Source organism: Quercus suber, unplaced genomic scaffold (genome assembly GCF_002906115.3).
Source record: "Quercus suber isolate HL8 unplaced genomic scaffold, Cork oak 2.0 scaffold_679, whole genome shotgun sequence".
Taxonomy (NCBI): Eukaryota; Viridiplantae; Streptophyta; class Magnoliopsida; order Fagales; family Fagaceae; genus Quercus; species Quercus suber.
The window spans coordinates 170,604-228,557 of NW_027070120.1; the positions used below are offsets into that span (position 1 = coordinate 170,604).

A 57,954-nucleotide genomic window follows, 5' to 3' on the forward strand; every position below is an offset into this window, starting at 1 on the left:
TGATTTATATCTTTTGTGAATAAATCACATAAATCACATACTATGCATCTCACATACTATATGATAATATCCAAATATTCATGTTACTATTATTTTAGATAATAATAAAACAACTTTATTACATAGAACATAATGTCATACATGGCATCATACAATAAGATTTGAAGGGCATATATCCTAACAAGGATCTCAGCCTAGGGCAGGAGATAATTTTCCTCAGGTCAGAAGCTAAGGAAAATAACTTGATAAGTGTTAAAAGCCATTAGCTTGTTGACTCTAGAAAGCTAGGTTTGGGACTTGACTCACCTCCCAAGGAATGCAATTTCCTTCTCCTATTAATTTTGTAGACATTACATCCAAAACCTCCCCCCACCTACAAAGCCTAAGACTTGTGATGTAGTGATGAGGAAGAATTTCTGAAGCTGAGAGTCAATACTCTTGTCCACTGCTTTAATACCTCCTATCTTTTGTTGGACATAAGTTAATTTAGAGGTGTGTATGGATCGGGTTGGGTCAGGTTGAGGGGATTTTTTGACCCAACCCACAATGGTGGGTTAAAAAAAATTCAACCCAACCCAACCCATGGGTTGGGTTGGGTCGGGTTGAACCCATGGGTTGGACAATTTTTTTTTATTACTATTATTATTAAATTGAGCAGAAAAAAAATATATCACACCTGCCACGTGATTTAATAAACAAAATATACATTAATATATAAACTAATATTCTAACTCAGATGTAAAAAAAAATATGTTTAAGTATCCAGCTGAGTTAATAAACAAAATATACATGAGTTCCTAACTCAATTATAAACAAAATATATCTAACTGAGTTAATAAACAAAATATATATGAACTATTGAACTAGTGTCCTAAGTTCTTAACTCAGTTATAAACAAAATATATGTAACTGAGTCGGTAAACAAAATATACAGAACTAGTATCCTAAGTTCCTAACTCAATTATAAACAAAATATATCAAATTGAGTTTATAAACAAAATATACAGAACTAGTATCTTAAGTTCCTAACTCAGTTATAAACAAAATATATAGAACTAGTTCTATGAGTGGATTTCAAAAGAGATACTAGTCCCACTAAGAACCAAAATATCCAAGCTATCCAGCATTCCAATTTTCAACTAATCTTCCTCTTCCACTGTTATGGAGCTTTGAGATGCAAACTCTAAGACAAATCAAAAAAAAAAAAAAAAAAAAAGACAATAAATTATACAGTGGAATTTCAAAACCCAAAAGGCTTATATAACAAATAAAAAATTACAATCATAAAAAATTGCTTTGTTGAAAAATTACCTAACTCAAGACCCTCATAGGATATTTTTTACATTGAACTTCCTGAGTTCTTAAATTAGTAGTGCCATAAGTTTTTGACCCCGCAACATAGGTTTTGCCACAATACTTACATTCAACTCTCTCACATTCTAATAAGATGAAGTGACCCCATACATATGATGTTTGGTTAGGTTTTTTTATATGGAGATTTGAGGTAGCAGCATAAGTATCTATTGTCACCGCCATTTGAGGAGCCTTATTTGTGGGAGTGTGTGCCACAGGAACCTCATTTGTGCTGCATTGAGTTTCAGATGCCATCTATAAATATAAATATATTATTAAAAAAACCCAAAGATAAGTGAAAACAATAGGGAGATGGCCAAACAGAGACAAACCTGCAAAGCAAGATAGAGAGAAAGGGACACAATAAGTCAGCAAGAGAAAATATTATAGAGTAAGAAATACACCTGTAGGTTGAGACAAAGCAAAAACATTTAAAAATTAGCCAATAGAAAACTAAGAAATCAACAAAGCAAAAACTAAACATTGATCCATCACGTTAAGAGAGATAAGCATATAGAGTGAGTGAGTGAGAGAGAGAAAACATTGAGAAACTTTACCTAACACCAGAAGAGAGAGCTACCACTGGAAAGATAGAACCACCATCGAGGCGGTGATGATAGTTGATGGATGGCAGTGGCTCAGCAGAGGGAGAGAGTGTTAGAGTTCAAAAGGGAGTGAAGTGTGAGAAAATGAGAGGGGAAGGGAGGAGGGAGGCAACACATTAGGTTTGTGTGATTGTGAACTATAATAGGATTTTATATATGATAGGAGGAAACCAAGGAAATGCTGGACAGCTAATTTTTAAAATTTGTTTTTATTAATTATATAATATTTTTAAATACATATTAAAAGAATTAATAGGATTTTATATTATATATGATAGTAGGGACTGAGGAAGTACTGGACAGTTGGTTTTTAAATTTTTTTTATTAAATATATAATATATTTTAAGTATATATTAAAATATTGGTGGATCGGATCGGGTTTGGTGGGTTTGTAATTTTATGACCCAAACCCAACTCGACCCACTATTAAAAAAAAAAAAAAAATTTGTAACTCAACCCAACCCACCAAGCCCTAAAAATTGAACCAACCTGGCGAGTTGGGTTGGGTCGGGTCGAGTTTGATGGGTTTGTGGGTTTTCTGCACATCCCTAGGTTAGTTGACTCTTTATGTTGCAATTTATGCTAAATCATTTATTCTAAGAGTCTGTGTCTTAATGTATGCATTAATGTATTATCATTTGTAGTATTTTGTTTGCTTTTGCATTTTATGTTTTATTTTATTTTATTTTGTAGGTGTGTTTCAAATTATAAAACAACAAAAGAATTGAAAATTGAAAATATTTTACATTGGAAAACATTTTACAACTAAGCAAATGAAAATCTTCCTTTTGCGAACCTTTGGGTAATCTCATTTCACGAAAAAACAATCTCATTTAATAGAAAACCCCAATGGTCTCCATTTAACTTAGGGGCGGAGTTAGGAATTTTTGTTTAGGAAAGCGCTAATATATTTATCAAAACAACTCCGACACACACACACGTGCGCGCCTTTTTATTATATATACACATATATACACATAGGGCTGTCCACGGGTCGGGCCGGGTCGGTTTTGGGCCCAACCCGGACTCGACCCGCCGGCGTCGGGTGGGAGGGTGGAGGAAACCGAAACCGACCGCCGGAAAAATCAGTCGAGTCGGTTTCGGGTGAGGGTGAGCGTCGGTCGGGTCGGTCGGGCGCCGGAGTAAAAAAAATCTTCGAAATCTGAAAAAAAAGGTCGCCGGAATCTGAAAAATATCGTCGGAATCTGGAAAATTATGCCGGAATCTGGAAAATATCGCCGGTATCTGCATTTTTTTCGCCGGAATCTGAAATTTTTCACTAAAAATTGCTGGAATTGGCCGGATCTGGATAAATCCCACTAGATCTAGCCGGATCTGGTAGAGATCTCCTCGGATTTTGTCGAGATCTCCTCGGATTTGGCTTGATTTTGCAGGTTTGGCTGGATTTTTTATACATCTCCGGTCGGGTTCGGGTTGCTCGGGTTTTGGAGAAGCAAACCCGCCACTCGACCCGCCGGTGTCGGTTCTAGAGAACGGAAACCCGCCGCCGACCGACTGGACCTTCGGTTCGGGCCGGAATCGGGTCTCCGGCGGGCGGGTTGTCCGGGTTGTCGGGCTCCGGTCGGGTCTGGACAGCCCTATATACACACACACTTTTTTATTTGATTTGTTATATATATACACACACCTAACAAAAAAAAATCTTAGTATTTTCAATCAAAGTTATGTTTGATGACGATCTTTTATAAAATAAAATTCATTTTTACAGTTTTCATAGTGAAATTCTTAAAAAATTTCATTGTCAATACAATTTATCAAATTTTATACTAAAAAAAAAAAATCTTTCAATTGTACTAATGAAATTTTAAAAAACATAAATTATCCAAAACTTGGAGGAATAAGCTAAGCTCCGAACATATTTGAAACTATCTTGCTCTAATCTATTATGTGGCAACTAAAGAGACATTTTGTGTCTATTTGGGAATAGTTTATTTAGTTTTTTGTTAAAAACTTTTTATTGAAAGTATGTTAAAGTATACTTGTACCTTAAAAAAATTTGAAAAAGTGGGAAAATGTAAAGTTTTAAAAAGCTGTACATAAAAGGTAAAAAAAGTTAAAAACTAAAAATTGAGTTTTTAAGTTGATGCCAAACACAACCTTCATGTGTAGCTTTAGTGACAATTTTTTTCTTTTTTTAGTGAGTTAGTAACTTGTTAATCGCCACATAATAGGTTGAAAAAATAGATTCAAATATGTTTGATGTCAAACTTTATCAAATATTTAATAGATATAAAAGCACATTTTATAATAAAAAGTGCGGTATGAAACTGGGATTTTTGTAAAAATACTAAAAATTGAGTGTTTGATAAAAGTTGTTAAAAAGTGTTTTTTGATAAAGTTGAGTGTTTGACTAGCACTTATAAAAGTGACAGTTTGAAAGGTAAATTATCAAAAAAGACAATATATATACAAGAGAGTTTATTTCATACTTAAATCAACTACTTCATATACTTACTCAAAAATCAACAACTTCATATACATAAGGGATTTTAATTTTAACACACCACTTAAATTAATTTTTTCTCACCAATATTAACTGATAACAACTCATCATTTAAGATTTATTGTGAAAATATTGCAGTAGTATTTCTCAATTTTAATTTCTTATTCTTTATTTTATTTTTCTCTATCTCTTTATTTTATTTTTCATCCACATGTTTCTTTTATTTATTTAATTTTTCTCTTTTTTTCTCCTCCACACACGTAACTCTCTATCTTCACTTTTACTTTTGCTTTTCTTTTCTACTACTGTCCACTCTAGAACATATGAGTACCAAAAGGTCTCTCTCTCTCTCTTAGTTACACACACAGAGATTGTTGGTGGATGTTCACGCATGCTTGTCCTCTTCCCCACCACTGCTTGTCCTGCTCCCCACTGCGGCTCAGATGGGTCAGATTTGCTTTGATTTTTTTTTTCCCTTTTTGGTTTGATCAATTTTGAAATTGTGATTTGAGTTTGTATTTTGATTGAGATTGAGTTTAGAGATGTTTGAGAGAGAAAAGATCTGAAATGATTTTGTTGTTAGCCATTGTAAATATTGAGTAAAAAAAAATATAAGACATATTTGGGTGAGAGGAATCTAGCATGAGGTGAGTTCCAGGGAGGTGTTATCCTTTAATTTATCAAAAGGTAAAAATTGGATTTTCAATAAAATATTTAGGCAATTTGGTAATTGAACACTGCCTTTAATGGTAATATTTATAAAACGCGCATTGGCTTCTGTAAAAGTCTCTAAGAGTTGTCCACTATTAAAGTGTTCTTCCTTCACATTTCAAAACGTAGTTTTTTATAAAAAAAAACCTTACCAAACGCACATTTTATTTTATTTTTTTGTTTTAAAAAGTGTGTTTAAGCTTTTAGAAGCTGAAACAAAAGCACGCTAGTCTCTCATTTTGATTGGGGCTAAGCCTAGATAGTTTGCAGCAACATAGACTCCACTATATTATTGTTGATGAAATACATTATTGGTTCATGAAATTTACCAATTAGGCATTTTTAATCTTTAAAAAAAAAAAAAAATGAGTGTCATTAGTCCCTTTATTAACTTTTGTTCATTTTCTTGCTTACATGTTATAAGTCATTTTTTTAAAAGACGAATCAACTCTTTTCATATTAAAAAATTTCACATCATCCCATACAAATCCAAAGCAACCCATTTTTTTAAACCCACCCTAATTCAAAACCAATTTCGAATGAGCTCTCTTTTCACAAAATCAAACTCAGACCTCTCCTCTTTTTTTTTTTAATCAAATCAAACCCAAATTCTGCCCTAAAACGAAGGAACAAAACTCAATACAAGAGAGCCCGAGGCAAAACAGAGAGATTGATTGATATCTCAACCATTTATTTTTTATTTTATTTTTCTTCCAATTGGGCAACTACAAGAACTCTCTATGAACTCTCTATGTTCCATGTCCTGTAAAAGGGGAGCTTTCACTTTGGTGGTTTTTTTTTTTTTTGGAGAAACAGCTTCGACTTTAGTGCTGAAAATAAAGTCTGGTTACAATTACAATTTTTAGTCAAACCCATTATAGACCTCCTCCTAATTTTTTTTTTAAAATTTATAAAACCATCGTTTATAATTTATTTATAGAATTTAAACTTATTGTACCATAAATCTCTTATACAATCATCAAATATTTTACCAATTAAGTTAATTGAAACTCCCCTATATATAAAAAGGAAAACATTTTGCATGGATAATCTTCAATTCTACGTATAATTTAACCGCGGTATAATAAATGTAGTTGTTGCCTTCTACAACTCTACGATACAAATACAATAGACACCTATTTCGAATCCCAACTGGCGCTAAATTCACACGCACTTCCAAACCCTGTCCACCAAAACCCATTAAACCCTAAATCCAATTTCTTTCTCAGAAATACCAAATTGCAAATTAGGGTTTGGTTTTTGACGACGGCGAACATGATGAACAGACCCAAGGACGGCGGCAACCTTCAAGTGGTGGCGGCAGAGAAGCCGAAGCATGCGGCGGAGTCGAACGCGATTGTGGAGTACACGCCGCCTGTTTATAAGGAGGAAGAGGAGGACCTCGAAATCAAGCTCCGGCGGATCATTGACAACGTTCCTGTCCGTGTCAGTAACACTTCCGGTAGCTCCGCTGGCTCAGGCTCCGGCGACTTCCACCAGGTATATTTTCGATAACTTTCAATTTATAAGGCTGAAAATTCGTGTGCTAAATAGTTAAATTTTCTTTTCTTTTTGAGCTATTGATTTGGGGATTTGCTGCATTTAGTTGCTTTGTCATTGAATTTGTTAGATTACATATATGGAGATTGTGTGTATGCATTATGGGCTATAGAATTACGAGGAGGGTACTGAATTTGGGTGTCATGAGCTGGTTTTGGTTATATAAGCACCTGAGACATAGTGAATTGGTAAGGTAGACTGGTAGAGGCGTAACCAAAAGTTTTGTTGGTGTGGTAGTAAAGGCATTTTGGGGGGCTTCATTGTTGTTAGAGAATAGAATAGGAAAGAGATTAAAATGATTAGACGATTTGTACCTGTAGTTAGTATTAAAGAAAGTGGTATTATAAAGATATTGATGTGAAAAGATATTTGGTTGAGGAATTTTAGCCGGTCCTCGGCTCTTGGGCATGAGCATAAACCGCTTAGCTTGTCAAGGGCAAATGCCCCTAGATTACCCGGAAACTGGTTCTGACGGGCGACCTAAGCTGCTTATTGGTTTTACTAGCTAGAGGCAAGTCCAAAGGGATCTACTTTAGAAAGGTTCCCTTTGTTGTAAAAAAAAAAAAAAAAACTGGGTTCATCCCTTGGATGCCCAATGCAAATGCTTGGTTGTTTTAAGGAGATAAATCTCCAATAATTACATATGTAATTTGACCTATGGATGATGAAAGCAGCAGAAGATGAGGAGTTGGTTTGTCACTCCTTGGTGCCTAAGCTGATTATTAGGTTAGACAATAGGGGCAATAAATTGAAATTCATATAAAGAAAAGAGTGGAAAACATTAAATTCCTTTGTGTAAACCTAGGCAAGTTTTGTACGCAGGTGCTGTGCCGGAGCAAAAGTAGGGGCATCCATCAAGTTTCGCTAATTTATATTGATGCCCTCAATGAATTTGGTTGAGTACTATGCGTGCTGTATCTAGTATAAGAGATTCATTTATGTATTGATTATCATGATTATTCCATGTGACTTGGTCTTTCTTTGTATGGGCACAAATCAATGAGGCCAATAGTGATGAATGAATGGGATTCCACTGGTGGAAACATGGAGCACCTTTAGGTTGTCTGTTTGGTTTTAGTGTGAGGTGTGATTGAGGAAGATATCATTTATTAAATTAGAATATGATGCTGAAATATAGATTTATAAGTGTATTGTATTTTAATGCATTAATCTAAAGAAATTTATTTTTGAAAATTTTAATTATCAATATTTAAGTTCTAATTAATCTGTTGAGGATCCATAACTGACCCAAAAATTTGGGACTAAGGCCTTGTTATTGTAATGCTTAAGTTCTAACTGCTCATGCTTCACAAAGTAGACCAGCAACTAAGTAGCCATGATTGATAAGAATCAACTATTAAGGGCTGTAATTGGTGCCAATTTATTTGGAGGGGAAAGTGCTTCTGCTCATAATGAAGGAATGAAGGGTAACTCCATGAGGAGAAAGTGCCTCGTCCGCTCATAATAAAGGAATGAGGGTTACTTCATGAGCTCAATTTGAATATGGGTATGTCGGTTATTATTTATCCATCAAAGAAAAGTTTATGTTCGGTGTTGAAGAGTAGAGGATGTTTTGAGCAAATCAGTTGGTGAAAATATGGAATAGGCTTTTTCGAGTGGCACCGGGAGCGAGGATGAAGAAGGTTTGGGCTTTGTGTTCTCCTTGTATGAGTTTGTGTGTGTATATCATATGGACTACTGGGTAGAGGTAACTAGCTATCAGTTGTCCATGTGGACTATTTTGCAGGTGCTTCATGTGTAAAGATGGAAGAGTTGTTGGTCATGACCTAGTTTATTTTGTGCTACATATAAGATTTATATCTTACTTAAAAAAAAAAGAAAAAAGGTTTGGCGATACAATTTCTTTGATTTGCAGATTTTGGGTGTCAATGAGCTCTAGCTCAAATGTTATTTCCTCCCTTTATAAGAGCAAGGTTGAGGGTGAGATGATGGGTTCAAAATTGACTGGTGTGTGTAGATCAAAAAAATATGTAGATTATGGGTATTCCGAAGTTTAATGGAGAACTAGGGAGCACAAACACAGCAAATATATATATATATATATAGACTTTGTACTTGGGCTGTATTCAAGAGGTAGAATTTTGCAGCAAAATGCATAAAAAATCATTCTAGCTTTTTGTAAGTAAAATTTAGAAAAGAAAAGTAATTTCTAGATACTGAATGTTTAGTAGCAAGAAAGATAGATACCCGGTATACATAATGACATGCAAATATTATAATAAAATGCTTCTGGGTTGCAAGGGAGGAAATGTAATCCTTAGATTAATTTTGTTTGTTCAATTCTCAAATGTATGAGCCAGAAACTGATCTGACTGTAGATTGGTACTCAATTTCTTAGGTCATTTGAGTCATTGATTTATAGCTAACATTGGATCCAGCTCCATGCTAGTCAATAGGTCATAAATTCGGGTATGTCTGGCGCACTCTAACACTAATAGAGGTGTTCATGGTGCGGTTGGTGTAACAGACTATTTTGCACTGCACTGCAAGGGTCAGTTTCTAAAAAAAAACCCCACTGTGCTGCACCATGGAAGGGTGGTTGGCCAGCTGCACTGGGGTTGATTTTATTATGCTCAGTGCGGTGTGGTGTGGCTTGGTTGCTGTAGGCCAATCGATGGGAACAATGACATTTACTTGAGGGATGAGCTGGCAAGGAAGTGGGATGCAACAAAATGATGGGAACGGTGATGAATGCCAAGATGAGGAGAGAGAGAGGCTGAGGGAGATAGGGGTGGCATGAAGGGAAGAAACGAGATGAAAATGGTGCTAAAAAATGATGTCGTATGCTTTAATACACACACACAAATATATTATTTGATCACACACACGTATATATTATTTGATCACTAAAAAACATCATTTTTGTAGATTGCATTATATATATAATATAAGAGTTAAATAATATGTAATATTTATATACGGTCAGTTATTGGCTGGTTTCAAAACACAAGGCTGATAGCCAAACTGCTGATGTTGGTTTTGGGAAAAACCAATTGACTGCTGAAGCGGAAGTGGTCATCAACCACCAAGCTGGTTGGCTTGGTGTGGTTTCAGCCAGTTTCAGCGGCTCTGGTAGGCAAATGAACAGTTAAGTTTATGTATTTTTTTCCTTCCAAAACTAAATACATATGTAAATTTATATACATGCAAGTGCATGTTTATGCAGTTCTAAGTTGGGGGAAAGTTGGAAAGACCATCGGGTGTTAAGCATTTGATGGAGATGTGGCATCAGGTGTTGCCACTTTTATTTTATTTTATATATTTTTTTTAAATGAAGTGGAGCAGCGCATTATGAGTGTTGTGCGATCATAGAATTCCCATTAATTAAAAGAAAAATTTTATAAGACTGGTATATGACCGGCTATGCTTTATGGCACCAAATGTTCGGTTGTTAAGAAGCAACATGTTCATAAATGAGGATAGCTGAAATGAGAATGCTAAGATGGAAAAGTGGAAGTAGATAGGATTTGAAATGAGGAAATTTGGCTAAAGATAGGAGTAGCTCCTATTGCAAAAAGAGCAAGTTTATCTAAGTTGAGGGAACAAAAAATAAGTAGAGGAAGACGAAAAATCACATCAGTAGAAGTAATAAAAAAGAACATATCAATTATGGGAGTAACATAGAATATGACTTTTGATAGAGTAGAATGGAGACAAATAATACACATGATCAACCCTAGCTAATATGTTGAGGATCAATAGCCGACCCCAAAATTTTGGGACTAAGGCTTTGTTTGTTGTAAAAACAAAAGGTTGAACCCTGTCTGTTATTGTATTAGTGATGCTTCGAATCTGTTCAAACTGTATTCTTGTATTATAATTTTAGTTCAATGATAAACTAATTTTAAACATGTTGATATCATGTCTCATACTACCAATGAGCCCTCACTCAAATAACACCTCCTCCCTCATAAGAGTGGAGGCTAAGATTGTGGATTCTAATTCCACTTGTTAAGTAAATAATCTTACCCAAAAAAAAAAGGTATCTCATATGTATACTTTTTGCATGATGTGATGTGAGAGAGGTTATGAATAGATGGAGAAGCTTGCTGATAAATTTGTACTTATTCCTTTTTTGGCTCTTACTACAGTATCGCCAGATGAGACGAAAAGAGCAAGATCGGCTTGCTAGGATGGATGCTGACTACCAGATAAAGAAAGAAGTGGCTGAATTCAATATGAGAAGGGAGGAAAGACTGAAAGCTGCTGAGGAACGTACCGCAAAGAAGCGTGCAAAACGTCAAAAGAAAAGGCAAAGGAAAAAGGAGAAGAAAATAAAAGTAAATTCAGGAGCAGAAGAGCCTCAGAAAGAAGAGTCTTCAGATGATGAAGGGGACTCTGATATCGGGGAGGCGGAAGAATGAATGAGGAGACTCTGATATTGGTGAAGAGGTAGTAAAATGAATGATTTAAGCTTTTACTGAAGTCTGATTTTCAACACTTGTTCAAGATTTTACATAAGCATCTTCAAGTAAAAGGACAATGGGTTATGCCACTTCATGGATTTCAGTTCCTGTATTCTACCGTTTGTCATTTGTGGAAGCTGAAGTCCCCTGTATGTACCTGCGGATTAGATAAAGTGAAAATAGTTGATTTAATTAAACAATTGCTATCCGTCTTTACTGATGGACTGCTTTCTCTTCTATTCAATAGCAGTTGTAGAGGATGATTGTGTTTTTTTTTTTTTTTGGTTATTTTTAGGTACCCTAAACTTGGCATCGTAACAAGTCCAACATGCACATATTAGCTCAAGGGGGGAAGCCTTCTTCGCAAAATATTCTGGACTTCAGAAAATAATAAAATGGATTGCAAACAAGAAAAAAAAAAAAAAATTAATTATTCTAGAATGTGCTTTTATGTACCTGCAAAATGACTGTTAGGATGCCAACTTAGGGTACTCCGATACACTGTCTATGTTTGCTTTAAGACTCTCTCCCCCTTCTAACACGCTTATCCAATTTTTTTTTTGGTAAACTGGAGCTTTGAATTAAGCAAATAGTGGATTTGTCAAAATTATTAAATAGTTCAACATTATTAAAGTTATACTAGTATAACTTAAATCCTTCTCTCTCTCTCTCTCTCTCTCTCTCTGCAATAGGATTAAATACATGAGGACATACTTCTTTTCCTTGTCTAATATTCCCCCTTTCTACATGAGTATGAGTTGGGATTCAATCAAAAGACTTGACTCAGTCACTTTTCACGTGTAAATTACTATTGTCATTGAACTGTTTTTTCTTATTTTTTAAGCAAGAGGAATTATAAAATAAAAGTGGTTATTTTTTCTTATTTTTACCTAATATAATTTGGTGTGTGTAGATTACAATTGTCATTGAACTGTTTTTTTGGTATTATTTTAAGGAAGAGGAATTATAAAATAAAAATGGTTATTTTTTCTTCTTTTTACCAAATATAATTTGGTAAGAAGGTGCTAGGTAAGAAGTTACCTAACAACAAAAATGCTTTATAATATGAGCGGTGGATGGTCAACTTGGAGGTTGATCTGACCAACCACATGTATAGTCATTCTCACCTATTGCCCTAAAATGGAGATGATCTATTTTTTTATATACTGTCTGGTAGTCTCTCTTTTTTATTGCCATAAAAGAAAGAAGTTTTACATAATGGCTCATCACTATGTTGATTCCGATGGTTGAAACTTGAAATCACGTTCAATTTCTATATGGGTTACAAATTGTGTTGCAGTATGGACAGTTTTTCTCTCACCTAAATTGGAGGAATTTCCTCCAAATGCACTCCTTAAAAATAAGACATTTGTTGTTATTTGAACATGTAATTCTCACCTGACTTCTTAGCAAAGGTCTTGGATTTGGAAATCTTATGGGCTTAAGAATTGAGCCTGGTTTGTAGGTCCAATTTAGCTAAAGGGGTTTGTTTCAATTTTTTTTTTTTTTTTTTTTTTTTTTTTTTTTTTTTTTTTTTTTTTTTTTTTTTTTTTGTCTAGAACTTCTAATTTATATTGTTATTTGTTAGGAAGGTGAACTAACTAATGTTTCTTTCATGCTTTCCTACAACCATATTTCATCAAACTCCCAATAATTCTTCCTAAAGCTCAAAATCCATCAACATTAGAACTCTATAAATACCATCGGCTACATGTTGTGTTCAATTAAGAGTCCAAGACCACTTGCCAATACTACAAGCAAACCGCTTTGGAGAGAACTTGCTGCTTCTATCACTTGAAACCATGGCTTTTTCCAAGTATTGTTTCCTTCTCTCTATGATCATCATGCTGTCACTCGACGTGTGCCTAGCAGCTCGCTATCTTTTGGACACACCAGCTGCTCCACCTCCAGCATTGGATTGCCTACAATCCCATCTTTGCCCAAGGCTACATTGCCTCCTCTACCATCAGTGCCAACACTACCAACTACCACATTGCCACCATTGCCAACAATGCCAACTCAACCAACTCTTCCAAAGTCCACATTGCCGCCATTGCCAAGCACCCAAGTTCCGACGCTGCCAACCATGCCCACAGTTCCCAAGGTTACACTGCCTCCTCTGCCAGCTACTCCATTGCCCCCCATTCCAACCAAATCCTTCAATTCCCAACATTCCAACACCAATCCACAATTCCTTTCTTCTCCCACCCCATCAAATTGAAGCACTAGTCCTTGAGAAGCTGCATTTCCATTCTTCCATCTAGCTTGGTTTGGATGATTCTTTGCATTACTACTTGTATTGTTTTTCGAACATATTGGAACCTATCTTGGTTCTCTATTTGAGTGCTTTACATTCTAGTTATTTCAGCATCATTTGTTTCTAGTATTATTGTACTTATGAATTATGATTGTGAATAAGATTTCTTACTTTGTTGGTTGCGAGCTCCTCTTTGTGGTGATTACATAAACAGCTTAAATACAAAAAGAAACCATCTATGGGGTGCCTTCACGCTCAAAAAAGAAAAGAAAAAAGAAGAGACATCTATAGTGTGCAAAACCTTCCGTATCCACCACAATACCAATCCATGTAATTATTCTAATGCAAAATACAAGATTAACAGCACAACCATGACAATTGGCCACAGCTATATAATTTAAATTGTTAAATTCGATAAATTTGGAGAAATACAGGGAGAAAGGCACATGATAGGCTTGAGCATCCTAGGAAATGCAACTTTATGTACTTGTTATAAAATCACAAGAATATTACTAACGTTCCTAATATTTTGCAGGAGAAAACGTTTAACTTGATTTAGCTTGCGTCTACGCTCTATGGGCCATCAAGTGCCAAACTGTAATCAATCTGGAGTAGAATAGCACCTTCTGTGTCTCAGTCTCTCAACACACATTTTCCTTGCTCCGCTATTCAATATTTTGAAACAAACAGTATCACGCTAAATTATAAGATCATTGATGAACAATGCACTTTCTACCATGATCATTGGTGAGTCCCTCTCACTGTCTCACAGACAACAACTGCATAGAGCATCATTCTGAAAGAGTCAAGAGGGATGATCCATGTAATTGCTACATGAAATTATATCTATTAAAGGACCACGCAATGTCATCTGTCTTACTTATGGTTGATAACCACTAAAAGACGCTAGTAATTCCCAAAAATGCCATATTTTGGTTTTAAAACTTGTAAGTACCCTAATCTATAAAACTCTGCCTGGCAAACATTCCCCTCCCTTACAAGTTTACTGACAACTGATAACCATTACCTTTTTCATTTCACTGATGAATAATGACCATAGTACAAGGACAAAGTCACATAGATTCATCAATCACATTTGCAACGTGCAGACTTTCAACTTTTCTCATAACAATTTCTTATAATTCAAATTAGACACCCCAAATAGGTCTAATGCCCCAAGACCCTACCCTTCATTCCATAACCATAAGAAGAGGATCATTTGAGTCAAAGGTTATAGGCGCAACTAGTCACTGAAACATCATTTGCAAAATAAACGACATTTGAAAAACTATGGGAAAAAGGCATAAGGCACATTAGGGAATCTAAAAATTCAACATTTCATGGCCAAGCTCAAGTTTCCCGCTCACCATAGGGAAATATTTTCATCCAGAGGAGATGAACACAAAAGGCACAACCAAATTTTCAAACAATCGTACGGACAAACAACCATACACCAAAAATTTTAAGAATACGAATCCCCAAGAGAAAACCCAAATTAAAAAATATATATATGGAAGAAGAAAGAAAAATTGAACATTCTCCCCAATGTCGTATCTATTAGTGTCAGACGTACTCCTGATTGATTATCGTGCTAACTGGGAGGTTGTTTTTCCCCTTGATCCATGCTAAGTGGCAGTTAAGATGAACTGACAGCATCCCAGCAAACAGAAAGTCTAAAAAACTTCATACATTGAAAACCCATCTCTAATCTCCTAATCAAAGTTTGCTGCACTACTTGATACCCTGCACCAAATGTACACATTCTTTAATATTTCTTTAATAGAGCAGAAAATATAACCAAACACATTAACCCAAATTACATAAGATTTGTATTAAATACAAAAGATGAAGCTTGAAGTACCAATTTGAAACAACTGGTAACATGCAATTGTGTCAAAGAATAGAGAAGATCTTTCATAAGAGGCAAAACTAGATATGTTCCTTTAATTTCAGTCAAACAGAGACATAAATAAATGCAAAACAAGACAGACACCGAGACATGGCAATATCGCAGTAAGCTTGTCATTATACTGTATAAAACATTTCACTTAATTTACTTTCAGTGCTAAGCAGTCAACTCAGAAGAACAATAATTATGTACAACAACCAAGTCAATAAAATATCCTACCAGTGCCCCTGAGAATAAATCCATTTCCCCCACTCCCCTTCTTTTTCCCCTTATGCAAAATTAGAATCAAAGAACCCTTAATCATGCGCCAAAGAAAGGCCTTCTAATGCAGAGTTTTAATCAAAGAAGGGAACACTCAAACTGATGGGCATTTTGCTAATTACTATGCAATATTCCTCAGTAAAAATAAGAATCATAAACATCATGCGCAGCACAATTTGCTATCACTGATGTACTTTTTCATTTACAAAGCAATGAGAGAGAGAGAGAGAGAGAGTTTGTTGGTTGCCTGTAGGCTGTAGCCAGGACATAGCTCAAACCCAAAGATTGACAAGAAGACCACCATTGTAAATCTTTCTTTTAAGTTAACAGACGTATGTAACAAATGAATGAATGATTTAATCTCCTCCCAACCACTTGGGCCCCATCCATGTGAGGCATGGCATATGTAAGATTGGCACCTAGATAGAACACAAATTGCCATCCCCAGGTTCCAAAACAGTCACCAGTAGATCTACCAGCAGCCTGTGACTTTCTCAAGGCAGTGACTATAGAAGGAAGAAAAGCAAGATCACACACCACTAGATACGTTTGCAAAATGCTCCCACTAGAAGAAACACTAACAGAAAGAAGGGGGAGGGGGAAATGCTTTTGACAAGGTTTGGAGAATTCACACACGTAAAGGGTGAGGATTGAGTCTACTTTTAATTGGAGTTTCAATTACAAAATTCAAGTAGAAAGAAAACTCACTACTTAATTTGAAAGCCACAATTGTTGTTGTCTTTATGAAGATTTCCCTTCTTTGCTTCTCTTGATTGAAATAGGACGAAACAAGGTGTAATTTGGACGAAAAGAAACTGCCAGAGTGGTATTCAAAAATCTATCTTTAATGGCCTTATTTAAGTTTCTTAAATGCATCAAATCATAATTGAGACAGAATAAAGTTGTTAACAGTTTTGTTTCACTTCAAAATCTTCTGCAACAAGCTCATGGCCATTGGCTTCCAACAGCAGTTATTTCCATCAAGATTCTAAGGAATGCTTTATTCAAGTATGGCTTTATATATATACATATATATATATATATATAAACTGCTAGTTATAAGTAACATTACCAGAAAATAGCTAGTGCATTATAAGAAACCAAAGTTGTACTGTTGTAGACAGGATAAAAAAATTGCATAGCCATTCTGAAGCTGTTGATCAACTCTTACAACACAGAGTTACCTACCATGTCCAATGCTCTAAAATAATATTAAACTTGAATTAGTCATGCCTAGTATCATCTGTGATCTTATATTAGTTTGGGATATTGAGTGCATTGAAGACTCCAACAGCATGAAAGTTCACATAAAGTGCAATAATCAAACCCAAGTCTAGAAACACATTCAGTTAGCAGATATTAAAAAAGAGTGTTGAATATTTCTTCTTAATACATAATTACATAAAAACTACTAGGTTCTAGGAAGACAATAGAAAATAAAATGAATATGCATAATGGAACCCAATTGATGTCTTGATCTTAGTGATAGGCTGTTCAAAACCAATAATAATATTTTGATTGAGTATCACCATCCCCTTACAGGCTATTTTATACCTAGTAAGATCTTAGCAACTATTGCATGGCTTGAAAGAGACAGCATAAAACATTTCAAGGTATTTCAATCCACACTACTGAAACTCTATGTTAGCAGCAACTTTCTAAAATTAGTACGACCAAATTAATGAAGTGCACAAATAGATTAAAATTAGGTTTGTCAGGAAACCGTGTAGTAACTGCTCAGAATATGTTTATGCAGATTATAGTGCAGAATGCAATGTACAAGTCTAACCATGTCTCACACACACACACACACAGATTTTACTTACCTACTGTATCTTCTTTTGCTTGTTTGAAGGAAAAGGAATCTTTTTTAGAATTTTATCATCAATTTTCCTGTACTGTGTCTGTAAAATTCTATGAATTACGCACAGCTTCTCATCAATGTGGTCCTGGAACTTGTCATACACTACAGGAACTGAAAGACTAAGAATAACCCCTGCAGAAGTCAAATCAACAGTTTAGAAAATCTTTCAAGATTTATGCATTTATAAAGAAATAATGGGTAGCAAAGCAACTAACCAATATAGACCAGTGTGAGGAAGTTGATGAGGCTACCAATATAAGATATTACCCACAAACCAACAGCAACCTGAAACCCCAAACTGAGTTTTAAAAAATGCAAAACCATTTTATCCAATAAAAGTAAATAGTTCTAATTTCTTGAGGAGAAAAAAAGATATCACGGAATCAAAGCAATAGCACCAAACCTTAAGGAAAAGTTTCAAATTTCGCCCAAGTGCAATGTCATGCGCAATTGACAAGGCCGAGTTGATCCATATTTGCATTGCATCAGCAGCCTTCACAACAGACTCATCAGAAATTTCCAGATCAGGAATGGGAGGCAGAGGCCTGAATCACATAGCATAAAAAAAAAAAATTAACTAATCATAACAAAAACCCACGCAACCCTTAAATTTTAATTCTCAGAAATGCAAAGCTCAGGACAGCACACATCACAATCAAATCCTTAATGGTCTGTTTGGATTGAGGGAGAGAGAGGGGGAGTAGAGTAGAGTTGACCCAAAATTAGCCTATTTTTAGCTAACTCTACTCAACTCCCCCTCCCTCTCTCCCTTCAATCCAAATGCCTAACCGAAAACCTAAATTCCATTCTCTCCAATGCACCATATTGTCTTCTTAGTGGTTAAGTTCCACAAGTTATCCATCAGCATAATTCCTAATAAACATGATACTAATATCTTCATGGCAAAAAGTGTTTAACAAAGGGTCTGTTTGGTTAGGCATTTTGAAAGCCTAAAGCGCGTTTTAAAACCCAAAACTCCATTTCACTAGCTTTTTTACAAACGCCCATTTTAAACCCAAAACACCGTTTTGCAACAACTTATCCAAACGCACCCAAAATATTAAATACCCATTTCCTCATGACCAAGATTTGTCAATTTCTTAAGGAAAATTATCCCACTAATAAAGAATCAGAAAACATTACCAAGAAAACAGAAATTACCAAAAACAAGAAGATAAGGAATCAGATACAAATAAAGAAGATGAGAAAATTACCTATTGAGAAGAGAAGCAGATTTGGCCCAGAAAAAGAGAATGAAAACAAGAAGGAAAAGAACATTAGCCACAAAGGACACAAGGTTATAGCCAGCTCGTTCGAAGAGGAACCACAAGGTCGACGTTGACATTAACACCACAATCCCACCGTACCATTTCTTCCATAGTATCACATCGGCAACTACCATTATCAAATCCAAGAAAACAAAGATTTTATACTACATACAATTAATCAATCAATTAACAAGAAGACCAAAAAGATTATGGGAAATTAGAAAAGAGAATCAATTATGGCAATCGATGACAAAGCAAGTATCGGATTCATGGATGAGCATGTAATATACGTAAATTCATACATAGCTGTGTATATATGCATGATGAATATGAATATGAAAATGTATGCATAGATTTGGAGAGAGGGAGAGAGGACCTGAGCCACCGCCGAGAGCTTGATGAACGTTTAAGCGACGAGAAGGATTAGATTCTACCATGGTGCTAAGCTTCTGTGATTAGGGTTTCAGAGAGAGAGAGAGAGAGATTGGGAGGGAGAGAGTGACAGTGAATACAAAAAACTGAAACAGCAGCAACAAGAAATATGGGAATTTCCTGAGTCATAAAAAAAAATTAAAAATTAAAAAAAAAAAAAAAAAAAAAAAACGAAAAATAGAAAAAGTAAAATATTTTGGCAAAATGTGAAAATGACAAAAGGCAAAATGTCTTTCAATACAAGGCTTGAGGAGTGAGGACAAATTGACAATAGTGTGTGTTTCACTTTCCCATTTCCATCCCAAGGCAAAATCACAAATCAAACAATTTTATTATTTTAGTCCTTTATTACACAAGTTTGGGCCATCCTTTTTTATAAATAATAATAAAATTAAAATTATTTGATAAAGTAAAATTATTTTAAACTTAATTTGCTAAATAACTTCTCTTAAACTCGACTTTGGGAGAGATGATCTTGATTCTCATCTCTCGTTCCACCATGTTATGTTGATCTTTATGTCTGAAGTGAAACTAATCTTTTCTAAACACAATTACATTTGAGATTCATATCTAATTAACATGTTGACTTAACATGATCCATAGAGAACTCATATTTTGGAAGATAAGTTTAATGTTTGAATTCATCTATTAGAGAGACAAGTTTAAGAATCAATTATCTTACAAAATGATTTACAACATTACTATTTTAGTAAATAATTTTTAAAATCTATTATTCAACAAAAATGGCCTACATATTTGGATGGCATTCAAATGGCTCAATGTGTTGCCACTAGAATGACCCCTAAATAACATTAAAATACGTAGCATATAACTCTATTTAGATTATTTTATTGTTTTATTTAGACAGATATGATAATATTTCAAATTGATGACGCTTACTTCATAATGAATATTTTGTTATCAGTAAACTAACATATCAATAAATTTTTTATTCACACGTAGATTGAACTCCAAATAAAATCTTCAACAATAAAATAAATTCTACTAGTTAAATTAACTGAAACGTACAGGATATAACTTTGTTAATAAGTTGAAGTTACTTCAATATCACTCAATTGCTCATTAAAGATATTAAAGTTAGTTGGAAATAAGCCAATGAGCCAATTTGCTTTTTGGACACTCATGTAGTCATTTGCATTGTGCAGGTTCAAGTCAGGTAATAGTACATTCGTCCTTTTCATGAAGCGGGCTTCTCACAAACCAATAATAATTCCATATAACAAGTTTATAAGATATTTACTAAGACAGTTACTATCTAATCTATGGGTTGACACATAAGAAGGCTTTAGGAAAACAAACCTACCAGGTTATCAACTTATGACCCATCAAAATATGTCAACAAGTATTTTAGAGGAGCAATGCTAGAACCACAAAAATTTACACAATTGTTGCTACAACTTGCCATATGACGAGTTGATAGTGGTAGAAAAGTGATGGGTTTATGTGAGTGCACGCCTCTACCACTCACCCCTTACAACTTGCAACGTAGCGAGTTGTGACAAAAATTGTGTAAGTTTTTGTAGTCCTATCATTTTTAACAATTCTCCCTCACCTCTCTCATTATTTTTGGGCCAAAGTTTGAACAAACCACTCCCACCATTAGGCCACAGGCCTTTAAACAAAGTAGTTTAACAAACCCCCAAGTAAATGGACACCCATTATTAGCCCACAAGGTTGTGAACCCATATATCCATAGGTTCACATACAATACCAAAAAATGGTGCACTAACCAAGCCCACACCAAAGTATTTGATAGCTTCCTCAAATAAAAAATATACTCTCAACTCTCCCTCTCTCTCTCTCTCTCTCAGTAGTCAGTACTCAGCAAGCAAAGACAAAGCCATCACTCACAGGTGAGTCGACAGCACAGCAGATCACTTCACCTCCTTGAAGAAACAATGCAAACGCTTCTGTTGCCATCGACGGCGGTGGCAGCGGGACCATCATCCTCTACTTCTCACTTCCCCCCTCGTCGACCAATCGCAGCCCGCCACGTCTCCAATTTCACTCTCTCCCTTCCTCATGCTAGTAACTCTAATCCCCTCTCTTCCTCTAAAACCCTCCGATCCTTTGGCTTTTCTTGGCCCTCTTACGCTGCTCCCGCCCACAGAGGACCCAAGCTCTCCTTCACTGTTAGGGCTTCTCAAATTTCCACACCCAACAATGACACTGAGAAGGCAAAGCTCACCCAGGTTGGCTCTCTTTCTCATCTTCAAACTTCAATTTGGTTGCTCTGAAACATGTTGGTTTTACTCAAAATTCAATTTATGTCAATTGGGTTGTTTTGCTTTTTAATTATTATTATTATTTTTTAGTCTTTGGATAATGTGTAGTTGTAATTAGAGCAACAAATACAATGCTGGGTTTGAGTAATTTTTGGGTTTTGGAAATGTTTGTAAAATCATAGTTAACGACTTTTATTTATCAAGAATTTTATATAATTGAATTTAGAGATTAAAATCTGTAAAGTATTCAACTTTTACTTTACTTTTATCTTAAATAAAAATGTACAATATCTATAGACTAGATGGTGTGTTGCATTGAATTGATAAGAAATTTGATGATGTAATTATCAAAGCTTATAAAATTGAATTATTAGTTAATGAATTGAGAGTTACACCGGTTTAACATTAACAACAAAGAGTTACACTGAGTGTAATTATATATGTACACGTTTGTTTTGAATTAACACACATTGCAAATTTTATATTAATGGGATTTCATTTGCTAAAATTTTGGTAAAATCATGTGCTTTTTGTATAATTTTAAAATATAGAAAACCTAAGATTTGAACATTTTATAGATAAGATAGTTATTAATATCTGATTATCTCGATATGTTGCGAGCATGAAGAGAAAATATGATCTAACTGTGCACTCATGTAAGATATTCATCAAATAAAAAGTTATTGAATTGTGTAACATTGCAAAGAATTACACTATTTGTAACTTGAATCCCCCTTCCCCCCCCCCCCCCCTAGAGTTGAGGAAAACCATAATATTGTGTAGAGAATTGTGAGTATAACAATCTCTCACTCTCAAGGGTTGTGGCTAGGGTTTTCTCTCTAAAAGTACTCATTAACTTCTATGGGTAATGTGGGTATATATAGTGTGGCTAGGGACATGGTGTATCAAATATGATAAATTGGCAAAACAAAATGTTTCGCGGGTATCTCGCAGAAAGGCCTTATCTGTGAGATACTCACGAAAACCATCATCATTTGTCATGACTCTTTGCATTCTAGTCATGTACTTAGCACATGCTTCACTTTGCGGGAAGGCTTCTCGCGAGCTACCTGCGAAAATTTCTTTGCCTTGAGTCTTCACACTCTCTCTTACATACAACCCTTACAAAAAAATCCTACATAAAATACAGGGTACATAAGATTGAACATAATTACAATCAAATTTGGCACAGAATTAAAGCCAATACAAAATAGTTGTAAATCACAATTTTACAATGTCAATTATTAAATAATAGTTTAATTGACTTAAAATTATTAGAAGTACCAAATTTAGTTACAAAATTGATTGTAGTTTTAAGTTACAACCTTATTCAATATCTTTTTATTAGAGATAAATTTTGACAAATCCATCATTGGATTACTTTTTTTTTTTCTTCCTTATATCCTCCATACTTGTAAATTTTTTAGAAAATTAAATATCAATAGCTATATCATCAATAAATTGTTTAAATTGCAAGTTTTTGTAACTTAAAATTATGCATAAAATATAATCTTATAAATTATATAGTAAATAGTATCTAATTAACAAAAAATTGGACATGTATTAAAGAGCGTAAAGAATATGCAATCCAACGGTTAAAATTTCAAAATTTGTAATAATATTAATGATATTGAGTAAGGTTACAACCAACTGGGATATAACAAATTTTATAGCTAAACTTTATTTTTATTAAAAAAAAAAAAAAAGACCTTCCAATCTGCTGATCATATTTATAAAATGTTAGACTCCAATTGAGCAACAAGACTCATAAAAAAAAATCATTTCAATTTGAAATGATTGTACATTTCTATTATTCTAAACAATAACAGAACAATGAAAAGCCAAAAATTATTGATTAAACTTTTATGTTTTATTTATAATTTACTCATAAAACAATTTGGCATAATAAAGTGGATGGAGAGGGAAAGCTCAAAATTGGTTACTTGGGTAGTCAAATACAAATTTTTATTAGGGGTGTGCATGGGTCGGGTTAGGTTAGGTTGAAGGGATTTTTTGACCCAATCCACCATGGTGGGTCAAAAAAAATTTAACCCAACTCAACCCATCACATAAGTCCAACCCAACCCACATGGATCGGGTTGAACCTATGGGTTTGACAAATTTTTATTATTATTATTATTAAATTGAGTAAAAAAAATATAAATATTAGCATATTAAAATAAACCCAAAGATTAGTATCAATGTAACTCCTTAAAGACAAACAACACTAATGACTAAACAACAATAGTAATTTACTAGGGTTTGTGTGAAGTAATTGGCTTTTATATAGGATAGAAAGAGTTGGCTATTTTAAAATTTTTATTAATTATATATTATATATATATATATTAAATTAGTATTAATAGGAGGAACTGAGGAAGTGCTGCTCTACAGCTGGTTTTTTTTGTAAAAATTATTAAATATATAATATATATTTAAATATATATATATATATATATAAAAGTGCCCTACAGCTAGTTTAAAAAAAATTATATAATATATAATATATTTTAAATATATATTAAATATGAGTGGGTCGGGTCGGTTTGGCGGGTTTGTAATTTTATGACCCAAACCCAACCCGACCCGCTATAAAAATAATTTTTGTAACCCAACCCAACCTACTAAGCTCTAAAAACCGACCCAACCCGACGAGTTAGGTTAGGTCGGGTTTGGCGGGTCGGTGGGTTTTCTGCACATCCCTAATCCATGGCAATATATGGTAGCTTTGTCCATTTTGTAGGGTTCACAATGAGAAAGCAAAAGAATAGGCCCAAGTGAAGAGAACCACCAAGTCAGAGGCCTACCAAAATACTCAGCCTTCATGGCCAAGCCTAACATGAAATCTTAGCCAAAACAGCCAATGTATGCAAACTGACCCCATTGGAGAACTCCATTCAGTTCTGCCTTTTGTTGCCTCCCAAACCAAATTAGGAGCTGGCTACCTGTCCCACTGTCAACTCTGATGTGAACAATACTAGAGGCTGACACTTAAAAGGCTAATGGACAATAAATACCCTTCTTCCCCAAGTTTTGGTCACAACTCAAGGAAGCCATAACTAATACCTCCATGCTCATGAAATCATCAACCAAATAGTTTATTTTATTACTAAAAATGTATGTATTTGGTTCATGAACCAAGCCCATGAATCCTAAAGGGGAAATTTTGGGAATATGTGGTTTGGAGGGCATAAAAGGATCTTCAGCGGAATTCTTTAAAGTGCACTTAAACTTTGACACTTGGCTTGGGGTGTTGAGTCCTACTTCCAAGAGTTCAAATCTCAGTTATAGTACTATGATTCCTCCTTAATACCTGACTTAATCCCATTGGCTTAACACAATCTCATAATTCTTAGCATTTAATGCAAGATTATACTGATTTTTACCCGTGTGTGACATTGCCTAAAGAAGCAAAACAACTCCAAAAGCAAATATCCAATTTTAGGCCAAATCCTAGGATAATTAAGTCTGTTGTCCTATCCCTAATCAGTCCTTCATTTTTGGACTTTTGCTAATCAATCCCTTAAGCTTCACTGTAAAAGGGAAATACCATCAACTCATGGAGGACAACAAATCTTATCATAAAATTTCTCAACCATCATGCTATTTTCAGCCCATAAGTTAGTACCTTAGTTCAGAAACTAGCCTTTAGTCCATAAATGCTCATATGCATTTACCCATAAACATCACATTCCATCTTCTTAGAAAACCCTAGCACTTTAAAATAGACAAGGTTTGGCCAAAATTGGGAATTAACAGTGTTTTTCAAACAATATAATTAATAGGCACTATTACAAAACTATATTTTTTACTAATATCTCGAGTTTAAAAGACTCGATTTTGAGCTTATAAATTGAGTCTTTGAGACTTGATTTCCATGGTCTGATCACGTCTGATTTGGTGTATTTTTCACGTGGCGTCAACTTGGAAATCGAGAGACTCGATTTATAAGCCAAAAAAAATTGTCTAAGTCTCTCGTGTACAAGCCATTCCCAAAAATACCAAAAAAAAAAAAAAAATTAAGAAATCAACTTAACAATCCTAGCACAATGAAACCTCCTTACACACATGTTCAGCTCTCTCACCATCACCATTCACCACCCACATCAAAACCTGCCCACCACCATGGGGTTTGTAGAAGATCATGACTGAGCAAACCCACCACCAAAAAAAAAAAAAACCCAAGGCAAGCAAGCCCAAATCCATGGCAAGCAAAACTCAAATCTACGACGAGTAAAACATAGAACCACGGTGGCAAACCCAAAAATGATCTAGCCACCACTCCGAGGAGACCCAAATCAGATAGGAGAGAGAGCTAACCTCACCTCACCGGGTTGTTCGCCAAATCCAAAGAATCTAGAGACCCAAACCCAGATCATCGTTGGCTGTGCGATTGAACGAAGAGGAAAGCGATGACGGAGTTTAATCGGGGGCAACCACTATTATTGGAGAAATGGGAAAGAGAGGTGGCGGATTGTGGAGGAGGTAGCAAATTGTGGAGGAGGTAGCGGAACGGCAACGGAGGAGGTAGTCGTTCTCAATCTTCGATTGATCTAGGTTTAAAATGGGATTTCTTTTTCTTTTTTCTTTTTTCTTTTCTCTCTCTTTCTTTTCTAATGAGAAGGTGTAAAAGGTGTGCAATATTATACTTGTTTATAAATCGAGTCTCTAAGACTCGATTTCCAGGTGGTTGCCACGTGGAAGAAACGCCACATTAGACGTGATCAGATCATGGAAACCGAGTCTGTGAGACTCGATTTATAGGCCCTAAATCGAGTCTTTTAGACTCGAGATGCTAGTAAAAAATATAGTTTGAAAATAATGCCTACTAATTATATTGTTTGAAAAAAACTGTTAATTCCCAATTTTGGCCCACCAAACCCCCTCTAAAATTTCTGACTTTTTTGTCACTTTGTTTGTGGTTCAACTCTCCCCAAGCTCATAAATCATTCCCCTTAGCCCACACTCACTTAGCCTCAAACATTCCTTTTCATTTTTCTGCATATTCACAGCCCATAAATGTTTCCTAATCAATCACAAACAACTCTTTACCCATAAAAGCCTTAGCCTCAACATTAACTCCATCACACTACAACAAGCTTAAATACCCATTTACTCAAAAATCTGAGTTCAATATGTGCTGCACTGAGTTGGAATCTCTGTCTCCTTTCATTCCATCCTATTTTTTCCTCTTTTACTTGTAATTGTGAAACCTTTAATCCTTATTTATTGTTATTTTGATGAAAACTATAATGTTTTGGATACTATGAAAGTTTTCCCTTATGATAACTTGATAATAATAATAAAAACTATATGATTTTTATCATGTAAACACATTTATTGACTAATCAAACGTTACTGCTGGAGATCTGTCATATTCACTGCTGGACCGTTTTTCCTCTTGTGTACTTGTTATAATGGGCCAACTTTTATATTAACCAACTATGAAGGAAATACATAATTTTTACTATGCAAATACATTTATTGATTTTTCAAACATATACTATTGGACATTTCTCTTGCTTACCGTTAGACTATTATTTAAACACTTGTTATGGTGGGCCATCATTTGTGCTAGCTTATCTTTTCAAGAGGTATTTTTGGGGCCTTATTATAATCTTTGTTGGATGCAACCTAGACTTTGAGCAAAATGGGCCTTTCACACTTCATCGATAGCCTTTGGGCCATGTTCTAAGCCTAAAGTCGAGTCTCGGTTTTGACTCCTCTAACATCATGCGGGCAACGAAAAACACCCCCAACAATAAATTACCTCAGCAGTAGGCTCAAATGGTCCTTGGGAAAGATGGGTTTCATGAATTACCTCAGCAATGAGCCTAGATGGTCTCTTCTCTACCTAAGTTCCTTTTAAGTTTTATCTTTTATTGGACCCCAGGCCGGGCCCACTTTGCGAATTTCCTTTTCAGGCTAAAGTCTTCAAGGTAGATTTAGGTCTACTCTCTCACAAATAGGATTTAAACATATAATATCTATTTCATGATTATTATTGCACATAATTTAAGCTCTAATTGTTTCAACATTAACATTTTTTTATGGAAAATGAATCATTTTTCAAAAATCTTTTTTTTTTTTTTTAACTATGGGGCTGTTTGGTTTTTGTGTTTCTATCACCCATAACTCTGTTTCCATCACCCATAACTCAAAATATGTAGGTCCCACGACTGAGAAGTGTGTTTGGCATTGTTTTTAGTTTTTGTTTCTACCACTTAATTCTCTGATTTTTGAGTGATGGGTTATAGAAACTGAAAACTCATTTTAGGTGTTTTCAAGTTATGAAAATAGAGTTTTGATGGCATTTTTGAAAATACACACACATTTAGAGATCCACAATCAGACCTTTTGCTCTCTTCAACACATGTTACCTTCTTTTCTTTTTCTTTTTTTTGTCTTTCACGCTGGGTCTAGGACACATCTTTCTCTATTCTCTTCTTTTTTCTTTTTTCTTTTCCTTCTTTTCTTTCCTTTTCACATTGATTTCTAGGTTTGCTTGCAATTTTTTTTTTCTTTTTTTTTCCATTCCTTTTCATTGGGTTTCTGGGTTTGGGTTCTCCCTTTTCTTTTTTTTCCTTTTTTCTTTTTTTCACATTGGTTTCTAGGTTTGGTTGCAATTTTTTTTCTTTTTTTCTTTCCTTTTCACGTTGGTTTCTGGGTTTAGTTGCAATTTTTTTCTTTTTCTTTTCACCGGATTGGAAAATCAATGAATCAAAGAGGAAATTACAAGCACCAAACCCATACAAACGAAACCCATACACCCATAGATTACAAGCACCAAACCCATTCAAAAGAAACCCATATACCCACAAATTATAGGCACCAAACCCATTCAAAGATTACAAACACCAAGCCGATATACCCACAAATTGGCACTAAACAGAGTTATGGGTGATGAGTGGGTATTGCTGTTTTTCTTCTCCATTTTCCCCGTCGGCACTGCTATGTCAGTCTTAGACCCATTAAAAAAAAAAAAAAAATCAAGAACCAAACTTTTCAAACAGAACAATACCCACAAAAAATCTTTACAAATTTCACCGATAAAACTTAAGGGATCTATGAAAAATCAAGCCTTGGTGACGGTGGGTTGAGAATGTGAGAGATCGACGCCGTTGGGTTGAGAAGGCAGGAGATCAACGCCGCCGCTACACGTCGAAGGAGATCGGCGTCGTCTTCTATCTTAGCTGGGTTCGGGTTTGTGTTGGGAGAGTAACAGGGCCATGGTGACTGAAGGGGAAGAAATTGAAATGAAAAGAGTGAGGGTGAGACGGGTAGGTTAACAGAACATATGACATGGTGCTCAAGTATGGGTCCCACAAAAAGTAGAAAAAATTGAGTGATGAGAATCTGAAAATAGTGTGCCAAACGAGTGGGTTTAGGAAATTAGGGTATTTTAAGTGATGAATGATAAATGATGAGTGATGAATGACGAGTGACAAAAATTGAGTGAGGAGTAATTAGTGATTGTTTTCAAAAAACCAAACAGCCCCTATATCATTTTATTATGTTTGGTATAAACCTTAAAATGAGTTGGAAACTATTTTTTTGACTTCCTTTAATTGACACCTCTCCATGCACAAAGTGCTTGAGGGTCCAGGCGAAAAGAGTTCGAGTTGTAAAGTTAGCAATATATTATAATTATCTAAATAAAAAAAGCTTTACATGAGATAGTATTGTTTTTCTTATTTAGTTTCGCGTGATATACATTTTTTTTCCAAACAAATTTAGTAGAAAACAACTCTATCTCACCCAAACTATATTAGGGAAATTAAAAATAGTTTTCTCTCTATTTTTCTTTTATATACGATACTACCAAATATAGGAAAATGCTAAAAACTATCTTCACATAAAGTATTCCAATGAAGCAAAATGAAATTTTTTATTCGACAACAAAATATTTTATCAATTTAAATAATTAGAATTGACTGACATCACATAGATTTAAAGAATCACTAAAAAAATACCATAAACTTTTTTTGAGTAATGCTAGAGTTATGAAAATAAAAATTACAATATAAGGGTATGTTTGGTAAGGGTATGTTTGGTAACTGTTTTTTCCCCTCATTTTCTGTTTCCAAAAATAATTTTCTATTTTTGAGACTAAAAAACTTGTTTGGCAACTCAAAATGGATAGAAAACAAAAACTATATTCAAAACTCAATTTGTGAAGGAAATTGAAAACATGCAAAAGGCTGTTTTCAGTTTTTAATTTTCAAAAGTCAATGAAAACACGCATTTAATTAAATGAATCTATCTCATTTAATGAGTTAGCATTAGAGTTCAAATCCCAGTAACAATATATTTTAGTATTTTCTATTTTTTTTCTTCAAAAAACTATCTTTTTAATTTCAACTAACCAAACATGTTTTTGATTTCAAAAATACAAGAAATTTGTTTTTTCTTTATATTCCCAAAAACAAGTTTTTGAAAATAAAAAACAAAAACTATTACCAAACATAACCTAAGATTTACATATTAACATGTCATTAATCGCAAAGAAATAATTCAAAACATTCATTTCATAGTTTTGTTTAAGCGACAACAATCATATCACCATATCAATTTGTAAAGCTCATTGTAGTAAAATTTGTAATAATTTTAGTTCTTTTTTTAAAACGATATTAGGGATACTAGAAATTTTCTTATATAAAACTTACGCCCAAAAATTGTAGTAGTATTAATATATTTTTTTTCTCTCTTTTCTTTGAGAGTAAATACATTCACTAGTCTGATTAAATGGGGAAAAAAAATTATTCATTAGGAGCAAAAGAGGGTGAGGACCATGGTCCATTTGGACCATTTCTACCTAAGTTCTCAAAAGGGTTTAAAAACTTTTAACCCATCACACAAGGTAAAATTTGCGAAATAGTAGTTTTTTTGAAAAAATTTTGGTGCATAGCATGCGTTTGAACTTATTTTGTAAGTTAGACTGTTTTTGGAACTCGAGTTTGGGCTGAAACTTGAGTTTGACAAACTCAAGTTCTAAGTAGTGGNACACTATTTGTAAATTGAATCCCCCCCCCCCCCCCCCCCCCCCAACAAACAATATACACAGGCGCGCGCGCACACACACACACACGCATAAGTTGCTTTAAATTCTGCATTAGGGTTTTCCTCATCATATTTAAACTGTCTACAATTTGAAGTTGATTAATACTAAAAGAGGTAAGCGATTTGGATGGTGTAGGTGGCGAAAAGATTAGAGAACACTTCGAGGAGTTTCAAGAGGTATGGTACCATGGGTTTTGGGGACAGCTTGTATGCACTGTTGTGGCTGCTGTGATTCTTTCGTTTTCAGTTGTTGTTACTGGGAAGGTCTCATCGCCCGCTACTTTTTATGCTACTGCTGGTGGTATTGCAGCAGCGTTCATTTCGGTGTTTTGGTCATTTGGGTATATTCGGCTCTCAGATAAGCTTCGACGAACTGCCAATGATCCTTCAAAGGTATTGGCATTGCTAAAAAAGGCTTAATATTTTAGTTTTAGTATGGTCTAATTGACCTACATATTGTGTTTTACTATGATAATTGAAGTTAGTGAATGTATATGAAATCAAATGTGAAAATGACTGCATATTCCAACTGAATTGTATAAGCCTTCTTGAACTTTGTCTGATTGGTGATAGTACTGTTTTAGTTGAATGCCACTTTACATTGTAATAAATTGACTAGATATGTATGTGTTTGATAATGTCGTTTCATAAGTGAATGTACCCGCGGAGTGGACAGAATGTGTATTTTAGTATTATATTCATAAAACCTACTAAGTTTCTGTGTTCTATTACTTGCTTGTGGTGTTCAGGCTCCTCCACGTGCTGATGTTGTGAAAAGCTTAAAAAATGGCATAGTAGTAAACCTACTTGGACTGGGTGCTGCCATTCTTGGCATGCAAGCTACAGTGGGATTGCTGGTTGCCAAGGCTCTTACTTCCTCTGCGAATCCTTACTACCAGGGAATCGCTCCTGGATACAGTCCTGTTCTCGCTTTGGATGTATTCTTGGTGCAGGTACTCATTTGACATATTATAACTTTCCAATTGAAAAATTAACAAAGTTTTGAATTGGAACACATCAGAATACTAAGCAGTCTTATAGCATGACAAATTTTCAACCTGGCCCTTGTGAGTGTCTAATATTTTCTATTATCAGCAAAACCATACATGTATAGAAGTTTTTCAAATTTCAAAGTGAATGTTTGTTTCAGGGCCCATTTCTAGAAATTACTAGCTTTCAGTGGCTTGGTTTCTATTCACATCATTTTTTGCCAGCCATAATCGTTCTTTCTGCTATTGCTGGCTCTTCTTGTCACTGTTCTTCCCAAATTTCAGAAAGAATTAGAAACAGACTTTTTAACACTGTAGAGCATAGAGAGGAGAATCATTTGACGTCGAAGTCAAATTAAAGGAGCTCTAAGGGACCTGGAGCCCTTTATAAGTATCATATTGTGTGAGCTAAAAACCATAAAAAACTTGCTTTGCCTCAGAAAAAGAAAAGAATCGAGATGAACCTGGAGGAAAACAAAAGAACAAAAAAGAATATAGATATACCTAAATTGATTACATTTTTGCTTTGTAATGAGTTGAAAGAGTTTTGAATCCTGGAAGTCCATTTTTCTTCTCAAGTCAAGTTTAATATTCAACTATGCCAAGACAAACTTTCATTGGATATGTCCCAAAAGCTTTGGATCAGTAAAATTAGTATTTTTTAATCACTGAGTTGGGGATAAAACTTGCTACCAACCACTTCCTAAATCCTGCAGAAGCAAGAGTGTTTTGCACTAGATACGACTTTCTGAGCTGGTGGGTTCCAAAGAGTTAATTGAAGATCAAGTTTTAAGCTAATTGTTAATTTAAATTAACACGTGTAGTTTAGTTCTTCCTATTAAAATAATACCATTGTCATCCATTTATTTCTTTTTGCAGGCATCGGCAAACACCATCCTTTCTCATTTCCTGGGGCTTGTTTTCTCATTAGAGTTGTTGCGGTCAGTGACATTACCACCTTCAGAAAGTATTCCTGTTCCTAGGGTTGCATAAACTCTTCCTTTGGGTAGTTGACATAATGTATTTCTAAGGTGAGATCATGTTCTTGGAGCCCTGGTTACTCATGACTAGAAAATTCATTTTTCTGTGTGAGAACTTGAAGTTGTGTGCATTCCTTTTTCCAAAATCTTGTAGCCCATGTTTCCCAATGTAATATAATTGATTACAAATACTTGTACTTGAACCCCTGAAGCAGAAGTTAATGCTTCCAAATGAGGGAGGTATGAGGTTGCATTAAGTTGCAGAGATAATGGCTAAAGTTGAGGGTGGATGGCTTTATCCTTTATGCCTGAGAGCCTAGATAATGTTTGAATGTGAGGCCTCCCTAACCCAATAATCTTAATTTGCCTGTTTATGCTTTATTGTTTTCTATTTTTTTATGGGATTTGTTCCCAAAAAAAAAAAAAAAACTTAGATATTATATATTTATTCTATTTATTTGTATTATTAAAAAACTACTAATTATATTATTTAGAACCCACCATTTCGACCATTGGTTAGACCAGGACCATCTTTTTTAGTTCTTTGTCCAGTCTAGGTTTTTAAAGAATGGTATTTGCATGAATGTGTACCTCAAATTACAATTTATTTTACTATCAACTCTTTAATTTGATATTAATTTGCCATTAATATTTTAATCTAGATGCTACTTGATCAGTGTGGTATGAACCTTAAATTTGGGTATTAAATTTAGAATTCTGTTGTTTATTGTGCACATTATAAATATAGGATTACTGTAATTAACCTAAAGTTAGAAGTGATGAAGGTTAGAGCTCGTGAGTTAAGCTCATAGGCTGCTCTCATTAGTCATTACCCTATCTACAGGTTAAACGTACGGTGAATTGAGATCTTGTAGACGAAAAATTTTAGGATCACAACCAATTTTACATCAATTTTCACAACTATACGATGAGACTGATAGTGAGTAAAGGAAAAAAAAAAGTGGTGAGTCTGTATGAAAGTGACAGTAGACTGGGCAATGGGCAATAATGAAACATGAATTAGTCTCTACTTATAAGTACCTTCTACGGGTCCTGGAGGCCCAGTGGCTACACATAGGGACCTGTTTACTGATTGTCAATGCGCCAGGGCTTAACTACCAAACATAACTCTAACCTCTAAATATAATTTCTTTTTGGAAATTAGTTGAGGCATGTTTCCCATTGATATATCCAGCAAAGAGAGAAATTTTATAATAGCTTGCTGAGGTGGTAAAGTTGTGATTAGTGTATTATCATTTTCATATAGGACATTCTATTTTTATTGTATACCAGTTATAACTTAACAACTTGAGCATTATGGGGAAAAAAATTTGTGTTACACCATAAGTAGACTTGTTGAATCTTTTACACTTTAGAAAAGGGCCCCCCCTCCAAAAATTTAAAACAGGTCTCTCCAGGGCCTCTATTGCATAAACAAAATGCTATTAAAATTGTGCAAAAATATCCAAACAAAATTGTAGAATAATTATTAATTTTTTTAAAAGAAAAAATATAGGTTCATTTTACGTTCTTTCCCCACCTCCAACTCCGAGAAGGCCCTTAATTTAATCCAATTAAAACTTAATTTAATCAAATTGAAACTCTAGACTGTTTCATCAAGGGAAAAAAGAAATTTATAGTATAAAAAGTTAAATAAATTTAAGTGATATTTAAATACTAAGAAATCACCCTTAAATTTATGCCTTTAGCCTGAAACTGTATTGAGATGACTCTTAGTAAAGAATAACATATCTCTAAGTAATAATATTATAAATTGAGAGCATACATTAATTATCGATTTTAGAAAAGTTTTTATGAAAAGTTGAAAAAGTTGTCAAAACAGTTAATTACTTTTTTATTTTTTCATAAAAAGTTTCTTAAAATTGTTTATTAATATATGCCATTAGGACACATATTAGTAAAGCCTTTAAATTTATAACTCACCTATAGATACAGTACAATATGTAAAATTGCATTGACAGGTAAAACTTTAAACCCGAATCATTATGTGTGATATAATTGCAACAGTTAGCCATCAATTTTATTAAACAGCAGTTGGCATCTAAATCAACATAATTGTCTTCAACTATGCAATGAATGAAAAGAACACAGTTTGGAAACTTCTCAACTCTGGAGATTAAAGTGCTTTGCATTGTGGACTTTAAATTATATGTGTCCTTTTAAACATTATAGTTAGGTACGATAATGCATGCGAGGTTCTCTCATAGGCAGGACCGCAGGAAAACCTTGAATAAGATGAGTTTTAAAGGAGAGGTTGAAGTGTGCATTACTATTTGGTCATGAATGGATTTCCTTTACTGGATGAGAAATGATATTTATAGCCTGTGGAGTACATAAAATATTACTATTAGTATAGTGGGTGTGGTCGTTCAAGAAACTACAATTGCAATGCCTTCATTCTGTTTCTCTCGTGCACACTTGCTTCAAACTTCATACAAGTTTTTTTTTCTCTTTTTAATCAAATAATCCTCCCAAGAAAAATATAAGGTAAAGTGGTCGAAAACTGTAATGGGATAATACATTAAATGTGGGTGTTAGTCAAAAAACAAACTCGCCCTAAACTGAAGTCCATTTTGTCTAAAGAAGATCAAGCTATGTAGATGGTCATGGTCACCACCTACGGATCAAGGTTTTCAGACCCGGACCGTTCATTGAACCGTAAAAGGGAGAGGTTCAAGGTTTTTGAGGTTGAACCGAGGTCGAACCGGGGTCGAACCGTGATGACGTCATAATTAATTTAATAATTAATTAAAGCCTAAATATAGGTATTAAATTTATAAAACTAGCAAAATTGACTAATATATCTATATATGTGAGGGAAATTTAATGATTTTCAAGCATATATTTAATAATTAAATAAGAAAGTTAATAAAATAAAATAATAATCATGAAAACATTAAAATTTATGATTAATTTTTGAAGTAAAGTTGAATATCTTTGAAAGATTTTAATTATAATTTTTTTATTCCTTGTAAGAGATGGATAATTTAATTAAGTAGAATAAAATTGTGTTAAGTTGTTTTTGTAAAAAAAAAAAAAAAAAAAATTGTTAAAGGGTTGGACCGCACGGTTCTTGATCGGTTCGTACGGTCCAACCCCGGTTTTAGAGGTTCACGGAATTGCCATATATGCCCGGTTCTTTATGCTTAAAAAATCGGTTTTCATCACGGTTCACGGTTTTCACGGTCCGACCTCCCGGTCCGGTCCGGTTCTGAGAACTATGCTACGGATCCATTCTTCATGCTCAATCGGCCACAATAGTAACCTGCAAAATAGTGCCCACTAACATTCAAAAGTTGTAGAACTTATCCAATCTCCTTATATATTGGACTACTGTCTTGACACATTTTTCCTCAACTGACCTGAGTAAACGACTAATTGGCAATTTACTTTTGATTTTAAAACAATCTCTCACCAAATACGGCATTCCCATGCTCTATAGATACGCCTCCTTTTTGCTAAATTAGTTATAGAACCACACATGTTGAGGTTCAACCATTTTGATTTTTCTTCCTCTCCCATAAGTCTACTAAGTTAACCATAGAGCCTTCTTGGCTAACCTTTAGGTTGGCTAGGGCCAAACTAAGGTTTCTCTTTCTTAACCGATTATAAGGATTTATCACTATTTGAACCTGAAGTTCTTATTGCAATTTTGTTTCTTCTATGAATTTTTTTTCCACCCATAACTATGCTAAGAGTGTACTAATCACTATTCTTCTATATGGGGTAAGGGAGGCAATTGCCCCCAGTCCCACTAAAAATTTCGTAGTGCGTGTGTTTTTTTTTTTCCCATCCCATCTATCCATCTTCAAAAATGATTTTTTTTTTTTTTGGATTTCCTAATGTATTTATTTGTAATTAATGTCAATTTTTATTTAAAAGGAAAATATTTCCTATTAAAAGTTGAAATTTTAAAACCTATCCTTTCAAAAAATAAAAATAGAATTAAAATCAAAGCCTATAAAAAGTGAAACAAAGATTTAAGAAAAAGGAAATGAGGTAAGAGTTTTGATCGAAAAGAGAAAAGAAGAACATTATTTTTATCTTCTAAAAGTGGTAAAAAAAATTTAAAAGAACTCAAATTATTAATATAATGATTTATATTCTTCTTCATAAAAATTTGTATATGAATCATAAAATATAAGGATGTTTAGTTTAGATAATAAACTCTAAAATTTTAGGTGCATGAGTATAGTTTCAAAAATGTTACATTTTCATCATACATGAGTTTATATTAACTAGAATATTGAAATTCACTAGTTGTACTAGATGCCTTTTAACTACTAAAATTATTTTCATGTAAATATGAAATTTTGAAATAAATAAAAACCACATAATAACCTATTTATGTGTAAACAAAAAATTAACAAAATATAATTAATGCTATTTAAAAAAAAAAGATTTTCTTGCATTAAAAAAAAATGCATTCATATTAATGGTTTTGATTTATTTATGTGCGTATCGTGTACAAATTTTATTCTTATGAAATCAAATTCTGACTGTTGTCAAAGATTATTCATGCATTCTCTCAGTTATTTTATTTGTTTCTTTTTGCATTACTTTATACACCTACTCAAAGCTCTCTACATGTAATAACTAAAACACAAAACCCAACAAATTCTTTCTACATCTCAATTTACATAATATTGCTAAAACTAAAAACTTTTTGCTGAAAGTATCATAAATAAAAGTAAATGTTAGCTGAAATAATACAATAAAATTCATAAATAGTATCAAAAAACGTAATGAAACTCATAAATAGTGACAAAATAAATTAGTAAAGTTAATTTTTGCTAAACAAACAATAAAATAAAAAATTAAAATAAAAGATTAAAATAAAATAAAATTGCTAGGCCAATATCTGAGAAGTAAACTTACAAGGATGGCTATCGATCCGCTTGTTAGTTGTTACGTCCGTGACACTCAAAAAAGTAAAGTGTAAGGATGAAAAGAAGTTGAAAATTATTGGCCCTCTTTCACGGGTCTTGTCTTGTTTACTGATTACTACAGCTTGCAGTACCAAAATTCAGTTCAAACTCAAATTGATGACTCTGTTTGCCAATCAAGAAAAGAAAAATATGTACAAACTGCCATGCCAAATCAACCTAACTTGATGCAATTTTGAAAAGAATATTATTACAAATCATTATCATAGTTTGAACTGGCATAAATCATTATCAGACAAACTGGTCTTATTTGGTCTCTTACGCTCATGATTGACTTTGAATAGTTGCCTATCATTTTCATAAAAACATACCACATTTCATCCATAAATCACAATTAAGGTCCATTTGAAAATTGTTTATTTTGTTAAAATTGAAAATATTTTTGGTGAAAGTGTGTAAAAAAAAAAGCTAAAAGCTGAACTTTTGGAGCAAGAGGACCCACTTTAGGGAGAAGGTATTTGATATCAAATAATACAATGTTAATGGTATTAAAATCCAAAAGTGTAAAACATGTTAACAAAAAATAACTCACTCACTAACAATAAAAATTTATGTATTAGTGGATGGTAATTTTTGCATATATGTCTCTTGTTTATTAGATACGAATGACGTAGTATTATTTGATACGAAGATACTTTTTCTACTTTAAGAGCAACAATAAGTTAACTTTTTTTAAAATCCCAAATGCAACCTTAGCCACACGAAATATTGCACATTTTTTGGTGGTACTAAATTTTTTTGTTTACTAATAGTAACAACTATAGGACAAAGAGGTAATCACATAGAAATACATAATTTAAAAAAGTATATTGTTTTGTCTTAATTATATATGTTTTTTGAGAACTAATATAGAGTATTGTCCTTTCTCAAAAAAAAAAAAAAAAAATATATATATATATATATATAGAGAGAGAGAGAGAGAGAGAGAGAGAGAGAGAATTGTCCATGGCATCATAGGGTCGACTCCATTTACCAGAGTAATAACTTCCAAATCTAAAGGTCCGTTTGTAAAGGAGTTTGAATAATGTTGTTTGTATTTTTTGAAATATATATAGATGAAAAAGTGTATAGAAATACAAGTACTGTTGTTTAAAAACTGAAAACATATGTTTAAGATGCTTTACTAAGAGGGCCCATTTCCTATCTTCTTGTTCTTATCTTTTTAATAATTCCTTTTTAATAATTCCCATTGGTCGAATTTTCACTTTGGATCATTGTGACGCTACCACAGCAAATGTACGCTAGAACTCAAATAAATTTCAGAAAGAAGGGATGATCTAGATTCTAGTGCCCAGGTCCAAAGTCCCAAGTCCTAATTTATATTATACCAAAATAAGTCTAAAGTACATAAACTAACTATAGTTTTTTTTTTGGTTATATTTATTAGCGCCAAGCTTTAGTTTATATAGGGGAAAATATATCCTTACTAAATTTACTATTAGTTATTTATTTTGTTAGATTATTAGAGCCCAGGGTTTAGTGTAAGGCTCATGCCTGTACTTGCATGACATAAGTAACTCCTTGTCCTAGTATAATTAGAATAGTCCATAATTTTTTTATATAGAGAAATTCAATATTCTCTCTTAAGCTTTGGGAAAATATTAGATACCCTTCTTATTTTAAAAAGACAAATAACCGCTTAATACTAATTTCCATTACAAATTAAGTCAAATTACATATGTCTTAAATTAAATTCTTATCCAGATTTGGATCTCAAACACAGTGATTGCTAAGAAGATTTGGTTATATGATACATTTTTTTTTTTTTTAAAAGATAAGATTAAAAGAAAAACATAAGACAATAAGTGTGTCATTTTTAAAAGTTTGAAGAAATTTAAGTGGTAAAAATTGTGATACCTCACATCGTGGTTTGATTAATTGAATTAGATGCATGAGCGTGAGTTGCGCTAAGCCCCACATTCTAACTTGACTAGTCATTTTAGCTTTTTTAGGATATAAGGCATATGTGACTAGTGTTTCACTCGGGTCATTACAAAGCCAATCAAAAATTTGATGGTGACAAAAAAGACCCCATATCTCATCTTTCATTCTACCGAAGTTGCGTTTCTTCAAAAAAGCTCCATTCTATTAAGTTTTGTCTCTTTTCTAAAAATATTAGTATATATAAAAATTTGGACATTACGTATGCATTTTTTTTTAATATCCAAAAATATAAACTCATGACCTGACCAAGAGTATCAATGGTGCTGGATTTTATATCCTTGTTTATATATATATATATATATATATATATATAAGTGCCCCACAGCTAGTTTTAAAAAAAAATTATTAAATATATATTAAATATGGGTGGGTTGAATTGGGTTTGGTGGGTTTGTAATTTTATGACCCAAACCCAACCCGACCTGCTATAAAAATAATTTTTGTAACCCAACCCAACCCACCAAGCCCTAAAAACCGACCCAACCCGGCGGGTCGGGTTTGACGGGTCGGTCGGTTTTTTGCACACTCCTAATTTTTATTAATGGTTTTCTCATTTTCTTTATTTCATGACTATCCTAAATGTTGAAAAATGAATAATGGAGATGAACAATGGATTCAAAATATTGAAACAATTTCATAAATTTATTATGATTTTAATTAAAAAAATAAAATAAAATAACGTTTTTATTTATTTATTTATTTTGTTTATGCTTATTTTAATTAAGGGGAAAACATTTCTTTAGACCTTCTTTTTTATTCAATATATCTATCCGACCTACTCTGAAACCGTGCTTAACGTTATCAATGAGCCTTTTATATATTTAATTTCCCAATACTACTTTGTTTAATATTATTATTAAACGTGACAAATTCTTCTTGGGTCTGTTTCCAGCACAATGATACCCCTCCTGACTTATGAAACACCTTTATTGAAGTTCTCTTTCAAATTTCAATAGACATTTTTGTTTTTAGAGGGAAAAAAAAATATTATTCTTAGAATGTGAGTTGGACAAGTTTGTTCGGAAAAGACCTAAGTGCTTCAACATTGACAACTTTTTTTTACAAGTCTTATAGAATTTTATGATCATTCACATTGGGTGACTTGAGAATGCAAAATGCATCAAACTATTGACACAAATGCATAAAAAACCAGCTCCAATAGAAGTTGCATTTTGCATCTGAATTTGTATGCTTGCTATAGTATTATGTACGTTTGCATAATTCAGTAGCATCATTCTTTACCCAATTTATTGTTTTTAATTTTATTTTCCCACTTTCTCAAAAAAAATTTTATTTTTTATTTTCCCTCTTATCACCCTTCTCTCTCTTTGTGGTGTAGGATTATGGGTGGAAAATATAATTAATATGATAGAATGCAAAATAAAGAATAAGATGTGGCGTATATTGTAAGTATAATAAATAAAGCGGCTTTTGGTGATGCAAAATGAAGTTTTTATTTTATTTTATAACTTGGTGAGAATGTTTTACTATTGTTCGCTCTGTAATAGTGTTCTCTCTCCCTCTCTCATCTTTTTTCTTTCTTTTTTTTTTTTTAATAAAAAAACTGCACTTTATTATTAGGTCAATATACTGATTAATTTTTAATGTAAGTGAAGTTTGAATTCCAAATCTAATTGAATTAATTAGAACCCACTAACATCGACAAAATTGAGATTCATGGCTTATGTTTGGATTCAAGTTAAAAGAAATTCAAAGATTGTAATTTTTGTTTTCTTGAAATGTCAAGATTGCAAGAATTAATTGCTTAATTATTAGAAAATTCTCATCTAATTATACAAAATTCATTTATTTTGCACCATCAAAAAGTTATTTTCTACTTTACATAATTACTTAACAATACATCCTAAATCTCATTTTTTATTTTATAGTAATCAAAAGTGAAAGAGCATAGAGGAGAGAGAATGGCAAGAGAGACAAGAGAAGAAGAATAAAATACACAAAAATAAGTTTTGCATAACAGTACAGTGCTTTATGTTGGGATATTTTTTGTGAACAGTATTATCCATTTTGTTTTTTTTTTTCTTTTTTAGTTTTACATTACCCAGTGGAAATGCTGAAGATATAACACTTGCTAGCCTATGTATACTTTCAAGAGCACACATTTGCGTATTATCTATTATGTTCTGCAACATTATTCCTTCATTGGTGTACCAAAAATCATTAAATCACATATGTCAAACTTTTTGCTTCCAACAAGATACTCACTCTATTAGAGGGGAACCAATTGATATCAATTCAGTGGCTCTGAACTCTTAATACAACAAGCTTAAAAAGACAAAAGGAAAAAAACTTATAATGTTGTAGCCCAATGGATCATAAGTTTTTCATCAGAAACCCATAAATCTTTCCCATAATCTCCATTGGTACAAACAGGCCTCAAGTCTAGACTCTAGAGTGCTTAGCCCAAACACCAAAGTTTAAGAAATAAAAGCTTAGGATAGGACCACCGACCACTCTGATTCAGGAGTCATGCCCGTGTACATGTGCCCCCTTTTATGAACTAAAAAGGCCAGCTGGGTTTAGATTAGGTGCAACATTTACGGGTATTGCATTTTTAATATTGTACTTGATGTAATTGGTACGGATGATTGAGATTTAAAATCATAAAAAACATCTTTAAATTTTAACTTTTTTTTTTGAGAAATAAATACACACAAGACAAAGCCACACCAGAATATCATTCAAAAATTATGATAATAAGAAAAAATAAAAAAATAAAGGTAAAAAAATTGTGAGGGAATTAGGTGAATTGCGCGGTAATTGGACAGGATCCCAATCAAGGCTAGGCTACCTACCTTATATTCATTCCTTTTTAGTTTTTACGTTGCTTGAAGTTGAAGCTCTTTGAAACAAACTTAGCTGCCACACCCAAATTGTGATAATAGTGAATTGTGAATCCATGGAAATGGAAACTCCAATTCCCAGTTCAAAACAAAACCCAGAAATGGAATCCCCACAAACCAAACAGATCTTCATCCTGTCAGGTCAGAGCAACATGGCCGGCCGCGGCGGCGTAACCAAACACCACAAATGGGACGGCGTCGTTCCACAAGAGTGCCAACCCAACCCCACCACAATCCTCCGATTCAGCGCCACGCGCCACTGGGAGGCTGCGCGTGAGCCGCTCCACTCCGACATCGACACCAAGAAGGTCTGCGGGGTGGGGCCCGGGATGTCGTTCGCCAACGCGGTGAGGGAGCGCGTGGGGGTCGTGGGGCTGGTCCCTTGCGCTGTGGGTGGGACCGCCATAAAGGAGTGGGCGCGTGGGGAGCACTTGTACGAGAGCATGGTGATGAGAGCGAAAGAGAGCGTGAAAGGCGGTGGGGAAATCAGGGGTTTGCTTTGGTACCAAGGAGAGAGTGACACGTCGCATCAGCATGATGCTGAGGCGTATCAGGGGAACATGGAGAAGCTCATCAGGAATGTGCGTGAGGATCTTGGTTTGCCTTCTCTTCCAATAATCCAGGTTAGCCTATATGTTTTAAGACTTTGATATTGGTGTTTCTTATTATATTAGATTATGGTTAGCCTCTATTAGAGCATCCACATCCAGAAATCTCATCCTATCCTATTTTACCACCCAAAAAGCAACTTTATCAATTATAACATAACATTTTTCAATACACCCAACATCCCAAAACTCTATTTTTTTTCCCAATTTATTTAAATATTCTTTTTTATTATTTTTTTACTATTTCTCTCTCTCTCTGTTCCTTTTCGTCTCTCTCCCTCAACCTCAGGCACAAAACAGACAAGGAAAAAAAAAAAAAACCCAGCCGATCCCATCCCACCCCACTGATCCAAACCCGTTCGCCGATCAAACAACGCCTCCACCCTAACTCCGATCCAAACCCAGCCCTCACTCCGATCCAAAAAAATCACCAGCAAAACCAGCCCTCTCCATCCCTCACGCCGATCCCAAACCCACCCCACTGATCCAAACCCGTTCGCCGATCAACAACGCCTCCACCCTAACTCCGATCCAAATCCAGCCCTCACTCCGATCCAAAAAAATCACCAGCAAAACCAGCCCTCTCCATCCCTCACGCCGATCCCAAACCCACCCCACTGATCCAAACCCGTTCGCCGATCAAACAACGCCTCCACCCTAACTCCGATCCAAACCCAGCCCTCACTCCGATCCAAAAAAATCACCAGCAAAATCCTCACGCCGATCCAAACCCACCCCGCCGATCAAACAACCCCCCCTAAATCCGATCCAAACCCAGCCCTCACCAGCAAACCCAGCCCTCACGCCGATCCAAACGCAACCCTCACGCCGATCCACGCCCAACCAACCACCATGCCCAGATCAACCCATAACCCTCACGCCCAGATCAACACAGAAACCCACAAATCCATAGCAACCTCATCGAATTCCATAACAAACCCATCGGAATCCATAGCAAATGAAGCAGAAAGTAGAACGAAGCAACAGAAATTCTGAAGAGAGCAATAAAAGGATGAGAAAGGATCGGAGAGAGTATTGGAGAGAGTATGTCTGAAGAGAGGACAGAGCAGAGGAGAAAGAGAGAACGAAGAGAGAGAAAAGATGAGAAATAATGACTGATGAGAGAGAAATGCCGGGTTAAAAACATTAAAAAATTATTTTTTTTTTTACAACCTAGCTACAGTGCCATCTTACATTTGAGATGGCACTGTAGCAAAATCCCAAATTTTTTTTAGCATTTGAGATATGGCCTCTCCATTGCTGATGGATTTTGGGGCTTAAATGCCAAATGTTCTTAACATTTGGCATTTAGAAACCCAAATGGGGATGCTCTTACAAGTCATAAGTCATAACCACTAGTATTTTCCTTTTTAGTATTTTTAAGGATGTCTTGTTAATATATTTGGCAAGGACTCCATTACTTCCAAGTAATAAATAGCTAATTGACATTTTCTTGAAACTTGTAAGTAGACATTTTACATTTGGAAAATACTAAAGACACAAATTATTGATGTTTATTAGTAAGTTAGAAAGTCAGTGTTGGACCAAACTGCAAGTAGAAATGTTATAAAATGGTCAGTCTTTACATTTGTACCCAAAGCCAAGCCATTAGTTTGACTCTTTCTAAGAAAATATCATACGAAATAGCCTGTTGACATTTTTTTTTATATCTTTTTTTCAAAACATATATTGTAGGTGTTGGTAAGTTCAATTTGAAAAATGAAGTAGTTGACCTACTACAACATCATTTGCTACAACAACTACAACTTGTGGAATTGGTCAATCGTGAACAGTAAATAATCACTTTCACACTAATTTCTTTTTCTTTGCTATTTACAACCAACTAAATCAAAATCGTGGCACAAATGTTGTCCCAGACTTTATTAACGGTTGCTAGCTTGGATAATTATGGACCTGTTTAGGTCGCACCTAAAATGGCATTATTATGTAAGGGACAGTAAATTTGGTTCATCATATTTTGTACTGATTGCAATAGAATGGAATGGAATATATTATACAGGTTGCAATTGCATCAGGGGATAAAAAGTACATAGAGAAAGTTAGGGAAGCACAGTTCAAAATCAGTCTCCCAAATGTTGTATGCATTGATGCCAAGGGTCTTCCACTTAAGGAAGATAATCTTCATCTTACCACAGCGGCCCAGGTTAAGTTGGGCCACATGCTGGCTGATGCATATCTCACCAATTTTGCTCCACCACAAATTCTTCCTCCTCATCCTTGACTTCAAACAATTGGGAATCCATCCTCTCCTCTCCTCTCCTCTCCTTTCAGGTTTTGCAATTGGTTTGCCCTGTGATGAGCTTTTAAGGGTCATGACTATCGGCTTGTTTTGTTTACATAATTTGCTTCTCTAAATTGATACTAAAAACAATAAATATAATGACACTACAAATTTCACAATATTGTTCACAACAATTGAGAGGTAAATTGTGATTGGCATACAATAGAAGTGATGTTGTATTGATCACAATCTACCATTTTAACAAATTGTAGTTTATTGTGTTTGTATCATTATGGTACTTACTCTCAAAAAAAGTATCATTATTGTACTAAATATGTCGAATTTTGGATTTTTTGAGCTTTGTTCGGGTATATTGGGCCTAAGTATGTAGCATTTATTTCGGTTTGGGGGGCACTTGCCCAAAAACAAAGTGATTGATGGGCCTTGGTGTTTACATCAGAAAGAAGTGAAATTTTTCCAGCATTCTATGGACTGCACAAACACACACCAAAGAAGTCTTCTACTATAACATCGTAGTCCTTGTATATGGCAATTCATATTGGTTGAAAAGGCTAAGTAGGCACTCCAAGCCAAAAGTTGGGATCGCTAATTTGTATGGGTTGTTGGGAGTTGAAAAGGATTCTTATTATAAGGCCAAAACATGGTAAACCAAAGAACACTTCCTTACAAACTGGTACAAATCGCATGAAAGGGAAAGGAAGACCTGCTCTAATAGACTAATACCAAACCAAGGTAAAAGACTGCAGCATATGCATCATCCAGTACATTGAGTAGAGAATGCCCATCTCCATAAACCCATTCACAAAATCCTAAAATGTTGCACAGCAAAGAATTAAAAAAAAAAGTATGTTGGGGAATAATCCCTGTCCATCTAAGTGAAAAGCCTAGAATAGAGCTACAACAATGGAATGCAATAATTCGCACGACCAAACTCCAATATGTTTAAAGAACTTTGAACAAGTAACAATCTTTTCTACCACTATGCACTTTAGGTGCGATAGTAATTTCACAAGTATAAGTGCTTGTGAGGTGTTGGGGGGGGGGGGGACAAAGGTCAGGATTCAAGACTCTAAGAGAGAGCTTCACATATATATACACTTAAATTTAGTTAGAGTAGAATTTTATCTCATAACAAAACCAAAAAAAAAAAAAATAATCTTTTTTTTTTTTTTTTTGTATAGCAACTACCATAATAGAAGATCTCATAAACTCATAAAAGGAGCAAGGTTGACTCTAAACATTCTGAGGGCTAAGAGAACAACTAAATTGAGGCATTTTTTGTATTTAAATACTAAAAAAGTATTTATTTAATATTTAATAAAATTATATATTATAAAGTATAATTTTGAGTTTGAAGAATAAGATCTTCTTGATAGTTTGATTGATCCATTAACTAAATCAAGTAGTGAGTACTATCTAAACAATAATGCATAAATATTAGATTAAACACAAATATTATATATTATTTCTATGTGCCAAGAGCTTTGTAACTTAATTTGGCACCTCCTGGTATTTCCAAAAGAACTAAAAAATAGTTGATTAAAGGTTTTGAAGTCAGTCTCTATCAAACCGTGATAATGTTATAATTATTTAATAATTAACTAAAATACAAAATAAATGTATTTCATTTGTAAAAATTAGCGAAATAGACTAAAAAAATATCTAAAGAAATTTAAACAACTTTCAAATGAATTTTTTCACCTTTTTTTTAATAAAATAGAAGATTATAAAATCATGGACAGACATTAAAAAAAAAATGTTGTATTTAGTAATCCTTCAAGTAGAAAGTATTTTAAGTTATAAAAACCAATTTTCAAAATAGAATCATAAATAGCATATTCACATGCAAAAGCATAATTCTTAAATCACAAATAAATTTAGTAAACATTTTTTCCATTCAATTCAAACAATTTTTAATTTCTATCACCTTTCGATTGCTCAAAGCGGTTTTACCAATAAAAAAATTTGGCTAATATTTGATCATTTAGGGACTAGAACTCTAGATTTGGCCAAAGCATGCTAAAAGGCCGAAGCAAGTATCTTAGTATAGACCATGTGTTATGTGCTAGACTTATTAGTTGGATTATTGATTCACCTATTTTATTTTGGGAGAGAATTTGCTGCAATCTTGTATGTAGCAATTGTTGCATATAGGTAAGGTGGCAGCGTAAGAGAAGTAACTAGTATTGCACATGACCAGCTTAAACCACGATTTAGTGTCACTTCTCTTGAGCTACCACTTTATCCTGTATGCAGCATTTGCAACAAATCCTCTCCCTTTTTTTTTATTGACTCTACCTTGCATTTTATAATAAATCTAAAGAAAGATTTTTTTTTTTATAGTTTATTTGGCCAAAATACATAATTGATTTGTAAAGTTTTCTTCTTCTAAAAAAAAAAAAAAAAAGATTTGTAAAGTTTTCTTACTAAAATGTCTTTGAAGGTTGAAACAAATGTTGTTGGTCTGATTGGGAACAAACTAATTAGAAGTAATTATAGTAAACCCACTTGTACTTAGGCTCAAATTCACTTTGCTTACCGGTAATTTGAAAAGTATCATTTTACCCACTTAGGATTTACTCCGTTTGTTTTCCGTAACTCACCTCCGTTAAAAGTAAGGTAAATATGTATTTTTGCACTCCTTTTCTATCTCTCTTTTTCCAAAAAAAAAAAAAAAAAGAAACCCAATCCCTAAATTAAACAAACAAGTCTTAGACAAAGGGTCTTGGGTTTGGTTTTTGAGCGAAGAGAGAGAGAGCCAACAACAGCAACACCAATGACTCACCACAGCCACGATGACACCGCAACCAAGACGAGACCATCCCAACAACCAAAAATCTTAGATCGACCACAACAACCCCTATGTCTTCTCCTTCAAATCTAGACCCAAGGCAGCTGTGCTCCTCCTCCATGAATCAAAATCCAAACCCATACAACCACTCTTGTGCTCCTCTACTGTCCCTACCATGACCCAAAGCTACCGCTAATATGAACCAGAGTTAGATATGAGAGAGATAAAGTCAAAACAAAGAGCTAAAGAGACAAAGAGAGGGAGAGGAGAGACATAGAGAGCCTGAGAAATAAATAAAAGTCAAGAAGAATCAATGGTAGAGTTAAGAGTTTGTATATTTTTACTTTTGTGTTGTTTTCTTCTTAGTGTTGCAATAACATTCTATGATGTATTAGAGTTCTTGAGTCAAGTTTCTAATTTTTTGCAAATTACTTCTTTTAATCTTTTTTTTTTGTGTTTTTTTTTTTTTTTTTGGAAAAAANCCCCCCCCTTTTATGTTTCTCTCCTCCAAAACAAAACAAAAAACATACAAAACCAAGAGAAAATAAGATATATAACAAAAAAAAAAAAGTGTTTTGCAAAAATCAATAACATCCAACCAATTCTAACCCAATAAACACTCTTCAAACAAAGAAACCCGACATTAAAACCCACTGTCTGAAATCCACTATCAAATAAACTCACCATCAAAAGAGAGAAACCCACCGTCAAAATCCAATAACAAAGAAACTCATTGTCTGAAATAAAAAATCCACCATCAAAGAAACCAAAAGACAAGCTCCAAACTCCTCCCCCAATACTTTTCAAACCCATCAAACCCATTTACTCATAGGACATTAAAAGCTTAGAGCAACCAACCTATTGTGTGGTTGGTCCTCTCTTACATACAACCAACATTTAATACAAGTGTTGCTACAATTTTGAACCTAATAGTTTTTCTTCTAAAGTGTTGTACTAATCTTGGTTTCTAATTTATCGCCATAAGTATTTTGACCAACAAGTTTTTAGGAAGAGGGTTTAAATTGTTAATTTGAACCGTATTTGATAACTCATTTAAGATTGTGAATAGATGTCTCTTCTACTGCAAAAGGATGTTAATTAAGTAGCTTGACGCAAGTCATTTTCGTCTCCTTTGTCTTTTGTACAAAAGCCATTCCTACTCTATTTGATGGAGGAGCTCAGACATACAAAAACCAACACAACCACACACATCTAAACCCATGATCCATTTAGTAGCCATGCCTAAACTCCATTTTTTAACAAATGGGGGGAAAATAATATATATATATATATATATATACATATATATTTATCCTTGTTTTTAATAGAGGTGAGTTATGAAAAACAAATGGAGCAAATCTTAGGTGGATAAAGTGATAATTTTCAAATCACGGGTAGGTAAAGTAAATTTAGACCTAATCATAAGTAGGTTTACATTTTAATGTAATTACCCCAACTAATTAATTAATAGTTTTTTTAGTGCAAAAAATAATTAATTAATCAAATAACAATTTCGTCCCTAAAGATTCTAGACTTCTAGTAGTGTAATTTTTTTTTGGGTAAATTGCAAATTACACCCCTAAAATTTAGGGGTAATTGGATTTTACACTCTAAAATTTCAAAATTTGGATTTTATCCCTTGAAGTTTGGGGTGTTTGGATTTTACATCTTGTTGAGGTCCAAAATTTCACAACAAAACCCATTCCATAAAAAAAAAAAATAAAGAAGGCCCAATTCGTTTAGCAAGAAGAATCGACGTCAAGGCCCTATGTATGTTCAGATTTTCAGCAAAAAATGCCATTAAAAAGTCCAGCAAATTCCAGTAAAAGAACTGGGACGGGATCCCCAGAAGCTCGGGATTCTCAGGATGTGCAGCACAGCTAAAGTGAATTAAAGCAGATTTGAAGAGAGAAAAGAGACAAAAGGCACGCGGACCTTATGACCCAGACACGCAGTGGAAGTACAAAGCAAAACACAGGAGCTTTGGTTCCAACCATTTGAAGAAAGAGACAAGGAAAAGTACGACTGGAAAAGCTGGAGCAAAAGCCAAAAAGCCTCAGGTCAGCCAACGGGAAAATCTGGAAATAGGAAGCTAGCTGGGAGACTTTCATTTGGTCGCAACAAAAAGAAAGAAACTATGAAGAAAAGGAAACGACATGATCCTGAAGCAACCAGGCATGGACAAACTCTAAGGGGCAAAAGGGAGAAATCACCAGTACCCCAGAGCTCGATCTGTGCTATAAAAGAAGGCATGATGCAGAATAGAAGGGGGATGGGATCGTTAAGAAAACTCTGTAAAACTCAAGAAAAACAGAGGAACTGCTCCCGATATCCCAGAAACAGCCACTATAGCACATACTCGGATTGAACAAATTCAAATTTTGCAAGTCTTGGAAGCTTGAATAGCTATCAAAGTCTGTAACTTTTGAACTTAGCTGAACCTTGTATCATGTGAATATAGAACTATAGGAAAAGCTCTGTAAAATCAAAAGAAAACAGAGGAACCGCTCTCGGTATCCCAGAGACAGCCACTATAGCACATACTCGGATTCAACAAATTCAAACTTTGCAAGTCTTGGAAGCTTGAATAGCTATCAAAGTCTGTAATTTTTGAACTTAGTTGAACCTTGTATCACGTCTTTGTGAGCATATTGTAATTCAGAATCAAGAAAATAATGAAATACCTCATATTGATTTGAGGATCTCTAACAATTATTTCGTGTATTTCTTTATTACATTGTCTTCCTTTATTGTTTCTTGCTAAAATCCTTCTCACCTAACTATCTTGGAAGGCAAAGCCCAAGCAAAGCCACTCGGACTTGAGTTCCAAATCCCACAAGTCTTGTGCAAAAGCACCAAGTCTGTGAGAATTGGGGCTAGGATTCTCGTGGCAGAATCATCCTCATGAAACTCATTTACATATATGTATATGTATTAAAATGTATATCCTAATCTAAGAAACTAACAATTATTTAGAGATATGTGTATTGTATAGTGTGTTTTTTTATGAAGCACCCATAGAGGTAAAGGGAGAGGACAAAGCTCTATCGCATAACAAAACATGAAAAAAGACCATATAGTTCAGAAAACCAGAGCTTCTGGGTTCTTACAGGCCTAGTATGCCCCAGGATCCCACGACAGTATGCTTGGGATCCCACGACAGTACGCCCCAGGGTACTAAGAGGAATTGCATTTTTCATCTTAAGGAGCTTTATATGACTTGCACACAACTTGGTTCGTAATCAGCCCCATTTAGTTGCAGTGAATCAAACCCAGTCCACCAAAACAACAAGTATTTGGGCCCGGGATCCTTGTCTCTACTTGGGCCTGTGTGCTAAGAAAAAAAAGCACTCTCACACATCTTAACGTTTCAGAACTTGGATTTCACTCCCTAAAATTTAAAGTTATTTAGATTTTATACCCTTAAATTCTGAAACCTTAAGGTGTAAAATTAAACATCTCAAAATTTTAGGGTATAAAATCCAAATATTTCTAAAATATAGGGGTAAAATCCAATTTCTAAAACGTCAGAGTGTAAAATCAAAACATCACCAAATTTCAAGAGATAAAATATAAATTCTGAAATTTTAGGATGTAAAATTCAATTATCCTAAATTTTAGGGGTGTAATTTGTAATTTACTTTTTTTTTTTTTTTTTTTAAGAAGGTCTTAATGTGATAATGTAATGAAATAAATGGGTAAAGCCAAAAAAATTAATTATCATTAATTCATCAAAAAAATTAATTATCATTAGATGTATGCTCCCATACTCAAAATATATCTTCATAATTTGAAAGTGGACAAATAGTATACGAATCCAATTACTCATCTCCTTTAGTATACGAATCCAATTACTCATCTCCTTTTTATCGGTCCAATCGAAAATGATTTTTATTTATTTTTAAAAAGCCTCTCACCAACCCGACGCATATGCCATGCCCATATGGGTCCCACAAAGTACTTATACTTGATAAGTCATTCTAAGCGGTACCAGTGCTGAAATTTATGTTGCTGTTGGAACGATTTCCTGCCACGCGACTTGAAGGGCGTGAACGATGATGCATCCCAAATATTCCTCACCAACCCTAAACCAGTTTTATGACTAATTTTTTTTTTTTGGGTATATATATATATATATTTATAGTAATTATCAAAAAGCATTATAGTAAATTATATTTTAGAAGGATTTTATTAATGTATATCCATAGGGTTTTACCAATTTTAAGAAACTTTTTATATAAAAAAAAGACTAACTGTTTTTTACTACTTTTTCAAATTTTTATAAAAGATTTCCTAAAATGAATTAACCATACCCATATTAGAAACAGGCTAAAATAAGCATATCGAGTCTAGGTGATGATAACTAATTGTTAGTTCACAAAATATAGTGTGTTGAGTAAGTCCAATATACACAAAAAAAAAAAAAAAAAGTTTACTACTTGAAGTTCCTAAAATAGCAAAAGTAACTACATTTGTTTGCTTCCACATAGATGTACTAACATGTCAGAAGCGAGTCTACGAGTAACCACAAAAAAAGGAAGGCTTGTCAGTTGTGAGGTGTCCACTAATTAAGCTGATCTAGCCATGGGCTAAGGTGGTAATTAGCTCAGCTTCCTTAAATTAGAAATTCTGAACCAAAACTATATTTGTGCTTAACTTGATTAACCCTTCTAGTCTCGGATTAATTTTTAGGTACTTTCAAAATACAGATGCTCTATTTACTTACATTTATGATGTGGTCTATTTATTAAATTCATGATGGATTTATCATAACTGTGAAAGGAGAAAATACCATTTATTAATGTTTGAAAATGACTTAAAAATTTTCCAATAAAACCAGTATGAATCAATAAAATTAGGAATAATATTTATCCCAATTCACAGCGATCTTTAAATTGAAGATATGAAGTATGAAACACCACCAACCAGGAGAGGATAAGGAATTAATAAGGTTTTTGAGTTTTGACATGTTAAATACTGTCTGTTTGGATACCACTTATTGCTAAAAACTGAAAACATTGTAGCAAAATATTTTTTAAAACTAGTATGGAGCAATAAAATTAGGAATAATATTTATCCCAAATCATAGTGATCTCTAAATTGAAGATATGAAGTATGAAACACCACCAACTAGGATTTGATAAGGAATTAATAAGGTTTTTGAGTTTTGACATGTTAAACACTGTTTGTTTGGATACTGCTTATTGCTAAAAATTGAAAATACTGAAGCAAAATAAATTTTAAATATATGAATAATGCCGTGGGACCTATTTTTAATGAAAATTTTGCTGAAAAAAGAGGTTTGTGAGTTTTGTAAATAGTACATGAAACCCACGCGCAAAACACTAGACGCTTGCCGCTATCCAAACATTCACTTAAACCTTAACTGATTGGTGCAAAAAAAACCACCATAGTTTGATTGGCCAGATTTTGTTTTTTAATGAGCGAGACTTTAACCTCAACATCCTAGACAAAAGAGAAAGATTTGAATATGCACAAGTGTGCTACTTAATATATAATTTACTATAAGTGTGCAACTTGTATTTTGTTACTGATCACGGGTCCAAAAATAGGGTAACTAGAGATATTGTATTTGTACTCTACTTCTTTTTTATTTTTTTCAGAAATATTTGTACTTTACTTCTAAGTTCTTACTATGGGCGGCTCCACTTGGAGCCGTTTAAATGAACCCCTTGAATTGAACCCAAAAGAAAATTATTATAATATTTTTATTTTATTTTTCCTGTTTTCATATTTAAAATAAAAATTTGAGCACCCTAACCTTAAACCCAACTGAAATAAACTTAAATATAATCATTTTAACAATATCGTAATCTTTTTAAACACAAAGAAAAATCTTAATAACAAATCAATTTGATCTAAAATTTGGGAAAAAATTTAAAATTTGCTGATCTTAAACCTTAGGAAAAAACTCATTTAGATCTTAAGAAATTTCAAATAAATCAATCAAATGGGAAATTAGTTGATGAATGATTGCTTGACTATGTACATTGAAACAGATGTAGCTAATATAATGAAGATATCATGCAACAATTTCAAAATGCGAAACATCGTAGAAAGCAATTGTAAAACTTTATGTATTAGCAATTTTTTGTTTTTGTTTTTGTTTTTTTGTTTTTTTTTGTTTTTTGTGATGTTGATATATTTGATTTATTTTTTGTTTAAAATTTTGTATAATTTATGTTTTTTTATCAAACCCCCTAAAAAATAATCCTGGAGGTGTCACAGGTTCTTAGAAGTGATAAACCAAACAAGACAAAGGGTCAATTATATTTGAAAATTTGAATTGGTTAGTAGGACTACTACGCAATTTTGCTCTATTTATGCGTTCTCTTTTCTATGTTATAGACTCCAGAGTGTGCTCTGACAATCAATTGGCTAGGTTTTTTTTTTTTTTTGCTTAAACTATCTATTGTCTTTGTGGGTTCTTTTTATTTTTATTTTTTATTTTATAGAGTTTTAATTTATGACATCTATTTTTGATAATTATGCTCTTTACCATCAGATTAAGATACCAATTATCAACAGATCAAGACACCAATTGATTTTTAGTATAAGCGAATATAGAATTTTAAATATTTTATTCAACTATTAAAGACTTTACCAGTTGAGCTAATTGAAACCCTATTTGTGAATACTTTATTACTTTTTATATTAGTTTTGTAGGTTCTCATTAGTTTAACTGGTAAAATATCTTATCATCAAATATATTCATCAACACCAATATTAATTGGTATCTTGGTCTGATGATAAAAAACAATTATCAAGAATAATCATCATAAATTGAAATGATTAAAAAACATAATTATTTCAAATATTTTAACTTTCATCTTTTTGAAAATACGCTAGTTTTTAGGTTTTTGTCTTGTAACATAAAAATAAACTAGAAATTGAAATAAGCAATTCTCATTACGGGACTAGCACTCCCTTCGTACATGATCCAGGTACATATTATTGGAACTTTCGCGAACAATGAACAGTAAAAAAAAATTAGGGATAATTACAATTTGCCCACCTGTGGTTTGACCCGATTTCTATGTGCCTACCATGAGATTTTCGCTTCGTTAGTTCCATTTGTTTCAACAGAAAATAACTCCAGCTAAGTTCTCTAGTAACTAAGAAAAATCTTTAATTCGAAGAAAATTAATTTCTATCAAATATTTCACAGTACAAAATGCAGAAATTCAAAAACTTGTCCCTCAATTTTTTCCGCAGCCAAACAGAACTTCACCTCATGTCACCGCATATTTCAGTTTAAGAATATCAGTTACAAAGTTTCAAACTCTATGCCCCTGCCACCAGCCACCACAACCCACTGCCATAGCCACCACCGCCCTCAACCTCAAACCCCAACCACCAAAACCACAAACAAGTCACAAACCCAAAATCAAACCACAAACAAGTCACAAACCCAAAATCAAACCACAATCAAATCACAAACCCAAAATCAAATCACAAACAAGTCACAAACTCTAACCCACAACTGCTAAACCACCAAGAAAAAATTTTCACAAACCCAGACCCACGATGAACGAAAAAATTTCACAAACTCAGACCCACGAAGCAAAAATTTTACATACTCAGACCCACGATGAGGATGAACGAGGCGCTGATGGGTCTGCTACTGAAGCTGGACTATGTGCTCGGAGTTAATCCGATGGTGAGGGAGGCGAGGAGGAAGGTGAGCTGTCGGATAGTGGCGTTGCAGGAAATACTCGACGCCGTTTCGAAGGCAAAGACGGTCTACGACGACGACTGTTACGAATATGGGTTCGTGAGGAGCTGGGATGATGCGAACCTCAAACGACACGCTTTGAGACCCAACAAACAGTATTGGAATAATTGCCCAAGAAAGCTAAAATTCAGATTTTGATAGAAACCTGACCCAACGTTTATAAGTGAAACACGAACCAAAGGTATAAATAACAGACCTTGACCCAATGATTATAATAGAATCATGAACCAAAGGTATAAAGTTTGAACGCCACAAGGAAGAATCCCTGATAAGTTCACAGTTCTTGAAGAACCAAAAGAAGAGCAAAGCCTCACCTTTTCTGATTTTTATTCAATAATCTATGAAAAACGTTTACAGACTTAGGGGCCTATTTAAGGGCTCCATAAAACTTTTTTTTTTTTTTGAGAAAGAAGCTAACTTATTTTATTTCAACTTGAAACTATTACATCCAAATCTAAAATCGAAGTAATATGCGATGGGACATCTTCCATCCATACTTGTGAATCTGGTATGCGTAATGCATTTTTCGCCAGACTATGAGCTACACTATTGCCGTTTCTCTTAACATGAGAGTACACCAATTGTTCGAAACTTCTACCAACCCACTTCACATCGTCTACCAGCAAACCTATTGGAGAAAGGTTATCCTCTGCTGACTTCAAAGCTTTGATGAGGCAAAGAGAGTCAAGAAAATTTCCCCATTTCAATTTGACTAAAATTATTTTAGTACTCTAACGAGTTCTTTAAGTTTTATTTTTTCTCATGTTTGTGTATGTTCTTCATGTTTGTCCATGTTCTTCGTGTGAGGAGTGTTTTGATCCGTTTATGGTTTTATTTTTTACATTTTCTGTGTTAGAGTAACGGAGAGTGGAGAGGTGGGTTACGGAGGGCTAACGGTCAGAAGCACAGGTGGGCAAAGTGTCAAAATTTGAACCACGGGTAGGCACATAGAAATCGGGTCAAACCACAGGTGGGCAAATTGTAATTATCCCAAAAAATTATTTTGGAAACCAAAAATGGTAATAAATAATGAATGATGAGAAGAATAGTTTAAATCGAGATTATGTTTTATTATTTCAATATGGGGCAAGTCAACTGGCATACGTACATCTCCCTTTTTTTTCTTTTTTTGGTGAGAATCACGTACATCTCCCTAGAAGAACAGATTTGGAAGATAAATTTAGGGGTTACTTATGTCAGTTTGTTATCGGTATAATGTTAGACAATAGTTCTTAGTGTTTAAACAATATTATACGTATTTTGATATATTTTTTTACCTACATGTATTTTTAAAAAATACAAACAATGTTACTAAAATTTTCTTATCAAACAAGCCCTTAAGATCTCACTTGTTACCCCCAAATAGTCCATAGACATTATTAATTTGGATGTATATTTAATTTTTAGGATCAATTTGTTAAAAGTAGGTCAAGGTATAATATATTTAAATGAAGGGTTAGGTTAATGAATGCTTTTAAAACAATTGTTAATAAACCATAACAATGAAAAATTATAAGGTTCTCGTGGTGAACAAGTGACGTGGTCCATAATTTCACTAAAAGATTTCCATTTATTTAAAATTGCTAAGTCAGAATTTTTTTTTAAAAAAACAGAAATTAATTACTGATTCAGCAATTTTAAACAAGTGAGAGTTTTTTAGTGAAATGGTGGATAAATGACGTGGTCCACCATGAGGGCTATATAATTTCTCCATAAGAAGAAATTTTTAATACCACTTTTATGAGAAATATAAAAAGCAGTCAACAACATTTATTATTTTATCATTTTTTTCAATAAAATATTTCTAAAAATAGCCCCTAAACATTTCCCTTAAATGAAATAAGATTTTAAAGAATTATACATAAATAAATAAATTAAAAAGTTAAACCAAGCATAATATTGAAAATATATTGAAATTAAATTAAATAACTACTATCAATTTTCCATGATACACTTCTCTTTAAAAAAAAAAAAAAACTCATGATACACATAAAAAAAGAAAATTTATTTGAAGTTATTTTTTTTTAAACTCTCAAAAAGCTCATTACATGTTCATTTATAAAATTATATGTATAATTTAATATTTAAACAAATTACTTTACAAATATCACATACAGGGTCGAAGAAAGATGGTACTAGCTTCCAAATTTGGTTTGACCCCAAACTTTATTAATATTTTTCAATTAATAAATTTATAAATATATAGTAAAAATTTGAAAAAAGTTAAGTATTTGTTTAAAAATTATTTTTAAAAACTTGAAAAGAAAAAAAAATTAATGTTATTGATAGTTTTTTATATTCACATAAAAAATTAAAAATTATGTTAAAAATTTTAAAATATTTTATTAATAAATGCCTTAGTTCTTAAGGTGCTT

The 57,954-nt window shown here is 33.6% G+C and overlaps 4 protein-coding genes and 1 long non-coding RNA gene across 6 annotated transcripts; 3 read left to right on the top strand and 2 right to left on the bottom strand.

Annotated features, from left to right (window-relative positions):
• Nucleotides 1-962: 962 nt before the first annotated feature.
• On the bottom strand, nucleotides 963-2,067 carry LOC136064397 (uncharacterized). The gene is made up of 3 exons (XR_010626021.1): nucleotides 1,911-2,067; nucleotides 1,312-1,685; nucleotides 963-1,183 (listed from the first exon to the last, which is right to left on the bottom strand). It is a non-coding gene; the product is annotated as an uncharacterized LOC136064397 (long non-coding RNA).
• Nucleotides 2,068-6,230: 4,163 nt separating this feature from the next.
• Nucleotides 6,231-11,364, top strand: LOC112035944 (uncharacterized). The gene is made up of 2 exons (XM_024068768.2): nucleotides 6,231-6,633; nucleotides 10,806-11,364. Exons 1-2 carry the CDS (start codon nucleotides 6,409-6,411, stop codon nucleotides 11,076-11,078), a joined length of 498 nt encoding a protein of 165 aa, XP_023924536.1. The 5' UTR covers nucleotides 6,231-6,408; the 3' UTR covers nucleotides 11,079-11,364.
• A 3,326-nt stretch (nucleotides 11,365-14,690) lies between these two features.
• On the bottom strand, nucleotides 14,691-19,216 carry LOC112035943 (reticulon-like protein B11). Of its 2 annotated transcripts, XR_010626015.1 has the most exons (7): nucleotides 19,056-19,216; nucleotides 18,626-18,806; nucleotides 17,815-17,956; nucleotides 17,627-17,696; nucleotides 17,374-17,543; nucleotides 16,256-16,362; nucleotides 14,691-15,120 (listed from the first exon to the last, which is right to left on the bottom strand). XR_010626015.1 is itself a non-coding variant. In XM_024068767.2 (6 exons), the coding sequence occupies exons 1-5, from the start codon at nucleotides 19,114-19,116 to the stop codon at nucleotides 17,374-17,376; spliced, it is 624 nt and encodes a 207-aa protein (XP_023924535.1). In that variant the 5' UTR covers nucleotides 19,117-19,215; the 3' UTR covers nucleotides 14,691-15,120. The 2 variants fall into 2 exon arrangements, 1 of the variants encoding a protein (XP_023924535.1); XM_024068767.2 differs by lacking the exon at nucleotides 16,256-16,362 and having other exon boundaries at nucleotides 19,056-19,215.
• Nucleotides 19,217-20,881: 1,665 nt separating this feature from the next.
• On the top strand, nucleotides 20,882-32,691 carry LOC112035940 (protein TIC 21, chloroplastic). The gene is given in 5 exon segments (XM_024068765.2): nucleotides 20,882-21,324; nucleotides 30,554-30,602; nucleotides 30,605-30,810; nucleotides 31,167-31,370; nucleotides 32,286-32,691. Coding segments are annotated over 5 exon segments (867 nt in total). The 5' UTR covers nucleotides 20,882-21,030; the 3' UTR covers nucleotides 32,400-32,691.
• A 9,334-nt stretch (nucleotides 32,692-42,025) lies between these two features.
• Nucleotides 42,026-45,362, top strand: LOC112035958 (probable carbohydrate esterase At4g34215). The gene is made up of 2 exons (XM_024068781.2): nucleotides 42,026-42,784; nucleotides 44,790-45,362. Exons 1-2 carry the CDS (start codon nucleotides 42,218-42,220, stop codon nucleotides 45,009-45,011), a joined length of 789 nt encoding a protein of 262 aa, XP_023924549.1. The 5' UTR covers nucleotides 42,026-42,217; the 3' UTR covers nucleotides 45,012-45,362.
• The last annotated feature ends 12,592 nt before the right edge of the window (nucleotides 45,363-57,954 follow it).

Excerpts from the sequence above, each read along its gene's own strand:
- LOC112035944 (XM_024068768.2), top strand. The coding sequence starts at position 6,409 with ATGATGAACAGACCCAAGGACGGCGGCAACCTTCAAGTGGTGGCGGCA. Across the intron at positions 6,634-10,805 it reads GCTCCGGCGACTTCCACCAG|TATCGCCAGATGAGACGAAA; the intron begins GTATATTTTCGA and ends CTCTTACTACAG.
- LOC112035958 (XM_024068781.2), top strand. The coding sequence starts at position 42,218 with ATGGAAATGGAAACTCCAATTCCCAGTTCAAAACAAAACCCAGAAATG. Across the intron at positions 42,785-44,789 it reads CTTCTCTTCCAATAATCCAG|GTTGCAATTGCATCAGGGGA; the intron begins GTTAGCCTATAT and ends TATATTATACAG.
- LOC112035943 (XM_024068767.2), bottom strand. The coding sequence starts at position 19,116 with ATGGTAGAATCTAATCCTTCTCGTCGCTTAAACGTTCATCAAGCTCTC. Across the intron at positions 18,807-19,055 it reads AGCTCTCGGCGGTGGCTCAG|TTGCCGATGTGATACTATGG; the intron begins GTCCTCTCTCCC and ends TGATAATGGTAG. Across the intron at positions 17,957-18,625 it reads TCTGCTTCTCTTCTCAATAG|GCCTCTGCCTCCCATTCCTG; the intron begins GTAATTTTCTCA and ends TATGTGATTCAG.